A 72,089-nucleotide genomic window follows, 5' to 3' on the forward strand; every position below is an offset into this window, starting at 1 on the left:
AAAGAACATGAATGAATACAATGGCACACCATTTTAAAACTAGATGACACGCACGCTCACTTTGTCGTTGGAGAGGTGCTTTAGAGAGAGAGAGAGAGAGAGAGAGAGAGAGAGAGAGAGAGAGAGAGAGAGAGAGATGTGTGTGTGTGGGTGTATGTGTGCGTGTACGTGTGTGTGTGTGTGTGTGTGTGTCTGTGCCGTGTGTGTGTCTATACGTGCGAACGTGTTTATGCTGTGTGTGCGTGTGTGACGAAAATCATTGAGTTGAGACGCTAACACAGACACGCCGTCGAATACGAGTCGGGCATAAATTGTGTAAATTATGTTAAAGAACACATTCTGTTCAAGCTCAAAATATGTGGAAGATTTTAAAAGACCAACTTTATGATGTAGGTGTTAAACTAACCAGCATAAATAGGTCAGGTCGGCTAACTGCGATACACCATCGAGTTATCTGACTAGACCGATCACAAAATTAAGAAACAATCCGAGACATCAGTCAGACAAGCAAAAGCAGCGTAGCTAATTACCAAGGAAGAGAGAAGTCGGAGAGACAATAACGCCAGCAGCATTTAAGGTCAAACAGCAGTATCAAAGTCCTCAAAACTGACACTAGCCTTTTGGCATCAGCAGACCCAGTCTTGCCCCTCTTCCTCCTCCTCCTAATCCTTCTCATCCTCCACCTTCTTCCTCTGGTTCCAAAGCACAGAGGCAAGGGGCCAGGGAGGTTTAGCGGAGCTTGTCTTATCAGGACAGCCCCTGCTGCTGTTAAGGGTTTGGGTTCCAGTCCTTATCTCGCCCTGCTTCCTGTGTCAGCTTCTCGCCTTGGCAACCGTCCCGAACGGCGGTCTACTGGCCCCGGTCTCCGGTCCCGGCCTGAGCTGCTTGCCACACAGATACACGTATACATAGACTAGTCTATATCTCTGTGACTTGCCATCACAGTCTGATGTCCCATATGGAATCAGCAGCCTCAAAAACAAGCGTGTTTCGATACAAAAAAGCAGCCACACGCGTGCACAAACTCACGTACGAGCTTGCACCCGAAGATGCAGATCTACAAGCACTTTACTTGGGCTCTGAAATAAAACTCAAGGTTGCGAGACCTTTCACATTTGGCAGAGTTCTATATCTTAAAGCGGAAGTGTTAAAAACCAGATTGGAGGCTCTCATCTGCCATAATTCCAAGACAGTTGCACGGCTTTAATAATAATAATAATAATAACTAGGGTTTAACTTAGTACCGTCGGACAGACGTCATATTTAAACCATGAAAATTATTTCCTTAAGTCTTCCCCTGGTTGTACCGTTTATGGAACAGACACAATATGCAACAACAAAATCATATCATGCACACACAACGAACTCTACCAGATGAGCAACAACAACAAAAAACAAGAAATTGAGGACGGCACATTGGAGCAAAAAAGCAAATGTAACACTTCTGACCAATACATGGATTTTTAAGGAACCCTATCGCTTTAGTTGTATTAAGCCTGAAACTAATTTGGCGAGTTTTACTTCGTTCTATTTCGCAAAGCGGGCTACACGAGTTTTCAGTAAAAACACTTCACGAAGTCGACTTTGGCCTCAATAAAGGACCGCCTTAACATTGCCAGGGTCACGTATCTTATATCATATACACAAATGTATGCTGATTACAACGGATTTGAAGAAACCATGTTATCAAGAATTTGAGTTGAAATATAGGTTTCCATTGTACCACAGATTCAACCCAAAACATGCCCCCCCCCCCCCCCTTACCCCACGCTCCACCCCTGTTTCTGACTTCATGAAATGCAATCTGTTGCGGTGAAACATTAGCCAAGTTTATATGATTCCTCTACCCCTCCCCTCCCCCTTGTCCCTCGTCTCCCCCCTCACCCCACCCATCAAACGAGATAAGAGTTTGCTGGGCTGAAGAAAGAGCGTCCCAAATAGATTAAAGGGAAAAAAAGTGTATGGCAAGATAAGAAGCTGGTACCTGTGTAGCTGTGCAACAGTTGAGTAGCAGCGTGTAGCACACAACACTGAGAGCGCTGCGCGACACCCCCCTGCCCCATCGCCGCCCCCCCCCCCCCCCCCCCCCCCCTCGATCCGATCCACTCGTCGGCGCTGAAGGTGAGGTCAGGCAGAGTTATCTCATCATTAATGGAGCTTTTCAACAAAACATGGATATACGCGTGGTACTCCCCGCTAATGCAAAAAAAACACCCAATCAACCTATCACAAACTCCCCCCCCCTCCCCCCCTTCTCCCGAGACTCTTGTGTTCTCAACAATTTCTGTTATGTCCCCAACAAAGAGATAATGTGGCCCCCACCCCATCACCATCCTCCTTTAGGTATCCACCATCACCCTCCTATTCCCTCCCCCTTCTTTTCCACCATCGCTCTTTCGCCCTCCCCCCCCCCCCTCCCCCCCTCTCCCCCCCCCCCGCCACTCTCCCTCCTCTGTCACTACTAATCAACCTCCTGTTGGCGCTCTCCACTTAATAATCTGAAGTTTTTATCATTCTCAGCGCTCTTATTCCTCTTCGTCTGCCCCCCCCCCCCCCCCTCTTCCAACCAGATTTCGACCCCAGATAGTCTTTATCTCTGTGCCCCAGACTCCAACACATCCCTCCCCCCAACAGGTATAGACTAGTGTATTATACGCCCCTCCCCCTTCTCTTCCTTCCAGTGCCTCGCCCTACCTATCCCCCCCCCCCCCCCCACCCCCTTCCAACCGACTTCTGTCTCTCATCTTTCATGATAAGAACTGCTACTATCTACAGGTGAGAATTTCCGCCAACCCCCCCCCCCCCCCTTTCCCACCAACAATCTTGCTTGTTTATCGATCCACCCTTACCCTCCTCTGAACGACTTCTCCTTTACCCCCCCGCCCCCCCACACACACACACACACCGACCCCCTGCTCCCGAGCACTCAACCATGTTTAGTTTTTCAGTGCTCTCTGGTTCTTGTAAACTTGTACCCTCACTTACGCTGACCCCCCCCCCCCCACACACACACACACACACACACACACACACACACCGGCGCCCCTCATCCTCGACTATCCCTGGTCCAATCCATCTCCCCACCCCCTCTCAATAATGCTTGATAAGTTATTGAAACGCCTTCCTGTTTTTATAGTAGCGGCATCTCTTCAACGTGCTCTTCTCTTTCTTCCAAAGATCTTCCCGGGTACGCTAGCCTTGAAGATCTGTGCTTCTTCTCCCTCCCCCGGCACGATACCCATGTGTTTTTGAATCCTCTCTGGAACCACACACACTCCCCCCCCCTCCCCCACAAACCCAAAACCCGCTCGGTGTACCCCCGACCCCTTAGTTCATTCCCCCAACTTCTTTTATCTTCTCAAAACTGACTGCTTGCTCGTTTAATTTATCTGCCGTGATACATGCAGAGTCAGAGGTAAACACGCACTTGCGAACATAACTCAACGTTCGCTGAGCCCAGGTGCTGTCCTGCGGATGGTATGTGCAGCAGTGTTTCAAACAAATTTCTTTCCGTGTGAATTGTTATACGATGCGACGCTCTGTATAAAAATTAATGTTCGCCCGATCTTCGCACACACAAAAAAAGTGGGACAGTCCAATCAACACCTGGGAAATGATAGCACATTATATAAGTCATCAAAGGGACATAATGGACCAATACAAGTGTCTCTATTCGCTCCAAGAGCTATACAGTTCGGGTTGGATGATGTAATTATGTCACCACACACCATGATTACCTTTGAAATACGTTTTTGAGCGCTCTGATAGTCACATTTGAAACGGCTGTGTTTAGGTAATCACCGTAATGTTTCGAGACTGATATTTCTCAACATTGCCTTCCTCCGCCGCTGTTTCAATGCATTTGAGCGTGTGTCAAAGAATCGTTTTCTTCCTTTTCTTTTTGTACAACCCCATACTTTTTCATACCAATCATAGTGGAAGCAGACCGTAACTATACGAATAGTCTATACCCACCATAGAACTCTAAATAGCACAATATATATGTTTTCCAATCTGTACGCTAGGATTCAGGAGGCCTGATCATTCCGGACATAAACAACATGCACTCCCTGTTGCGTTGCATAATTCATCCTGCTCGCAGTCATTAAAATCAGCAGGCTTTAGGGAAGCACTCCAGGTCTGCTGTGAATGTGGAGGGTAATTTGCTCTGACATAACATGGAGAGAATCACTGCCATTTTTATATTTAGTCAAGTTTTGACTAAATATTTTAACATCGAGGGGGAATCGAAACGAGGGTCGTGGTGTATGTGCGTGTGTGCGTGTGTGCGTGTGTGCGTGTGTGCGTGTGTGTGTGTGTGTGTGTAGAGCGATTCAGACTAAACTACTGGACCGATCTTTATGAAATTTGACATGAGAGTTCCTGGGTATGAAATCCCCGAACGTTTTTTTCATTTTTTTTATAAATGTCTTTGATGACGTCATATCCGGCTTTTCGTGAAAGTTGAGGCGGCACTGTCACGCCCTCATTTTTCAACCAAATTGGTTGAAATTTTGGTCAAGTAATCTTCGACGAAGCCCGGACTTCGGTATTGCATTTCAGCTTGGTGGCTTAAAAATTAATTAATGACTTTGGTCATTAAAAATCTGAAAATTGTAAAAAAAAAATAAAAATGTATAAAACGATCCAAATTTACGTTTATCTTATTCTCCATCATTTGCTGATTCCAAAAACATATAAATATGTTATATTTGGATTAAAAACAAGCTCTGAAAATTAAATATATAAAAATTATTATCAAAATTAAATTGTCCAAATCAATTTAAAAACACTTTCATCTTATTCCTTGTCGGTTCCTGATTCCAAAAACATATAGATATGATATGTTTGGATTAAAAACACGCTCAGAAAGTTAAAACAAAGAGAGGTACAGAAAAGCGTGCTATCCTTCTTAGCGCAACTACTACCCCGCTCTTCTTGTCAATTTCACTGCCTTTGCCATGAGCGGTGGACTGACGATGCTACGAGTATACGGTCTTGCTGAAAAATGGCATTGCGTTCAGTTTCATTCTGTGAGTTCGACAGCTACTTGACTAAATATTGTATTTTCGCCTTACGCGACTTGTTTACATTATAATTATACCGCAGTTCGAATGAACAGACACCACGATCCACGCTGCAGGGGTGCGCTTGAACAAACCAAACAAACCACACAAAACGCACAAAAACAGTCACATTATCTCTCTCTGTCTGTCTGTCTCTCACTTCCGGGCCTCACAAGGAGAAAGAGCCATATTCGTAACGCACGTGCATTAAGCCTGTTGTCTGTAATGTGTTCTCGAGTGTTAGGAGTGCCAAGAGCTCGCACATGTCCCTCTTCACGTCTTCCTTTCATCAATAAAAATTGACTGGCATTTATAAAGAGTGACAATTCAGTCAGTGTTAACGCGTTCAAGAATCCCCGTGATAAACAGGGTGCGGGTGAAAACACAGGTAACGTTTCCAATTCTATAAAAAAAATTAAAAAATTAAATGTAAAAGCCCAACACCAACGAACACGAAAGACCACACATTTTCGGTGGCCAAGGAAAACTCTCGTGCTTCTCTTTAGATTACAATGAAACTTTGCGTTCTTTATAAGGACATGTCTTTTTTGGGGGGTGTCTTTTTTTGGTTCATGTGACCTTCGCGTAATGAGTTGTTGATTAAAGGTGGGATCTAAAAGAACACAGGCAGTTTCTTTGGCGAAACATGTCCTTCCTGAACAAAGTCGGAATCGACAAAAGAATTTTGCCTTGCCTTGCCGTGATGTTTCTGACTGTAAATTCACACAATCCTGACATAAAACGCACACCTCCTTTTCTCCCCAGATTGACACACATAACCACAATAAGCAGATACAACAAAATTAATTATGCTTTATCAAACAAATTACAAAATGTAATTGGGATGGGGGTGGTGGGGTGGTGGGGTGGGGGGGGGGGTTGGCCGGGCGGTGGGGGGGAAGGGGGAGGGGGAAGGGGCGGGGTTAAACATGAAGGTACAACTAACAAGCTGGTGAAGTAATAAGAAAAAAAAAAGAAACGGGTAAAAAGAAACCAACCTTTGTTGAGTACGTCACTACACTCGGCTCAGAGCCCACAAAAATAGGTAACGAATTTCTTCTCTTTTAAAAAACAAAGTTTTTTTTTAACTTTAAACCATCATAAAAAGAGCGGTTGTTCTATCATATGTTTTTACTTCTTTTACCAATATCACAATACGATTAGAAAGAGTCATAAAGTATTCCTGAATGTAATACTACTTGGACACAAGCAGTTTGTAAGTTCACACGCCACTGAATAGCTGGCAAGAAAGTAATTGTTATCAACCTCAGTTTGGACGAACAATCTATTAAAAACTCGCCCCCCCCACACACACACACACACACACACACACACACACACACACACACACACACACACACACACACACTCAAGCGTATGCCTGTATCAAACATTGTTGTTTGTTACAATACGGTAGGTCGATTTTGATGAGACAACCCAGACACGTGTACTGCGTTTGTAACAGCTCCAAAATCAATAGATAACCGCCGCAAAAGGAGCCTGTGTGGTCGAGTATCATAAATAAAATGTGTCTTAGAAATCTGATGAAGCACACTCACACACACACACACACACACACACACACACACACACACACACACACTTGCAGATAATGACCTCAAGGGGAACCGACAAATCTCTCCTCAAGGTAATAAATCACCCCTGACCGACCACACAACACACTTACACAGTCTCTACGCCATGAAGAGGTGGAAGTGTACAGGTAAAAACACCTTCAGCGAAGGTGAACATCCTACAGGTGCTACCAGCGCCTGGGCGGGGGGGGGGGGGGGGGGGGGATGAGAAGGAGAAGGCAAGGTGTGGAATTCCACTAAGGCCACTGCGGATATTTTTCTTTTACTTCCCCTGCGTTCGAACCCGTGCCAGAAGAAACGGGTGGGCTACTTCCTCACAGAACGCTAGAATTGTGCACGTATAAACCGAGACTGCTACTTCAACATTGCCTCTACGTCAGCGAGAAGAATTAACGAGGTTGATCGATCTAGCCGTTAAGCAAAAATTGACCCGTCATTACGCTAGTCATCACAATGGCTTTACACCCTCTAGGACTCTAAACCCCAAAATTCGTTAGTTCGATTTAGTCAACAGACAACTCAATTAAACAGGCTTCTTTGCAGTCTGAGCCTTCCGAACCAGTACCCTAATTCGAGCGGGCCGAACCTCGAAACTGTATATAAAACCCTTTTTTCTTTCTTTCTTTTTTTCTTTCTTTTTTATTGTGAGTGTTTGCTTTACCAGGGATTTATTTCTATGCCTGGCCAAAGGACCGTCTGTCTTATACATGTCCATGTCTGACCAAAGAACCAAAAGGCAAACATTCAGAGCGCTTTATCTTGACGCATCAACATAAGGTTTGCGTCACCAATCTCGTTGTGAAGCCGGCGATCAACTCACAATGGAACGCTGATTGTCAGAAACAACAACAAGGACAGGTTGGAAAATTGATTCATAAAAAAACCGCTGTCTTTTCAAACTCAAAGACGCTTGTGTCGTGGAATAAACGACGGGGATGTTAAAGGACGGGCCCGAACAACGCTGGGTTGTGCGCTGAGTTCTCCGCTGACTTTTCAATCCAAAAAGCGAACAGGTCGCATTCCCAGGAAGGTTCTTGCGTTACTATGCAACGTTCCGCACTTCTAAAACCGATCGAAGGGCGATCAGTGGCCACAGTTGCAGGAGAGAAAAAAAAACTTCCCAGTTTCTAAAGCGGACATCATAGCAGAATATAGATCTATGCGACGGAATCGATTATTTCCTGCTTAAACACGTGATACGTAAATAGAGTACCAATTTAGTGCAATCATTTCAATCGTCCGACTTTGGGGATTTTTTTTATTTTAACTAACGCTTTGAAATGAATGCCCTGCCTTTCTTTACTCACTTCTTTACTCTTTAAAAAAAAATTATATATATATATTTTATAAAAGTGAATACTGATTTCGCTACTATAGGATTCGCTAATACAAGCTGTATGCTTAAGTACGGATCTTGAAGATTAGATATTGTATGTATATAAGGGTTGTTCTCTGGAGCTGAGTACCAAACTGTGGCATGGGAGTCAAAAACTGAACTAACTTCAAATTCATCAACAATGCGTTCATATGATCTTTAGGACACGGTGTGAGCATAAAAATATTTTTTTTAAAAACTTACCATTAGCGCAGCAACGAATGGTCAAAATAACATCGTAACATAAGCGAGCAGATGAGAAACGAAACTTCAAACCGTCGGCTAGTGGCGACGTTACCACGCAGCGGTACAACGGGTACATATAATTATATCCTTCCCACGAATGCTGTGTAGTTTAGTACAAAAGAAGTTCGCTACAAAATCATTTTCATTAAAATAACAGGACAAACAACGATAACATCGTAACAGGAAAAAAGGGGAAACCAAAATTAATGCTCTGACAATTTTAAATGGACAGATTGCAAAAACTGTGGACGTTATTTGATTTTTTTCTTGCGTTCTACACGCGTGTTACGAAGCCGTGTGCTAAAGTAGTGACCGTCAAAAATAGTCGTGCGTTAAAGGTGGTCGTCTACATTTTTTGCTTTTTTTCAATAATCTTATGGTTAGATTTTGATACAAAATTATGTCAAATGATGAATGAACCATGGGGAAAAAAGTTATAGAAAAAAAATATATGTAAAAAAAGATTTTATTTTTGGGTAGCGTGACTCACGCTTCCAATATTTTGTTTTCTGTTTGCTGAGAACATGTGCTTTGCCTAAAAATACTGACCAATCAAATTCATGTCACTATGCTTATAGCCACGCCCAAACAAGTGCAGCAACAGTTTGACACTGGAGCGCTGTCCACGCTTTTTTTAAACGCACGAAATGCACGGGATTTGAGAGGAGTTTTGCGCTTGGCATTTTCCAAATAAGGATATCCTACTATGAGTACTACGCTGGAATACTACAATGAATTTTCAAACGGCTACACTGGCTTCGTCTTTCCTGATCGAAAGGGGGTGTATTGTTGATATTTGTAGATAATAGACTCTGCATTTTAATTGTCAAATGGCGATTTCGGTATAAAAATGTAGACAAGGACCTTTAAGTTCGGGCTGCTGTCAAATGACACGTTACAAAGTTGACCTTATACAACTATGGTTAATATTTCAGATTGTGTGGATCTTCTGCAAACAGTACTCATTCTACTGAAAATGCATGCGTTTATGATAAGTTACAAACTGTTCATGGGCTTTTTCGTGTTTCTTTCATTCCGTACGACCTAGTTATTGCTTCATCCAAAAGCATGTCACAAATTACCTGCCATTTTGGCCTCTCGATTGGACGTATTTGCCCAAATTGTGAATACAGAAAATGTTATTGTTTCAGTAAAAATATTGTTTAATAGCGTTAACATCATCAAGCAACATTCAGACACACATAAAGAAGCGTAGTAACGAACAAAACTGTCAAACTTATTATTTCAATCCAAACTCTGTGGTACCCAACTCCAGAGAACAACCTGAACCCATATGTCACGATACTACAATTGAATAAAGGTTTTTTTAAACCAAAGAAGCGGATATTTCATGATGTAATTGTAAAAGTGTACACCCCCCCCCCCCCCTCTCTCTCTCTCTCTTTTAAAAATGTAATCTCCTTCCCCCAAGGTGAGTATCAGCTTGCAAAGCCCCTGAAGACCTAAAAGCATCAATCATAACAGTATCCTTGGCAACCAGAGCAGGTATCTCCTTTACTCTGGGATTGAAACTGGCCAGGTGCCGGATAGATCATGTACCGCGAGCCTCTCCCCCCCCCCCCCCCCTCCCCCCTCCCGCCATTCTCTTTCCTTCCCCGCCTTCCATCTTCGTCCAACATTCGTGTGAATACGGGCCAGTCGCTTGCCAAGTTTTTTTTTTCTTTTTTCTTAACGCTTGGCAACAATTTGTCAGCAAAAATCTCCCCCCCCCCCCCCCCCCCAAAAAAAAAAAAATATATGCCCGGGTTATTTGATGATTACGACCGCTGGTTTTCCAGAATTTTAATCGTTTTCCAGAATTTTAATCGTCGGCCCAATTCACCTTTTCTGCCAACGTTTATTTTGTATTCATACTTATTATGTTTTATTGCTACCATTTTTTTGTTGACACAACACAAGGAATCATTCGTGGAAAGTAAAAAAGCATGAGCGCACTGAGATAGGAAACTTTAATGATTGCTTTCTATTTGAAGGTAATTCGTTTGAAAAAATGTATGTAAAACTTTGACCCCTTTGCAACAAAAAGCGAGTTCCCATTACTTGATTAAACACTCCAACTGTACATAATAAAAAGAGCCAGTATCTTGCTGGTACCAACCTCCAAAACAAACTATCTTAGTTAAGATACAAATATGTGCTAAAACACAACAGCTAGAATCCGTATTTCTAGTTAGTTCGTACGCAATACTCTACTTCACAAGTCAATTCAATAGTCAACATTGAATGCATCTTTGCAGCTCCCACTCCCAAACCAAATACGTATCTGTTGACAATACAAAGGTCTGTAATACAAGGAAGCTATTAATTAATTAGTAAATGCCCAGCTGACGCACGTCTTGTGTTCGTCATTGGCCAAAACTGACCAATCAGAATTGTAGCATGAAAATATGATCAAAGTCCGCAGCATTGGAACAAAAATCCTGCTTGTAATATCACAAATCTCAAAAGAAATAATTCACTTCTGTTTACAATTAATTTTACATCATCATATCAGCGAGGCGCCAACACCGTGTTTATGTGAAGTACAGTATTGCAAGGGGGAAGGTGTGGGGGATGACTAAGTAGCACAGGAAAGAGAGAGAGAGAGAGACGGGGGGGGGGGGGGGGGGAGGGGGCGGTGTCAGTAGAGGTGCAGGGAGGGGAGCGGAGAAACCTTGTAAATATAAAGACGTCTGGGTCTGCTTCGCTCCTGCCAAAAGATAACCAACGATTTTGGGCATGGTCTCCATCCAGGACTTTCTAACACAGTTTTCTTTTTTCTTTCAGTTTCAGAAACTGAGTTTATTAGTCAGCATTTCAAGGACAAGGTCTACGTGCCGCCAAAGGGTGCTTGGCAGAGCCATGTGTCAAATCGATGTTATCCCTGTTATCTCATCGGTGTTCGGTTTCTCTGCTGAAGCCAGCTGAAATCTTTACCTACTTCTTTTCATCTGCACCTTTGCTTCCAGTTCTTCACAGTGCACCGTTGTATGCATATATATATATATGAGTGGAGACACGTGTACACACTTCATGTGCTGCGCCTCATCATCACGAAAACTTATCTATTTTTATTTTTTATTTTTTATTTTTTTTTAAAGGGGCAGGGTGTTTGGGGGTAGCAGCTGGATGCTTCTACTTGTTGACATTTTGCCCTGGAAACTTATGGCCATAGATCCGTTTCATGATATCTCTTTTTGTCCATTTGTTGCCGGACCATTATTCACTGAACCTGTGAAGACACACACGTATGTAAATGCATTGGCCCAATCATTCCTACTCCATGAATATGAAAACTAAGATCAATGTCAATTGTCATCAATGCACCTGGGCACTACTCCGCTTTGGCATCAAGAGTCTACATCGGACATTTAATGGTCTTACTGCTGGGACAGATTTCTAAAGTAAAAGTCCTGTATGTGTGTATTACAGGGGTTTCCCCCTTTGCAAACCTCCCCAAATCTATAAAAATCAAAAAAGAAAAGAAGTCTTAAAATGCAGGTACATTTACAGATGATCTGAGAAGAAAATCTGACAAAAAACAAGGTCTTAACAAGAAGGGGGGGGGGGGGCAAGGGTTGTAAAGTTAAATTCAGCGGGGGGGGGGGGGGGGTCTTAGTACTCTTATTTGGGGGGTTCTATTTTCTTCTATTCCACACCAATACAAAATTGCAAACTATTGCAAACAGCAAGAAAAGTCCCCTTCATTAGTTTTGAGTTCCATGGGGCCAGTAAGGGTGCTCAGGGAGAAAGAAGGTCATTTCAAGGTTTCAACAGTCTGGCATTGAAATACAGTCTTTTTGATGCTTTCCAAACCAAGAAATTAGTCCACTGCATAATTGTCCATTAACTTCTCTTAGTCTTAATGCTGAGAACAGTTTGGCATTTTATTGACCATTAATACTCTCCGATTCCTCCTTTACTTCTATTTCTAATTTATCTTCTGATCTTAAAAATGACACAAGAAAGCAACCACCCTTATGCACTTACTGTTCTCAATTCTGCCCATTGAATTTTGTGCGTGTGCATAATGATGGCATTTTTTAACCGCTGTACACACATATTTGCAGCCGCAGTCCTATCCGTGATGCATTTTAACTTTTAAAATATACATGAGATCTGGGGCGGGGACGTAGCTCAGTCGGTAGCGCGCTGGATTTGTATCCAGTTGGCCGCTGTCAGCGTGAGTTCGTCCCCACATTCGGCGAGAGATTTATTTCTCAGAGTCAACTTTGTGTGCAGACTCTCCTCGGTGTCCGAACACCCCCCGTGTGTACACGCAAGCACAAGACCAAGTGCGCACGAAAAAGATCCTGTAATCCATGTCAGAGTTCGGTGGGTTATAGAAACACGAAAATACCCAGCATGCTTCCTCCGAAAACGGCGTATGGCTGCCTAAATGGCGGGGTAAAAAACGGTCATACACGTAAAATTCCACTCGTGCAAAAAACACGAGTGTACGTGGGAGTTTCAGCCCACGAACGAAGAAGAAGAAGAAGAAGACATGAGATTTATCCATTTTCCTGTGTATGCACTTTCTCAACCCTGCTGGGCGTTTTTTGCCAATGCCGAGTCCATATTGGGAACAAAACAAGCAAAGTGTTAATAGAACTGCCAAGGAGACATGACAGACAGACTAGGAGGCAAACAGGATCAATATTCATCAGAAGTCTCTGGGGACATCGGCCCAATAAAATAACCATGTCTGCAGCTTAACAGTGGTTCCTCCATGACTCGATCTAGATTGTCAATTTAAGTACACAGACGCTGATTTGTTTACCAATGGTTTCCACTTTGCAGAACATACTCAAAGTAAATGAAAAATTATAAACGGCCTTATAAGTTATATAGTTTCAGCTACAAGAAATGACAACAGAAGAATAAACGAAGACCAACGTCAAGTATGCAAGGTACTGTCTATAGACACCACCCAATGGTTTCCTGTTACCCTTGCTCACTGCTCAGTGTGTGACTAAAGATACCAGTGTGGAACGACTGCTCACCCATCCCTGCTTCTCCCTCCCTTATGAACAGTCTTCAAATCCAACAACCCCTTTTTTTCTTCTTTTAGGGTACATGTAGTTGCTGGGGAGAGGAGGAGGAGCTGTTGAAGACTTGTCAACTGGGAGCAAAATAATAAGCATAACTAAATTTACAGCTGTGTACTGTCTAACACCACAGTAAAATATACACCTGCTGTCTCTTCCCCAAATAGAACACAAATTAGTTTACTCAAATCAGTGTCTGGCACCTATGAAAGGAGGGGGATGGTTGCAGGGGGTGGGGTGTGTGTGAGAAGGAGACTGGGCATAAGGAAAGATTGAGAACTTTTAGTACAATAACATAAATCTATACAGTATACTAACGTACATGTATAATAGAGTACAATACTCTAGGTAACAATTATCTGCATTTAAAAAAGATTGCCATTTACAATCACATGTATGCTGGCTATGGACGTTACCAAGCTGTACTGCAGACCATACATATGCTCAAAAGTTGATACTGATCAAATCTTTAACTGAATATCTGTCACAGTGGTCGATATTAATAAGCACGCAGTTATTTTAAAAACACAGATTTATCTGCTTTTTAGATGTCAACCGGAGTCCCATAGTATTATCTATATATATATATATACGACTAGTGTCTGTCTGTCCGCGATGCACGGCCAAAGTTCTCGGTGGATCTTTTTCAAATTTGGACATCGTATTCAGCTACACCCCGGACACAACCTCATCGATGAGATATTTCAACACGTGCTCTCAGCTGAACCGATTTTTGTTTTTTTGGTTTTTTTTGTTGTCGGGATCCACTACCAGTAACTCTTCCTTATCTTCTCCAGTGTTTTCAGCCGCGATTATCTCCCTTCCTCCGTGTGGCGTCAATCCATATTCCCGTTACTATTTTTAGAAGGTCACTGCACGTTACTATTTTTAGAAGGTCTCCAGTGTTTTGCGCGTTTATCTCCTTTCCTTCGTGCGCCGGCAAAGCCGGCGTACACCCGGTCCCAGGCGCAGCCTGGTATTCGGCTCTACTTCTTCCCGGCGAAGCCGGTACCCGGCGAAGCGGGTAATCATCTAGTATGTTATATAAAAGCTAGCAGCTGAAAAATAGCAAAGATCCTAAAACATCACAAACAAATTTGTAAACAGTGACCAAAATATCCTGGTAAAAAATCCAAAAAGTTGCTGGTGTGTAACATAGAGAACATGATTTTTCAAGCTAAGCTGGACCTATTCTGCAACAGTCACTATATCAGTACATGTGCCAATAAACAAGTAGGTAGTCAGATTGGCAAATCAAAATAGAATACAGCGGGGAATTAACAAAAACAACTCTGAGCTAATTTTTTCCACTTGTAGAACTTTATTGCCATTTTAACAGTTACCTTCAAACCTTTGGCGAGACTATTACTACAATGTAGTACGTAGCATCACAGGTGACAGTATCCATCGTAAAATTAATCAAGCACCCTCTGTTCTACAACTGACCCCCCTATAATAATAATGACCTAATTTGCAGGTTATTTCATATTGTAGGTTATTTTATGTTAAGTGAACACAGGTTATTTCATGTTAAGTGAACAGTTTCAAACAAAGTCACAATTATATCCACAAAATCTGAAAAACCATGCCGATTCTGGTCACGCAACACCCTGTACGAAATGAACTTATAAGAAATTGGACCCCATTTCACATAAGATTCTTATTTAAGTGCATAGTGCTTTTAGTTATGCGCTATAGAAATCTCCTTAATAAATAAATATGACAGAATCATATATGTGGCTTATAGGTATTTTAAATGCAAATGAGGTAAATTCTTATAAGAAACTTATATGAATCATATATGAAACCTATAACCTGAACTCATAATTTATAGGTCTCTTATATGAACCTTATATTCTCTTATATGAAACCTATAGGTCTCTTATATGAAATCAAATGTTCATATATGAAACTTATAAGAATCTTATATGAAACCTACATTTTCCTTATATGCCTCATATATGACACATGCCTCATACTAGACACACGACCATGACCTACATTTGTGTTTACAAGGGAAATAACAGCAAAAGTGACCTGCTTAACCCAAATAAACTGTCTTGACTTTGAATTATAATGAATCCAACTGAAAAATACCTTATCTGGATATATCTTTACTGAATGTTTGTTCAGTTTGAGGACAAAAACAAACAGATCTCTAGATCACTGGTCACAAGAAGAGTAAGACATGTTAATTGTCCTCTTCAAATCCATGAACTTTGAAACTTGTAATCATGAACAAGAAACAACAAACAAGTTACAGCCACAAATTATTTTCTTGAATATGCACAGCTGTCACAGTTTATTGTTGCTTGAACCAAAGTAGTGCTGGTAAAACATTATTTGATCACCATGCAGACAGAACCAGAACCAGAGCAAAACCAATACAGTAATGGAGGGAAATTGGATTTTCAATAAAAACACAAACCTGTCAAGCTGTTGACCCAAAAACATCAGCATGATATAAACATTCTCTTCACATGTGCATACATCAAGTCAAATAATTTCTGTAAGAATTCTGCATTTAAGTCGTGCTCTTTCACTGATATTCTGCTTAACATTCAGAGCTGCTGTCACAAAGAAGTTTGAATTCCATCGAACATGGCCGTTCTATCAGGGGGAGATAATGCTCAAGGCAAACCATCAACTTCCTGTTCATATATGAAACATATAGATGAAAGCCAGTATTGCCAATTATTCAGCATGATCCAAACATTTTCTAAGTCCTAAATTCTTTATGCAGAAACTAAGTTCTGATTCATATAGACTCATATAAGATTCATATAAAAAACATATAAGAAAACTATAGGTTTCGGGAAGTGCAGTATATATGATTCATATATGAATTGGGGTCCTTTTCATATAAGAGACTTATGAGTTATAAGAAACCTATTCCTATAACTGACATACCGTACACAGCTTTTTACTTGTCATATAAATATGAAACTTATGTTTCTTATAAGAAACTTATAGGTTTTTTATATATCTCTTATATGGCCATATATGTTGAATTCATACGGGACTGTGCCAGCTACCAATATCATTACATTCAAACTTTTTCTTGGAAAAAAAGGACATGATCATTGATAGGCAGCAGCTGTTCACATAAAATGTGCTGTTTATTAACCCTTTTGCTTCCTTTAGGACATCAGTTGACGTCCTGGGGTAACTTGCTTTAACAGGGCTACAAACTGTTCAAGAAAGACGTACGTCAACAGAAGAAGAAAAACAACAATGTGTGTGTGTGTGTGGGCGATTTGTTTAATTTATACATCAATGGCACGCTGTAAGTTGTCAATTCAGGTTAATGCAGGTAATGCTTTGTTTACAAATACTTCCTGGCCGCGAACAACAGTATACCTGCATAGATTGACTTTCATACAAGTATGTTATATTTTCTCTGTCTTGGTTTGAACGCAAACTTACAACTCCCCTCCAGAAGCCCACAAAGAAAAGTGAGAAAGAAATGTTCTTCAAACTGTATCAACTAACATTACGAAGTGGCATTGACTGAAGCAGACTGATACAATGATAATGATACACACAAAATAAAATTCAAGAGCAGCGCACAACCTTGTAACTTCCACGTTAACATCTGTCCCCCGTTTTTTTAAGTACGCGAGAACTGGCGAGTGCAGCGAGTGGGACGAGGAAGTACCATCACTTGGGCACATCTCACCACGAGGAACTCTAGGGCTTGGCAAGCGAACGCGGGCATGCCTTGAACATGCTCGCAACGTGAGAAAAATGGCGACCGCGCTGTTTCCGATCTGATTGGCTGTCATGCAATGGCTGTTTAGCTACCAGTGCAGACAACATTTTCAGTATTAACCAATGGTGTTTAATTCTTGCGTAGCTAGCCATCATAGTTTTATGTACACTCTCGCTTCCTAGCTCTGCGAGCGGCTATAGCTGCAAGCATATACGTCTCGCCATAAAGAAACACTCGCCAGCTTCAAAAACACGTCATTCCCTAAAGCAGACATTAAATCTTGCCTCCATTACAGCAGAATCATTCTCCTTATTTTTCCACACAAGAAATGATGGGCATATCCTATAGATGAAGTAAAGTTATCACATTAAGAAATACCACTGCACCATATTGGATACTTAGTTAGGTTATACTTATAGACTTTATAGTCTCTTAATCTTAATCTTATACCCCTTGAAACTGGGACTAGTGGGAGTACTAAGATTAAGAATAAAATCCATTCTAAAATCTTGAATCAATGCGCTCCAAAAGAAATGAAAGGAAAGGAATGATTCTTGATTGTTACCCTTTGGAGTTGTCAGTGTTAGCCTGATGAAAACATACTGTCGTGACATAAATTACTGAATGACAATTGACATTGACAACCCCTCCACCCAAAACAAAGTAAAACTGCAATGTTGCCACTGTATCACATAAGATCCATGAAACAGAGTAATAAGTTATCCACAAGTAAAGCTTTACATCTTCTACGTCTTTCAGCAACAAACCTGCCCTTCGTTTTCCAAAACTTTCTTTTGTTTACAAATGATACAATTCACCTTGCTTTCAGTTTCACTGGGACAAAAATCCAGACATCTAACACACGATCAGACCGCATATATGCTCTCCATCCACCATGTCACAGGCGAAAAGCTCAGTGTCACGGTGAGCACATCAGCATGAATCATTCCCCTCCATCCCACTGATTGAGATCACTCGAGAAAGAAATTATCGAACGCCCGGCAGCTAACCTCAGGCTTCTAGTTCTACTCTTCTGCTACAGGTGCCAAAAGATCAAGGAAGAGACAAAGTAAACCGCGCAAATCTCTCAAAAAAGAACAGTTCGAAACAAACCAGTCACACATTCAGTCAATTTACTTACTTCCTGTTAAGTATCACAGAGTGGAATAGGTTTGTCCCGTGTCTGATGGCTAAATTTTGTTCTTTTTATCGTTTGGTATGACAGTCAGCTGGGCGGCCATGTTAAAGACATTCAACTCCCTTACAACGTTGAAAATAAATACGGTTTGTGCTTTCCGTTGTTGTTGTAGGAATTGTTGAGGGAAATCTGTGCAAAATTATGTAAAAGTAACTAATGTTTCTTTCGTAAGTTTGGCAGTTAATTCTACATCTGTTATGCACGCATATTTATTTGGGTAATTTTGAGGCTAATCCTTTCTAAGGGGAATAATACCCTCAATAATGTCTCTTTTTTACCCAAGAGTTCTGCCCCTTCAAAGTAATTACGATGCCGTCCCGTCGACGCGACACGACACTGATCAAGAAACCGTTCGAATGCGCTAATTCTTATCCCGTTACATATTCACTGTGGTTTTCAACAAGTGTAAAAAAAATATTTCTTTGATAAGAATCCCAAGACATGCAATAAACCATACAAGAAAAAGTTAACCAGTTCAAGTTCAAGTTTTATTAGTCCATCACCCATGGGGGCATTGAACAATAAATACAATCAATACAATCATAATCTATGCTAATATAGTAAATACAAAAATTATGAAAAACTGTTACAAATTCTATTAATAAAGTCCAAAATATTCTTTAGAAATTTCTTTTTCTTAGTAGCAAACAACTTTTTAAATTTAAGTGGATTAGGTTTTTTTCCAATAGTAATAGGGTGGTAACAACTCAGCTCTTTCTTCTTTGAAAAAAACACAGACAAATTCATCACCTATGTCTTGTGATACACATTTGGTGCAAGTTCTTTCAGACCTCGGGATGTTAAGATAACGTTCTTTCTGTAATCAGAAAATATTATTATAATCAGAAAATAGTGATTTTGTCTGTGAAGTTCAGGCCTGGTTTTACTTTTTTCTTTTAAATCATGCGTTCATGCGTTCCTGTTTGAATTCTTTACGAATGATATCATAATTGTCAAAGTACACAAAGTTTGCAATATGCTAAAATCCAAAAGACCCCATATATTTCTTCATTTTTATATTATTTTAGTCAAGTTTTGTAAAGCAATCTTCGACGAAGGCCGGACTTCGGTATTGCATTTCAGCTTGGTGGCTTAAAAATTAATTAATGACTTTCGTCATTAAAAATCTGAAAATTGTAATAATTTTTTTTTATCTAAAACGATTCTTTCTTTCTTTATTTGGTGTTTAACGTCATTTTCAACCACGAAGGTTATATCGCGACGGGGAAAGGGGGGAGATGGGATAGAGCCACTTGTCAATTGTTTCTTGTTCACAAAAGCACTAATCAAAAATTTGTTCCAGGGGCTTGCAACGAAGTGCAATATATTACCTTACTGGGAGAATGCAAGTTTCCAGTACAAAGGACTTAACATTTCTTACATACTGCTTGACTAAAATCTTTACAAAAATTGACTATATTCTATACAAGAAACACTTAACAAGGGTAAAAGGAGAAACAGAATCCGTTAGTCGCCTCTTACGACATGCTGGGGAGCATCGGGTAAATTCTTCCCCCTAACCCGCGGGAGGTAATCTAAAACGATCCCAATTGTGACCCTCCACCACGGAATGAGTCGCATGTCACCTTTGCATGATTTTCATATTTTTACATTTTCATAAGAGTTTTTTACGCTCTATCCAGTGGTGAAACCCGTTTTAGAAAAGAGCGAAAACTGTTTGAGTTATAAGCCTGTGACTAAGGTGACCCTCACACTGTTACCAGACACTCCCCGGACTTATATTAAGCCTAGCGCAGAACCGCGCGAGGTGACATGCGACTCATTTCGTGGTGGAGGGTCACAATTTACGTTCATCTTATTCTACATCATTTCCTGATTCCAAAATCATATAAATATGTTATATTCGGATTAAAAACAAGCTCTAAAAATTAAAAATATAAAAATTATGATCAAAATTAAATTTCCGAAATCGATTTAAAAACAATTTCATCTTATTCCTTGTCGGTTCCTGATTCCAAAAACATATAGATACGATATGTTTGGATTAAAAACACGCTCAGAAAGCACAGCAAAACCACTACCGCGCTGAACAGGCTCGTCAGTTTCACTCCGTTATGCACAAACGGCAGACTACGGTCATATTGAAAAAATGCAGTGCGTTCAGTTTCATTCTGTGAGTTCAACAGCTTGACTAAATGTAGTAATTTCGCCACTTGTTTTAACCTACTTTCAGGTACGCAGAAGGTGGTGCGTGTATTTGTACACAATGAAATAAAGCCATTACTTGTCAAACAGCTCACTCATAAATGCCCTAAATCTTGAAATTCCCATTTTCATACTTTGCATTTTAAATGCGAGTGCACAGCAATACAAAAAACAGAACAATGATTGTACACACACACAAAAAGTAACAAAGTTTCTACAAGGCAAACAAGACATAAAACAAAAAACACCAAAGATGGTTTCTTCATTTATTTCTTTTTCTCAACATTTCATTTCTCTTTCTCTCAACATTTAAAAACACTTCGTAAAATAAGCTGGCATACCCTCACAGACGCATACATCCATCCTTAACGCAAGCATGTGAACAAGTGACACAAATAAAACCAAACTGAAATCATAAAAACAACTAAAAAAAAAAAAGCTCGCTTAAACCTGAAGATTTTCTTCCACATATTCCATAATATAATTTGGAATCCACAATACTTCAGACTGAACAAGGTCTATCATCACTACACTGCACTTTGGGCTCAAATCCGATCTGCTTGCCTCTGATTAGAGTTCCTAGCCCAGTAAAACTAACATCCATTAAAATTAAAATTAAAATATTTCTCAGACAGAACATTTGCAGCTTGGTGAAAAGTTAGCTAGCACCTAACTCATTTGCAGGGAAAAAATGCATGGGGACACTTTGCCTTGTGTTCCAGAGTAACTAACAAGGTTCAATGGGCAACAGCGTTGAGAGGTTCAGCTCGAATGTTGTCAAAATCCACTCTGCCGTCGGTATCATCGTCCACTTCTCCAATCACAGCACTGAAAAACACAAGCAAATAAAGTCACACTTTAATATTTAGCAACAGGTTAGGTAGGGTATGCCACGGTCATTTTACAGTAATCATATGGTTCTCTCATGGCAATTGATGAATTCTGGATATAACTCGGCCGGGTTTATATTTGTTGTGAAAGAGTGAACACTCTTGGCTTTCCCATATGTGGCCCTCCACCACGAAATGAGTCGCATGTCACCTCGCGCGGTTCTGCGCTGGGCTTAATATAAGTCCGGTGAGTGTGTGGTAACAGTGTGAGGGTCACCTTAGTCACAGGCTTATAACTCAAACAGTTTTTGCTCTTTTCTAAAACGGTTTTTACCACTGGATAGAGCATAAAAAACTCTTTAGGAAAATGTAAAAATATGAAAATCATGCAAAGGTGACATGCGACTCGTTCCGTGGTGGAGGGTCACATATGGCCTTCATGGCCAGTCACTAGCGAGGGTTAATGTGTCTCCACCCATGCTTTTTGTCTACGTGTGAAGACAAACCCCTCCTCGCTAGTGACTGGCCTATAATCTCACACGGGAAATCGTGCCTAAAAAACAACCAAGAGTATTCACTCTTTTATAACCCATGCAAAATGTCACGAGTTATGCCTATTTATGAACAACGTCTATTCAAGCTTTGCCTAGCTGTCACAGTACAGCATTACGTTTTTTGCCCTACAATCATAGATTGGTGTTTTGGAGACCGCTTGAACTCGCTTTGAACTAGGGATTTTGAGCGTTCATATATACATGTATATAATTACTTGATGAATACCCGCTTCGCCGGGTACGGCTTCGCCGGGAAGAAGTCGAGCCAAATACCTGGCTAAAGCCGGCGCACCGCACGAAGGAAGGGAGATAAACGCGCAAAACACTGCAGAAGAGTAATACCCGGCTTCGCCGGGACAGTGACCTTCTAAAAATAGTATAACGGGAATATGGATTGAGCGTTGTAGACAGTGACCTTCTAAAAATAGAAACGGGAATATGGATTGACGCCACACGAAGGAAGGGAGATAAACGCTGAAAACACTGGAGAAGATAAGGAAGAGTTACTGGGAATGGATCCAGAGAAAAACCAAAATCGGTTCAGCGCTGCGCACTGAGAGCACGTGTTGAAATATCTCATCGACCAGGTTATGTCCAGGGTGTACCTGAATATGCCCACCAAATTTGAAACAGATCCATCGAGAACCTTGGGCGTGCATTGCGAACACACAGACACACACACAGACACAAGTCGTATATATATATAGATGTGTGCACACAGGGTTGTTCAAACATTGGCAAGAGTCTACACACTCCATGGTTCTGGAGGGGAAAAAAATCATTTCAGATGACAGATAGAACCCCAGAATTGGCAGGAAAGTGGTCTTTAAACCCAACAATGCTACCTTCTGAAAGAATACTCCATTGTCATTCTACGTATACATGTGCTATGGTGTCTGTAGTGCCACACTTTATCTCCCTTGTTTTGTAACCACTAATATTCCATTTGGTTCAAAGTTATATTCAACTGCTGCTTGGCTATGAGCATATTCTCACTCATTGCCTGCTTCCAGAAACCATCCTCAGTCAGCCAAAATGTACATTGAATTTGTCTTTTATGTTAGTTAACAATGCATTTTACACACACACACACACACGTACACACACACACCTCACAGAACAAAGCATTCTATATAAATTTATAACATACATCAATGTATTCACCACATGCCATGGCACCTGCCACACACTCAGATGAGTCAGAATGTTTGAACATTATTATGTTCAAACATTTGTATTAAAAACCACACTCAAAAACTTACACATTGTCTCCACGAACAATGTACAGCCCCAAAATGACTTGTTCCATCCCTTGTGAGGTGCTGAACACTCGCTCATGACTGTCATCCAAGATCAGGTTGATCGTCTGGTCAAAACCTTTCAGGGTTCCCTGAACAAAACATAAAATATTCACACAATTTCAACAAATTTTCTGTCCTGTCTGGTGACATAAAATCAAACATGCGTCGGGAGCTCAGTATGTCAACTATGTTGCTACATCAGTACATTTATGCGAATGTCCTTTTCCTTATCTTCTCTCTTTTTTAGTGTTTACCTCCTAAAAACAGGAACCATGTGGTTGACAAGTTAAAACAACGATCACAGCGAATAACTGACTCCGATGTGTATGTTATGCAGTGTCTAATCGATAAGATGCCTTTTTCTTTACAAAATAATCTGCACATCAGAGCCACGCGAATCAGTTTCCCACGCTGCCGTGACCTTGACCTAAAGCAAAGCTCACAACTCACGTGACCCAAGGCAAAACATGTTGTCCACTTCCAGTGTGTATATTTTTGACAGAAATGGGGTCTTTTTGAGTGGACACTGCACATCAGTCAGCTAATCGTTGCCATCGTTGCTTTAACTGGTCGACCATGTGTTTACGAATTCAGTTGGGTGCAACTCTTCCACAATGCTTTCTAAATTCTGACAGTTCTCTTGGTAAAACGTCAATTGGAGTCAATGTGCCACAAAGTGAGTTTGTCAGTGAGAACGAATAATCAAATATATGCATATAATATGTTTGTTTTTTTAATATTCTACATTGTTTCATAATAAGTCTTGTTTCCTTGTATTTACATTTTTGTTTTTGTTTTTTTGTTTTTGTCTTTTGATGGAATAAATTATAAACAAGAGATGAACAGTCGTTGATGGTTGTTTGCGTTGAATGGCTGGGAATGTGAACACGTTACAGTGGCACCAGATTGGACCATGTACTGATGTCGCTTATCTGGACAAGCCAATCAAACACAAAAGCCTCACCACTATGATCCTCCCATCAGCAGTCACAATGGAGACAGTTTCTGGAAAAAGTTAAGGACAGTAGGCTATAACGTCATTAAAAAAAGAATTCTGTACTCACCGATACAAGGACAGCACAATAATATATTTACAATACAAATTTTCGCTTATGAAAGCTTCATCAGGAATACCAACAAACACACACAAAGGGCAACAAGAAGCAAAAGCAACACGGAATGAACAAGGTGTAAAAAGAAGATGGAGGGGAAACACAAAAGGGAAGGAACTCTAGGACATGATGGAAAAAACAACAGAACAAATTAAAAATATCAGCAGAGGGAGAAAAAGAAGAAGAGAAAGATGAAAAAGACGAAGAACAAAACAGAAATACAAGTACTCCATATTGTCATCACGCACATTCATAATTTATAAGCTAATTGACCTTTATAACAATGTTGCAGCTCTCGCGAGATATAATCTACGGGTGTACATGCTCTTTTTTATGCTTCCAAAGCGAGAAGTGTTCACGTGTTTGCACGGCCCATTGAAAGAAAGAATGAAACGGTCGACGTAAACTTAGACTTTATCACGAAGTCGGTACAGCTCTCTTGTGGTGTTTGCTTCTTGCGCGTGCATATTCTTCCCAATAATTCCATAATCTCTCACTTTGGAAATTGGAGCAGATGGCACACAAATGTCACGGTGTATCAAGATTCTGAAGCCACTTCCGAAAACACTCTACGGCTTACGCGCGTTTGTTCGGTTGGTCAGCACCGATCAACTCTGTTGAAGCGTTTATACTTAAAACGGGTATTTTCTATGCTTTAATCATTTCATCACTTCATTGGCCCGTCAAAACACGGAAAAAAGCGGCTTCCTTTGGAAATAGAGCCTTTTATTCGCGGTCAGAGAAATGAAGCGACCCGAAAGTCAGACTCCTGCGAAGTTAACAACAACAAGACGCGGGCTGTATTCTTACACAATAGAGTACTTCCGTTCAAACCGAAAGCTGAAACCGAATCGCGTCAGCAGTTAAAACGAGTTTCGCGAACATCGCTGCAAGTAAACTGATTTCAAAATAGATTGATCATTTTCGTTATCGCGAAAAAACGTTAACTCGAAAAAAAATATTGGTCCCTTTCATTTCGTGTAAAGCGATCTCGACTGTATGTATGCATTTTTGTATCTATCAATTGACGAACTTAATTAATTCTGCTCAAGTTTGGAGCTCAATCCGTCAATTAATAAAAGTAAGTCAATAAATGAAGAATACCATTGCGACTGGATTGTTGGCTATAAATTTAACACGCTAAAGTTCAATATAACCCAGAAAACTAACGGACGCGAGTTTAAAGGCACAGTGCGCCTCCCGTAAACCATCACAGATACTATCAGGCTTTTACACACAGTACAAACACCCTTCCATTTGAACGCTCACCAAACGGGAACATCCTAGGTGCCCTACGTAAAGAGCGAGCAATTTTCAAAGAATTAATTTTGCAGATTGTCTCAGAGACAATCGGACCGTGGTGCGTTTTGGCGCTTGACCTAACTTTTAAAATCTAAATAATAAATTGACAGCTTGTTACACAAACATTCTTAAATCATAAAAGAATTCTTTTTTTCATCAAGACAAGATCAGTACAATTCGAAGTTTTGAAAGTTTGAAAAAAGAAAAGCCCGGAAGCAGGGTTACGCAAGGTCGTGGTTCTCGTAGCAGACGACGGTTTATGCCTATCGCCAGTTCCTCTGAACAGTCAAAAGCCATCGCGGGAGTTCTTGTGAACCACAGCTGTTTGTTTCGTGCATAGTCAGAGGTACATAATAACGTGCTATTGCAGATAAGCTCACAGTGAGTCGCATTCAAATTACTAACTGACGACTGCATTGTGAAAAAGGGAAACTTGATCACACGGGTTCACGATGGCTCAGGGGTAAGATAAACCACGCACAAAAAAATTCTTTGAAAATTGCTCACTCTTTACGGAAGGCACCTAGGATTAAGGATGTTCTCAAGCGGTGAGTGTTTAAATGAAAGCTGTGGCTACAGGCATGGGAATTGAAAATTGTAAAAAACACACTGTAGACTCCTTCGCAGCGGTGTGTTGCGTGCCGCACGAATATTTGCACCCTGTACGCTGGAGCGGTAAGTTGAGTGGGGTTTGTGTCTCGATAAAACAGCTTCTTGTATAAACATTTCGTAACTTTGCACATGTCTTGTTAGATCTGTTAGTTGCAAAGGATTCGCACAATATTGTTCTCATTTCAAATGACGATTCTTCAATTGAGGAAGATCCTACAGAAGTAAATGCACAACAACAGGTTCAGAAACTGTTGCCAGACGTAATTACCCAACTAAAAAGAAGTGGACAGTTGGATACATAATTATATTCTTTTCCACGAACTGGTCGCTTCAGGCGACTTTCCTCTAGATAATATCGCATTTAAACTGTTTTTGGATGTAGTTAGGCTTTTTTCGTGTCGCACAGTTAGGGCAATGAGATTTGAAATGAGAACAATATTGTGCGAATCCTTTGCAACTATTCTTTGTCCGCCTTTCAGAACATCTGCCGGAATGACTTTATAATCGTGCCCTGCATACGATTGTTTCCCAGTGTTACTGTTGACGGTCAAAATTCTAATTTTGAGCTGCTTATCGGGGTGTTCATTGACGTTATGGGCGATAATTTCATGGAAGATGGCAAAAGTTGTTCCACACTGGTAGCATTTATAATCCATACGTGCTGAAACACACAAATATTATAAAATGTGTTTATAAAAACAATACCTGAGTAAACACATAAACATGAGTGTGCAGGGTCGGTGGTCAAACACAAACGATGGGCAAACACGGCAGCTGCGGGGGGCAAACACAGAAGTTGTAGGATAATTCTCATTCTCCGAATGCTTTTCGCTGTCTGCAAGGTCCTAGAAGCTTGAAACTCGGACTCAGTACTGCAGAAAGGTTCAGGTTTTTGTGGAACTGATGGCAGTTCTTCACATTAAAGTTTACACCAGTAATTTGTTGCGAATGCTACGAAATTTGCTTCTGTGCAGTTACAGGCGTGATAATTTACAGAATCACGGCTATAATATACAAAATATGCACCCAAAAAGTACATCGGCGTGTAGAAGAAACACTAACAGATCTAACAAGACATATCTTAATGTGCAAAGTTACGAAATGTTTATACAAGAAGCTGTTTTATCGAGACACAAACCCCACTCAACTTACCGCTCCAGCGTGCGGGGTGCAAATACCCGTGCGGCACGCAACACACCGCTGCGAAGGAGTCTACAGTGTGAAAAAGGCTGAAAATTTATAACTGAAGACGTGAAGCGTCAAGTTGACGGCGCGAAGCGCCTAGCCTTACTAGAGGGGTCCGGGGGCATGCCCCCCCAGAAAAAATGTTCTCCAAAGAACCCGGATGGTGTAATCTGGTGTCATCTGAGCTCCAAGTTTGCCATTAAATTCTGTTTTTAGAATCAGAGTTTTTAGTACCAATTTTTGCTTTTTTGAAGAAAAAAAATATATACATGTGGTTTAAATTTGTTAACAAAAATTGATCTGTTGAGACAAACAGGAAAATGTAACTTGTAACACAATCTGCGCAATCTGGTTTACTTTCAAACATTTAAAAGTTCAAGTAACTGAGGCGGGCGGTAGCAGTGCGTGAACAAAGTACGGAAAGTTTTCGCGGGCTTTTGCGCAAAGGCAAAAGTAACCGGTGCTTTTTTTGTGTGCCTCCCACCTTTATTTTTTCGGCAAACACTTTTGCTTTTTCGGCGGAACAAAAATTTTTTTGCGGAAATCCGCCATTCGGCGTACAATTCCCATGCCTGGGCTATATCCACGGGTCCTTGTCTCTAGACTCGATGCTATATCCACATTACTGACGTCATCGTACTCAAGGGACGCTACTCTCGCCTTATATTTTCCTGCTTTCGGTTGGGCACTTCAGTTCACCGACTTCAGCTGTCAAATTTTAAAAGTCAAAATTCCCTTTAATTTTTAAATAACAAGTTAGACTCCATGAGTGGAATACAGGGTCCAAAGTTCGATCAGCAGCACTTAGAAGGGGAGGAGAGGGGAGTTTATGTGATAAAATGTAAACAAAGCCGGCTGCAGTTCTACGAATGTTGTGACCGGTGAAAATTGCAGGAGTGCATTTTCGTTGCAATCTCAGCTCTATCAACGAAATGCTTTGGAGAAAAGAAGAGTAGAGCAAAATAAAAGAAAGGAAAGTTAAGAGGGGGGAAAAATAAGTGAACAAATTTATTTCAACAAAAATTAAAAAAAAGACTGAGGCCAGGCTCGAACCGGAGGTCACATGAGACTGTTTGGCAAATCATTATCGTCCGAGCTACGGAGACAACGTGACCGTTAAGGGAAAAATAGGAATCTATATTTTGTGCGATACTACTGATGACTGCTATCGATCTCGACGAACTGTTCGAAAGTTGCACTTGAGTGCACTCCTGCAATGCTTTCAGTTTAGTTTGCAGGTTGTCAAAAGAGTTGTTTCGTGGTAAAAACAAGATGGCGCTTGATAAGAGTGCCAACGCGAGGCTTTTCGTGCGACGATGACGTCAGTAACGTGGATATAGCCTGGGGACTAGAGACACGGACCCGTGGATATAGCCACAACCTTAAATGAAAGGGTGTTTGTACTGTGTGTAAAAGCCTGAAAGTATCTGTGATGGTTTACGGGAGGCTTACTGTGCCTTTAAGAACATGTAAATAAATAGCAAAGCTTTTGACGAGTGTCATGTAATATCATGTTTATGAGACCGATTCAGGAGAGATACAGATGTCGGCGGTGAAATGCTGGACACAAGAATTCGAATGCGCTTGAGTTTACAAAGAAACATACGTGCAACATATGTACTCGTAGACAGCTAAAATAAGAACAGAAGATAGTTCAAACTATTCATGCTATCAAGTGAACTTTTTGAAAGAAAGGATACTGTTGACGTAGCTTTCCAGCGCAGAAGCCATCTCTGCGTTTGAGATTCGCACACTACCGGAAGTAGAGAACTTGTTTTTCAGGGGACATAACTGAAGTGTTTTCGGTGGTCTGACTAATTACTGCGCGACCACGCGCGACCTCAAACTAAAGCATTTACCGTAAACTACTTTATATACGCCCACCCACCCCTGTGCACTAATTTTGCCCAAAAGTTGGGGGTTGGCTTTTACTAGGTACTATACCCTTTGCAGGAGCGGTTCCTTCGCTAGAATAACTTTATATTTTGGCCATTTGGCATAGAAGTGTTCAAAGGATGCGTTGATTGCACACAACTGACTTTTCTCTCTCTCATTCTCTCTCTCAGTCTCTCTTTCACACACACAAGCACACATACGCACACTCAGACAACACACACACACACACCGGCACTGACACACACACACACACACATTTTTTTTACATTTAGTCAAGTTTTGACTAAATGTTTTAACATAAGGGGGGAATCGAGACGAGGGTCGTGGTGTGTGTGTCAGTGTAGAGCGATTCAGAGTAAACTACTGGACCGATCTTCATATTATGACATTTTTCATGAGAGTTCCTGGGTATGATATCCCCAGACGTTTTTTTCATTTTTTCGATAAATGTCTTTGATGACGTCATATCCGGCATTTTGTAAAAGTTGAGGCGGCACTGTCACACGAACCCTCATTTTTCAATAACATTGGACAGACGATGCTACCAGTGTACGGTCTTGCGGGAAAAAATGCAATGTGTTCAGTTTCATTCTGTGAGTTCGACTGAGCTTGACTAAATGTTGTATTTTCGCCTTACACGACTTGTTTACATTTAGTCAAGTTTTGACTAAATGTTTTAACATAGAGGGGGAATCGAGACGAGGGTTGTGGTGTATGTGTGTATGTGTGTCTGTGTGTGTAGAGCGATTCAGAGTAAACTACTGGACCGATCTTTATGACATTTACATGAGAGTTCCTGGGTATGATATCCCCAGACGTGTTTTTTTCATTTTTTGGATAAATGTCTTTGATGACGTCATATCCGGCTTTTTGTAAAAGTTGAGGCGGCACTGTCACACCCTCATTTTTCAATAAAGTTGATTGAAATTTTGGCCAAGCAATCTTCGACGAAGGCTGGACTTTGGTATTGCATTTCAGCTTGAAGGCCTTAAAATTCAATAATGACTTTGGTCATTAAAAATCTGAAAATTGTAATCAAACTTATTTTTTTATAAAATGATCCAAAATTACATTCATCTTATTCTTAATCATTTTCTAATTCCAAAAACATATAAGTATGTTATATTCGTATTAACAACAAGCTCTGAAAATTAAAAATATAAAAATTATGATTAAAATAAAATTTCCGAAATCGATTCCTGATTCCAAAAACATATACATATGATATGTTCGGATTAAAAACACGCTCAGAAAGTTAAAACGAAGAGAGGTACAGAAAAGCGTGCTGTGCAGCACAGCGAACGAGCGGCGGACTACGGTCATTGTGAAAAAATGCAGTGCGTTCAGTTTCATTCTGTGAGTTCCACAGCTCCCTTTTTTCATTTCCATGACTTAAAACTTGGTAAAACTCGAGAAAATACTGTGAAGATACCAGATCAGCAAAAACATGACATGTAAACGCTTTAGTTTGAGGTCGCGTGAGTCTAAAAACCGGGCCAGTCGGACCACAGGCGGACATGCCGTCGGATGTGACAGAAATCTTGTGCTTTCACATTTGCTCGCTAGCTCTTCGAAAATGCATCACAACTCCTTTATGTTTTCGTTTCTATGGCTTAAAACATGGTAGAACGTGCGAAAATACTACGAAGATACTAGAACAACAAAAATATCACATGTTTTAGTTTGAGGTCGTGCGTCGTTGCTCAGTAATTAGTCAGACCCGACATATCTGCAGTGTTTCCGGTGACCTCCTGGCTGGAGTGATCTGCTCGTAGGTTGAATGTGCACATTTGTGACTTTACTTTTAGAGCTACAATCGGCAGACAAGATTACATGAATGCATCAAGTTTACAACGGTTATGATTTTTACTTGGGCTGGTATCATTTCAACACGCACTGTAAACTTAACATTCTCTTTCTCTGTCTATTTATCTCTTTCTATCTCTCTCTCTCTCTCTCTCTCTCTCTCTCTCTCTCTCTCTGTGAAACACTTGTTGGTCTGTTGCAGACGCTGGTCTTTCTGGTTACTTGCCGTTGCAAACTGTCGCAAAAAGACTCAGGACTCACACTTCAGTGTATGTGTGTCACGACTCACTATGTGTGTGTGTCAGTGTGTGTGTGTGTGTGTGTGTGTGTGTGCATGTGCACACGCGTGCGTTGAGTGTGTGCGCACGGGTGCATGTGTGTGTGTTTGTGTCAAACCGGACTTTGGCCCATGACCCCATGGTTTCTCGTTGCAGGCAAGTCAGGACCAAGGTGCCAAGATGGCTGTAGCTGATTTGTGCAGAACATTTGCTTGTCTGCTACTTAAATCATCAGGAAAAATACCATGCCCAGTTGCAGCACAGTGTGTTTCAAGGTAAATGTAACGGAAGTCTTGCCCATGTTATGATACATTTTTGGAAATGGAAATGAAATACATGCACAGGGCCAGTGCACCATCTTTCTGCTAGGACTTGGTTCTGAAGAGAGAGGGGGTAAACCGTAAAGACTGCCCAGTAATGATATGACTAGGACATTTAGGAATGCTTGGGCATGTTCAACTTCAACCGTTTAGTTTTTTTCTTATTCATTTATTTATGTTTTATAGATTTTTTAGCATCGGTAAACTGCCACTAGTGACTAGCTATTAATTATTTTACTGTCTTTGGTGTCTTAATTGTATGCTCCTCTGCCTGTGCTATATATCCTTTCCTTCCACCCGACCTTCCCACACTACCGTAGTACATTTTTGGAAAGTAAGATTTTTGGGGCTTCAAACTGTTGTGGGGAATGTTGTTTTACCTTTTTGGTGATTTGGTTTTTATTTTCATTCATTGTCATTGTTTTCATCCACCTATTCATTTCAAATGCTTCTAATGGTTGTTTCCAGATGCTTACACACCAGCAGTAGACTCGATGGAAGGGTCAAATTCATCAAACAAGGCATTGATATCAACAAGTACACAATGCGACCTCTGCCTCTGATCAGATCTGGTGGAAGGGGACATGATGGTAAGAGGTGGAAGAATTCTGTATTCTTTTTTATAATTATGTCAATACACAATTTGATGCTTTGGTTTTGAATATTTTACAGGGCATTTTAACCTCCCTTTTTAGAACTCTAAAAATCTGAGAAAAACAGGTATTAAAATGAGGGTAAATTATACGCAGAGGTTATGATCAGAAAATCTGATCTTCTTGTCGTTCGCTGTTAGATCGTCAGTCCGGACTGCAGGGCGAAACGTGCTGTCCTCTCCAAGTCCTCTCTGTAAAGTAAATTTTAAGGGGCTTATTGTCCGTCAGGTCTTAATTGCCTATATTGGACATGAATTGGTTTATACGATTCGAGTTATTACGCCCTCACGGCTTTTGATGTATGCGCGTTTAGGTGATATCAGCCATCTGCACTTATGGTAGAATGACCAAGATCTTTAACGTGCCATTGTGGTGACACGGGGGTGGGAGATGGATACCGTCTCTGGGTCTGCACATAAAGTTGACCCGTGTCCGTCCCGGCCCGGATTCTAACCAGCTACCTTTCGATCACAAGTCCAGTGCTCTACCACCTGAGCTACCCGGGCCCCCCAGTCCTCTCTGGGGCCGTATAGCTTCTTTTGTAGCGCTGTCTCCTCTGGCCAGATGGTGTCCCTCAGAGCACTGTGGTATGGACAAGCCTGCAGGATGTGCTCTGCTGTCTGATTCTTGCCACACGGACATAAGGGGGAGGGAGGGAACCAGCTTCAGCTTTGTGGCCATATGATGGTTTAGTCTGTTTTGTCCAGTGCGGAGTCTGAGTAGGACAACTTGTTCTTCACGTTGGAGCAGGTGCAGGGATGTCGTTAGGCGTCGGACATCGGACATAGACCGATAAAAGGCTCAAATGTCCGATTCACTTAGCGGCATGGCGGTCAGCTGTCCTATCGTTTTCAACTGAGCGCGGTCATTGTCCGATAAGAACTCCATTCCTTCGGACAGCGCGTTATTTGATCATTTTCCTTTCATGATAAAAATCTTCAAAAAGTGACCGAGCGCACTCGCGTACAAGTGCACTGAGGTTGTGCAGTGCAGATCTTGCGTTTTCCGAACTTTATGAGCCGTTTGCGTACATCCATCTACAGCACACTAAAGTTAGGAGTATGGGAGACATCTCCAACTGACCAAGGCTTGCGTATGCTTTAATTTGCTTTCGGTTAGAGTTGAAGCGCACGGCACTGAATTATGCTTGGTGGCCGAGTGGTAACGCACTTGCGCTCGGAAGCGAGAGGTTGCGAGTTCGACCCTGGGTCAGGGCGTTAGCAATTTTCTCCCCCCTTTCCTAACCTAGGTGGTGGGTTCAAGTGCTTGTCTTTCGGATGAGACGAAAAACCGAGGTCCCTTCGTGTACACTACATTGGGGTGTGCACGTTAAAGATCCCACAATTGACAAAAGGGTCTTTTCTGGCAAAATTGTATAGGCATAGATAAAAATGTCCACCAAAATACCCGTGTGACTTGGAATAATAGGCCGTGAAAAGTAGGATATGCGCCGAAATGGCTGCAATCTGCTGGCCGATGTGAATGCGTGATGTATTGTGTAAAAAAATTCCATCTCACACGGCATAAATAAATCCCTGCGCCTTGAATATGTGCGCGATATAAATTGCATAAACAATTTTTTTTTTTTTAAATCCCTGCGCTTAGAACTGTACCCACGGAATACGCGCGATATAAGCCTCATATTGATTGATTGATTGATTATGCCACCGAAAAAAGCTAAAGCCTGCCAAACAACAGCAAAAGCTGAACATGTTTGGCTTTTCAACACCATCGTGTGCTACATTAGGGCCAATAACATGGAAAAACACGGCTAGCAATAGCATCATTCTGGAAAATGACAGCGCCAATGACAGTGTCGCCGCTGAAACCTCCACAATCACGGAAAGTAAAGTTTCGTGACTTGAAGATGGTATCGGTACAGCAGGAAATTCACACAAACGGTCTTTTTTAATAAGCTTAACTATTCATGGCTGACCCTGTTTAGTACTAGTTGGTTAGAATTTGACAGCAAAGAGACCATCTAAACATAGGTAAACTGTTTTGTCGAATATGTCAAGAAAAAGCTCTGTGAGGAAATAATGCAGGTTGTGTGCCAATCAAAGAAAGAGTGCTGACGTTTTTGGTTTGCTTTTTACATTTAGTCAAGTTTTGAATGAATGTTTTAACATAAGAGGGGGAATCGAGATGAGGGTCGTGGTGTATGTGTGTCTGTCTGTGTGTGTGTAGAGCAATTCAGGGTAAACTATTGGACCGATCTTTATGAAATTTTACATGAGAGTTCCTGGGTATGATATCCCTAGATATTGTTTTCATTTTTTCGATAAATCATTAAATGTCTTTGATGACGTCATATCCGGCTTTTTGTCAAAGTTGAGGCGGCACTGTCACATCCTCATTTTTCAATCAAATTGATTGAAATTTTTGTAAAGCAATCTTCGACGAAGGCCGGACTTCGGTATTGCATTTTAGCTTGGTGGCTTAAAAATTAATTAAATATCATATTCTTACTCCGAATCACATTAGCATTGAGTCACCTGAGATGCTTATCACTGAAAAACGCTTACCCGGCTAAAGAATTTAAAGGGAAGCAACCCCATCACCAAAACGAAAGTGAAAGTAGCTTTGGTAATGGGCCAGTACACCGGGAGTTACCTCCCATACGGGTGTATGCCACGTCACTTCCTCTAGGAACACGTGCCTCTTATCATACGTCTTTTTCACCTCGGAGAGGACGGTTCACTTTTTGACGCTCTGTGGCTGACCTTGTGTGTTTGAGTGACACCCGCCGGCCACGTTACCCAGCTTGTCTGCTCGCCTTGCCTACAGTTTGGTGAGCTCGTTCCCGTTTGTTGTTGGTTGTTTGCGCTGTTTCGTTACTGTACGTTGTCCGTTTTTTACGGACTTGTGTGTCAGTGACTTGCGTGTTTCGCCATTTTGTTGTGTGAGTTAGTTAGCTAACTCGTGTGACTTTGCTAGTAGCTCTGCGTGCCCTCTTTCTGTTTGGGCAAGTGTAGCTTTAGTATTTTGTTGACGCGTAAGCGTGTGTGTTTACTGTGTTTTCAGTCGTTTTGACTTACGTTTCAGTAAATCTTTTTGCTTTGCCACGTGTTGTTGACGTTTGTGTCAGTGTCTTGCGTGTCGCCATTTTGTTGTGTGAGTTAGTTTTCTAGCTCGTGTGACTTTGTTTGTAGCTCTCCGTGCCTCTGCTTGTGGGGCAAGTTTAGCTATAGTATTTTGTTAACGCATTAGTGCGTGTGTTTACTGAATTTTCCAGTCGTTTAGACTTATGTTTCAGTAAATTTTTTCGCGTTGCCACGTGTTGTTGTCAACATGTCTGATTCAGACAAGCGCCGTGGCAAGTCGGACCCCAAGGGGAAAATTAAGGCTAAGTCTTCCTCTTCCAAAGCAACGTTACTTGTTACAGACCAAGAGCGTAACACTTTGTTGGCTGTACCAATTTCGGCGCCTAGCGCTGTTACTACTTCTGCTTCTTTTGCGGCGCCTAGCGCTACTGTTACTTCTGCACCTGTCTCTACATCGGAGACTTCGTCTTCTTTGTTAGCACCTGGACAAGGTGCGTTGGTTTCCTCTCTGTTAAAGTCACTGGTTCCAGAAATCCGCAGCTTGGTGCAGGCAGAATTTCAGCGTTCCGTCGCCAGCAGTTCGGCGTTTCCGGCATCTGGCAGTGACGTCCGGGCTTTGGCTTCCGTGTCTTTGTCCTCCACTTCCGGCTTGGAGCAGCGTCCTCCCTCTTCAGCGTCGGTTGGTAAGCAGAGCTGGTCCGATAGCCCTCGTGAGGCGCCTGGACGTTCTCCTTCGGGGGACAGCTCTTTCGCATCGGGTCACGACCGATACCTTGCTGATCTTTCATTTCCGGCGATAACCTACGAGGCCCCGGACTTGTTCGAACAGCGGCGGCAGTCGGTTTCGACTGCCGCATTTCCGGCACTTGCCGGAAGTGATGATCCGTCCGCTCCGGCACGCTACGGCGGTCGCGGCAGGATGGAGTATTCACTGACTTCCGGTCCTTCCGGATCGCGAAGTCAACCAGTGCAGTCTTCACTTCCGCATTTTGCGGTTCCGTTGACTACACTTCCGGTTTCGGCCGGAAACGCTTCTTCCTCTTCTGGTGGTTCCTTCCGGATACCAGATAGTGGATTACAGCGTGCGCCTTCCGGCTTTCAAGCGCCTAGGCTTGAGCAGGCATCACTCCACTCAGTCGGGGGAGTGACGTCAGCTCATCCAGCTCCGGTTTTTGCGGATGGTCGTCCTGCTTACCCTTTACCTTCACAGGATTTTGGGCGGCAGGATGACGTTAGTGCTCAGGCTTTTCCGGTTTCCGGTTTGCCAGGGCATGCTTCTGCTTCCGGAACTGGTGACTTCGGTCATGGTTCCACGTGTGACTATTCTGATGCTCCATCAGTGGTCAGCGAGGAGTCGCGGGGCGTGTTTCCGTCGAAGCTCAAGTCTGTTCTTGACGTCGCGGCGGAAGTAACGTCTCGTTATTTTCCTGAAGGGGTGGTGGCTGCGGACTCTTCCGCATCATTCGTTCCTTCTGCCATGGCGGACTTCCGGCCGGCACAGGAGGATGTTTCTTCCTTCCGGTTCGCCGAGTCTCCGTCAGTGGCTTACCAACTTTCGCATTCACTGGTTCGTCCAGCACATGCGGGGAGTGGTATTCGGCCAGTGCCTGTTCCGTTACTGCTTCCTTTTGGTCCAGTTCCGGAATCAGCTCAGCAGTGGGTGGCTTCAGCTGCCCAAGCCTCTTCCTTCGTGCCTACGGCCAATAGGAAGCTTGGCATGCCCAATCAGAGCCAGAATTGGCTGGCGTCTTTTGCACTCCCTAGGGCTACCCTTCCGGTTTCCCGGGAATTGCTGCCTCTTCTGACTAAACCGATCAAGCGTGATTCGGTTTTGCCGGTTTCCGAGGCTTCCCTCCTCTCTGCTGAGGAGGTTGGACGTCGGCAGATCGAACTGTCCTCCATTGCGGAGACTCTCGTTCGGGCTCTGTCTCGGGCATTGACCGATTCGCTAGTTCCTTTCACTCTCAGTGAAGAACAGAATGCGGGCGATGTCTCTGCGCTTTTGGCCGCATTGGCCAAGGTCAATGAGGAACAATTGCGTCTTTCCTCCCTGCAGTACACCCAAGCGGTACTCTGCAGGAGGGATCTCTTCCTCTCGCAGTCCCAATTCACGGAACTGGCTACTAGGGAGACCTTGAGAGTCTCCCCGGTCTCAGAGGAGTCTCTCTTCTGTCCGCTGGCACTGGATGCCAGACAGAAGGAGATTCAGTCAAACAAGGACAGTCAGTCCCTTGACTACACTCTGAAGGGGGTGAAACAGTCTCAGCCTTCTAAACAGAAGCAGGCTCAGACATCGTCTAACCCCAAGCCAGCTCAGAAGCGGCAGGCTCCGCCGGCCGCTCGTGGTGGGAAGAAGAGGACGGCATCGGGGAGGGGGCGTGGCGGCTCTGGAAGTAAGCCACACCCCCAATGAAGCGCTCCCGATCTCACCTCCCTCCCGCCCTCCACCTTGGTGATGGCGGGAGGCCCCTCCCGGGCACTTTCTCGTTGGATGTCGGTAGTAGACAGCCAATGGATTGTGGGAGTGGTGAGATCGGGCTTCCGTCTACTCTGGCGGGAGGAAAAGGCGCCTCTTACCCGAGTGCCTCCGCGGTTCAAGCCCCCCTTCTCGCAGGAAGCACGTTCCGTCTTGCAGTCGGAAATTGCCTCCCTGGAGCAGAAGGGCGCGGTGGAGAGAGTTCGGGTCCACAGCTCCCTGGGATTTTACGGGCGTCTGTTCGCTGTTCCCAAAGCATCAGGAGGATGGCGTCCCGTGTTGGATTTATCTCTCCTCAATACTTTCTTGAGGGAGATAAAATTCAAGATGGAGACGCCAGCCTCTGTCCGAGACTCTCTCCGCCCAGGAGACTGGGTGACCTCGATCGATCTCACGGACGCATACTTTCACATTCTTATGCATCCGGCCGACCGGAAATGGCTTCGTTTCCGGTGGGGAGATCAGATCTACCAGTTTCGCGCACTCCCTTTCGGGCTGTCTCTCGCACCATGGATTTTCACCATGGTGGTGAGACAGGTCTGTGCACTGGTGAGGTCCCAGGGTATCCGTCTGCGGGCTTATCTGGACGACTGGCTCATCATGAACCAGTCCCAGAGCGGCTGTTCGCAGGATACCCTGACGGTTCTTCGAGAATCCAACTCGTTGGGGTTCTCGATCAACCGGGTAAAGTCGGAGCTGACCCCGTCACAGACATTCACTTATCTGGGGATGTCTTTCGACACGGTCGCTTGGACTGTCCAGCCTTCTCAGAGAAGGGTGGACAAGCTCCAAGCCCAGATTCGCTCCACTTTACCTCTCCTGATGGCTTCCATCCGCTCGCTCGCCTCCATCTTGGGGCAGATGGAGTCTATGGCTCTTCTGGTTTCACTGGGCCGGGTCCACAAACGTCCGCTTCAGTTCGCGCTGAAGCCGTTTGTGGACTCTCCTCTGGTGGACTGGGACGCCCTCATCCCTTTGCAGGGATGGTTCCAGTCTGCGACCCTTCCGTGGTTGGACACGGAGTGGGTCTGCAGAGGTGTTCCGATCGTCGTGCCCCTCCCCGACCTGGACCTCTTTACAGATGCGTCCAGGGAGGGTTGGGGGGCACATACAGATCTTCAGACTACTTCCGGTCTGTGGACGACGGAGCAGTCCTTGTGGCACATCAACTTGCTGGAGCTAGAGGCAGTTGCTCTAGCTCTGGCCAAGTTTCTTCCCTCCCTGTATGCCAAACATGTTCGTCTGTTTACAGACAACATGACAGTGGCGGCGTACATCAACAAGCAGGGAGGCTCGCGGTCCCCGTCTCTCTCGGAGAGGGCTTGCGAGATCCTGGTGTGGTGCTTTCAGCATCATATCACGATCTCGGCCAGGTACCTTCCAGGGAGGCTGAACACTTTGGCGGATGCGCTCAGTCGTTCCGGTACAGTGCTTCAGTCGGAGTGGACGATCACTCACGGGGCACTGCTTCGCCTTTGGGCCCAGGTCCAAAAGCCTCTGGTGGACCTTTTTGCCACAAGGTACTCAAAGAGGCTTCCGGTGTTCGTCTCGCCATTCCCGGACCCTCAGGCATGGCGAGTGAACGCTCTGGACTTTCCCTGGACGGGTCTGGAGGCGTACGCCTTTCCTCCCTTTCCGTTACTCAGCCGAGTAATCCGGAAAGCGGAGATGGAGGAGCCGGCCCTTCTTCTTCTGGTCGCTCCTCTGTGGCCGTCGCAGGTCTGGTTTCCAGATCTTCTTCGGCTCGCCCAAGGGCCCCCCATTCCTCTCGCACTCGTGCGAGGGGAACTAGTGCAGCCCCGAACAGGCATTCCACACGAGGAGCCCAGTCTTCTGAAGCTTCACGTGTGGAAGTTGTTCGGGACTCGCTGAAGCGCTCTGGGGCGTCGTCTTTGACTCTGGACTTGGTGGCTCGCTCGCATAGAGCGTCCACCTCTTCAGTTTATGCTTCCCACTGGAAGGCATGGACTGCCTGGTGTTCAGCTAGAGGGGTGAGTTCGGTGGCTCCGCGCTCTATTCAGGTCGCTAACCACCTCTCTTTCATGTCTTCGCAGGGCGCCTCAGTCTCCTCGCTGAGGGTCCGGCGCTCCGCTATCTCGGCGACTCTTAAGCAGATTGGTCGTTCTGTTCGAGTCGGGGGTGTTATAGCTGCAGTCATTAAAGGGGCTGCTCTTAAGGAAGCTAAAGCTCGTTTGCCCGCTCCCAAGTGGGACTTGTTTTTAATCCTGGAATTCCTTCGTTCTGCGGATTTTGAGCCTTTAAGCGAGGCCAGTCTGTTCAATGTCACTCGCAAAGCGCTGTTTCTCCTTTTGTTGGCTACGGCCCGACGGGGTAGCGAGGTCCACGCCCTGTCGGGTCAGCCTGGAGATATCTCCTTTGAGCCGGACGGTTCCGCATCTTTGCGTTTCCGGCCTGATTTCCTGGCCAAGAATCAGTCTCCGGGGCAGGCCTCTCCGCTGGTTAGAGTTAAGGCTCTGACCAGCGCGTTGGCCCCGGATGACCCCGATTCGGTCAATTGCCCTGTGAGGGCACTTCGTCTGTACTTAGCCCGGACTCAGCCGATTCGGTCTAGTTCTCAGAAGTTGTTGTTTATCTCTCTCCTTACTAGGCGCGAGAAAGATTTGTCGAAGGTAACGTTGGCCCGGTGGGTGTCCTCGCTCATCAAGCAGGCTTATGAGTGGAGTCGCACAAAGAGGGGGGGGGTTATGCCCTCCTTGCCACTTGACTCGGCCCGAGCCCATGAAACGAGGGCGTGGGCATCCTCTCTGGCAGTTCTGCGCTCCAGACGTCTAGAGGAGGTGCTGACAACTGCGTATTGGCGTTCCGAAGATGTTTTTATAAACTTTTATCTTCGGGACGTCACAGCTCTTCGACAGGATGGCTCCAGAGGCCTTCCAGCGCTCATAGCAGCAGGCCAGTTCCTGTCCAGAACTTGATGGTGAGTTTTGATTCATTTCTAGCCCACCGCCTTGTTGATGTTATCTGCTAATGTGATTCGGAGTAAGAATATGATATTTAATGGAAAATTTCCTAAATAAATTTTCATTTAATTAATATACTTACCCGAATCACATACTGTATTGCCTCCCACCTGCCCCGCTTATGGTTTTAAGATTTTTTAAAGCCGTATGATAAGAGGCACGTGTTCCTAGAGGAAGTGACGTGGCATACACCCGTATGGGAGGTAACTCCCGGTGTACTGGCCCATTACCAAAGCTACTTTCACTTTCGTTTTGGTGATGGGGTTGCTTCCCTTTAAATTCTTTAGCCGGGTAAGCGTTTTTCAGTGATAAGCATCTCAGGTGACTCAATGCTAATGTGATTCGGGTAAGTATATTAATTAAATGAAAATTTATTTAGGAAATTTTCCATTAATGACTTTGGTCATTAAAAATCTGAATTGTAATACATTTTTTTTTATATAAAACGATCCAAATTTACGTTCATTTTATTCTACATCATTTCCTGATTCAAAAAACATATAAATATGTTATATTTGGATTGAAAACAAGCTCTGAAAATTAAAAATATAAAAATTATGATCAAAATAAAATTTCCGATATCGATTTAAAAACAATTTCATCTTATTCCTTGTCGGTTCCTGATTCCAAAAACATATAGATATATGTTTGGATTAAAAACACGCTCAGAAAGTTAAAACGAAGAGAGGGACAGAAAAGCCTGCTATGCAGCACAGCGAAACCACTACCACGCTAAACAGGCTCGTCAGTTTCACTCCGTTTTGCACAAGCGGCGGACTACGGTCATTGTGAAAAAATGCAGTGCGTTCAGTTTCATTCTGTGAGTTCCACAACTTCACTAAATGTAGTAATTTCGCCTTACGCGACTTGTTAGTTTGTTTGTTTCTTTTTTGTGTGTGTCCTGTTTAAAACAAAAGTAATCTATATATATATACGACCTGTGTCTGTCTGTGTGTCTGTGTGTGAGTTTGTCTGTGTGTCTGTGTGTGAGTTCGCGATGCACGGCCAAAGTTCTCGATGGATCTGCTTCAAATTTGGTGGGCATATTCAGGTAGACCCGGGACAGGACACAACCTGGTCGATATTTCAACACGTGCTCTCAGCGCGCAGCGCTGAACCGATTTTGGTTCCACCTCAGCTACCCGGGCCCCCATACCGACACACCAAAGCCGCTACACCACATCACAACGCCAAAGTTCTCGGTGGATCTTTTTCAAATTTGGACACCGTATTCAGCTACACCCCGGACACAATATCATCGATGAGATATTTCAACACGTGCTCTCAGCGCGCAGCGCTGAACCGATTTTGGTTTTTGTGTTCATTTCACCATTATAAGTAACTCTTCCTTATCTTCTCCAGTGTTTTGCGTTTATCTCCCTTCCTTCGTGTGGCTTCAATCCATATTCCCGTTTGTAAGTTACTATTTTAGAATGTCACTGCGCTGTCCACAACGCTTCCCTTGCACCCGTAAGTTGTTCTTACTGTCAAAGTGAAAAGGTCGAATCAATTTATAGCCACGCGAAAAATACACTCTCACCTATCTCTATATATTTATAGATATACATATATATATACGGCTTCTCTGTGTGTTTGTGTGTGTGTGTGGGCAAAAACCTGTGGATTGTAGAGTTCTGTTTGTGATGGGGTCTAGCGGTTTTTGTCTGTCTGTATGTTCTGGCATTTGAGAAGCCACAGCAGATAATATAGGGCTAAGAAATAAGCTCTAAAATTCTCAATCCCGTTTGACAGGACTTCGCCTTCAAAGGTGATTGTGGTGAACCGCCACGCTGTCTGTCTCTGTCTCGCGATTCACCCGGTATTCCTCTAGTAAAACAATGTACGCACACAATGTTGGTGCATATACTGATGATTTTGTGTTTTGCACAAAATTATAATGCCCTATTAAAATGTCTGAAAGCAGTCAAATGTCCTATTGATGCCGAAGAGCTCAGGACATTTGTCCTATATGTATGAATTTGTGGCAACATCCCTGAGGTGATAGTCATCTTTCTCCGCTCTGGTTAGAAAATCTGATAAAAACAGGGCCTTTAAAAGAGAAGGAGCCTGCTTCTGTTTGCCAGATCCTACTAACACACTTAACTTTGAATAAATCTGGGTAGATGGACAGGTACTGAGGTAGCTATAGGGGCTTGTGTTTGGGGTGTTCGACTTTGACAGAAATGGAAAAATAATCTGAATTAAGTTGCACAATCATCTTCCTTTTTGACGGGCGCAGCGGCCTAGTGGATAAGACATGGGCTTCTTTATCTGAAGGTCCTGAGTTCAAATCGCGGCCGCCTGGTGGGTTAAGGGTGGCGATTTTTCCGATCTCCCAGGTCAGCTTGTGTGCGGACCTGCTATAGTGCCTTATCCCCCTTCGTGTGTACACGCAATCACAAGACCAAGTTGGCACGGAAAAAATCCTGTAATCCATGTCAGAGTTCAGTGGGTTATAGAAACATGAAAATACCCAGCATGCTTCCCCGAAATGCCTGAATGGCGGGGCAAAAACATGAGTGAACGTGGGAGTTTCAGCACATGAACGAAGAAGAAGAAGATCTTTCTTTTTCAGGTTTTCTTTTCCCCTTTGATTTGTTTTGATTTTGTTTTGTTAGTGTTATTACTTGTATTCAAAATATGCTACTCATACCATTTAGTAAAATCTGGCTGTGTTGTTTTTTCCATCAGGTAAAATCTGGACCCATGGAGTAGGAGGTGGTCACAAAAAGAATTACCGGATGATCGACTTTAAAAGGATGGGACCCGCAGAAGGGGAACCGTTGGTGGAGCAAGTCCAGAAAGTCCGCTATGATCCTTGTCGGACAGCCAATATTGCCATCGTTGCCGGTGGTAACAGCAAGCGCTACATTCTTGCCTCACAAAACATGAAAGCTGGTGATCTGATCAAAACTTCAGGCAAAGTGACGCGCATTGCAGGTATGTGTTGAAACCTTGTCGCCATGTAAGTGCACTGTTTTGTGTGCTTCTTCAGCAGTGAGGAGGCCTTACTTAAAAATACAGTGAAACCTTACTTTTAAGACTTTCAATCATTTGAGAAAATTAGGTCTTGAAAAGGCTGAAGTCTTCAAATGGGGGGTTACAAAGGTTATGAACAGAAGATCTGAGAAAACTGGGCCTTGAAATAGAGAAAGTCTTCAATTTGGAGGAGGATGGGGGGGGGGGGGGGTGGGGGGGGGTGGTGGTGGTCGGTCTTAAAATGAGAGTTCCATTAGGCCAAACAAAAAAATAGGTCTGTTTACGGTAACAAAGGCCAAAAAAATAGGGTCGGTAGGTCGGGATTTTTTTTTTTTTTTTTTCAAAAAAACCATATTTTTACGTTATTTTGCAAAAAAAACAACAGATTTTTTTTTTGTTCCCCAAATGCCAAAAAAAAAGTCTAGGGTCGCGCGAAAAAAAATAGGGTCGGTCGGGTTACCGTAAACAGACTATTTTTTTTTTTTTTTGCCTTATAGTACACTAGCTGCCCTATTTAAGTGTCATTGCTGTGCTAATGTGAAGGTGCGTAGTTTTGATGAACTACGCTACACGCTTTATGAAACAGACTGAAACAGAAAGATTGTGCCATATATTTCTAACTCCAGTTTGAAGCAATACATTCTCAAATCCAGTGAAGCACACTCAGAAACATTGATGTTTCTGCAGGACAGTAAAGAAAGGGTCCGCATGTAGTTATAATGTTGTTGCAAGTTCTGATTGTTAATGTATGAGTTTGTGAAAATATCCTTTCTGTTTTTGTTTAGTTTTTGTTTGTTCAGGTATAAGTCCCCATTCATTTGAAAATTAGATTATGTGTATATTGCTATCAATTTAATAGACGCTGTTCAGAAATAACTGTGTCAGGAATTCTAAATGTTGTGGAAAAGTTGCGCCCCGCGTTAGGTGTGACAAAGAATTTTTCATGGTTGACCAGTTAAAACCATGATCGCAGCGAATAACGGACTCTGATGTGTAGGTTATGCAGTGTCCGCTCGATATTAAATGATTTTCTTTACAAACAATCTGCACATCTGAGCCACAATTCATTGGCGATGGCTTGCAGTGATTGCTAAGCATGGCTGTTTCCCAAACTCGAGTGACCTCAAGCAAAACTCACGTGACCTGGGGAAAAACTTAGTCAGCTATCACTCAAGGAAAGCGATTTTTGTCGCAACGAATCGTAAACTGACGTGCATTTTTTTTTTTTAATGGGATCATATGAAGCCGACTCTGCATGTCGTACATAGAGAATACTACATGGCTTGCTGTGTCGTACCAGATTTACATTCATGAGTTGCTTTTTTAAATATTGAACTGCGAGCGAAAGTGATCTTTTCAATATTTGAAAAAGCAACGAGTGTAAATCTGGTACGACACAGCAAGCCATGCAGTATTCTGTTTATCCTACAAACTGTACTAATGTGTATTTTACTCAAATCGTCCCACAGTCAAGGCGTCCAAATTGAAGACGCTTCTTTGGAAACTCGATCTCTTCCAAAGCCTCTTGCAATCTTTGACGTCAAAGCAAAGAAACGTCACTCTAGAAAGTATAGCGTATATAAAGTTCTAAAAATTCTTCCGGGTGTAACAGCAGGCGCGATAGTGTTTCTATAATGACGTTTGTCTTGGTGACTTTGGCATCATAAGCAGTGGAATAGCAGGTCCCTGCCGGACTAGTTCAACACGACCTCGTTTACATGATATACACACGTGTGGTTTGAACGATATTGTTATCTCATGAGTGATCTCTCTCACGTATGTAGGATAAACATCAGAGTCAGATATCGCTGCAATCGTGGTTTTAACTCGCTCAAGATATGTTATTGTTTTTCACCATGAAGCAGGGCGCAAATCGTCCGAAACGCTTGAAAATCCTGAGTTATATTCCAGAAAACATCTATTAGGCAGAAAGGACATCATTTTTTGCTGTTGTTTTTCAGTGCGTGCATCAGAGGGAGATTCCCACCCAGTGGGATCTCTACCGCTAGGATCTGTGGTGCACAATGTGGAACGCTACACGGGAGAGGGGGGCACCATCGCTCGAGCAGCAGGCACATCTGCCCAGCTGGTCCGCAAAATCGACAACCGTTGCATCCTCCGAATGCCCTCCAAACGGGAGATCAACGTCTCCCAAGAATGCATGGTCACTCTTGGGCGTGTTTCCAATGTGGACCATAACAAAATCCCAGTAGGGAAGGCGGGACGGAATCGTTGGTTTGGCATACGACCACAGAGCGGGTGGTGGCACAGAAAAACAGGATACAACGGGCGCAAGATTAAACCCATCAAACCCACCAAGGTCTACCTCAAGCCTCCCTCTGCCAAGCCAGCGATACACAAGTTTACGTTTTAGTTGCACATAGTTGATTATCACCCAATAATATCTGGAAATGACTGTTGCAATGATTGTTATGTTGTGTGTGTGTGTATATACTTCATCTGATGTTGAAATAATGAATAGATTCAGATTCCTCACCCTGTCTGCCAATTTGTTTTTATGGTGTGTGTGTTTGAGAGAGAGAGAGAGAGAGAGAGAGAGAGAGAGAGAGAGAGAGAGAGAGAAAGTTTAGGAGTGACCTAATTCACAATTTCTTGTAAAATGTTGTGACTACATCACACTTGTGAGCTCGAGTAGGACACACACACACACACACATTTGCACCTGCAGTCCCCAACACTAAATCAACCAACCAATGACACCAATTATGTAAATGTAATACATTAATCTGTTATTGTCCTGATACAAAATCTCTAATAAACCAAAGAAAAGCACTCAAAAAGATGTAACAAAGAATCAGAGAATGGTACATTTCTTTTTTTCAGATTCATGAAATGTTAGGAACAATAATCAAAGTAACTATATCGCCCTCTCTAAAAATATATTTTAAAGAAATAAGAAAAGGAAAAACGAAGATAAAAAACATTCTGGAAATTAAAAAGAAAAAATGCTGGCAGTCTCAAAACACAAGATTAGTTAACGATATGTACCTCCTCCTTTACCGTATTGAACACACCCTGTCACACAATTAGGACAGAAAAAAACTGTGCAGAGAACACAAACATGCACATTCAAACCTGTCTGTAGCGACCACACAACGGACCAAACAAAAGCAGCCGTAACAGACGGGTGGGCGCCATGGTAAGGTGAATTATACAGAAAAAGCCTCTTGTAGGCATCCTGTCAGATGGTCGCAAGGGGCATGTGATCGTTACGGAGAGGGAGACGCCAGCTGGGCCAAGTTTGATATTGTACTTTTGCCCAAAACAACTTGCATGTAAATCCATGGCAATGGTTAAACCCTGAATAGTGGTTATCACGCTGCCCTCCACCCCAAAAGTGATCACATTTTGATGAAATACATTTTAAAATAAACTACATGTACCGAAACGCACAAGTAACAACAATCCAAGTTTTGATATCAGCATGAATCAAAATGTGCCCAAAAGGCTACTTGATGTATTCAAAAGAAGGCGAACACGAAAACAAAAATGTCATTGTGATTCAGCTGAATTTCACCTTTAATGTAAAAGTCATTTAATTAAATGTCGTTGTTGGATTTTTTTTAAAGTTAGAAATGTGATGAGTGAAATCAATGAGAAGGAAAAAAACATGGACTGGTACTTTTATTCTGAAAGTATAATGAAACATCAACACATAAAAGTGATATGATTTTCCTGAGTAAGTGGTTTTGGATCAAGATCACAGAAACAAAACTGGACGATATATATGGTTGTCACTAAAATCCAAAAACAAAGAGACTGCCAACGTTCCAAAATTCAGAATAAAAAAACAAGAAAGGTAGGTTGTTGGAACGTTTGTTTTTGACAAAACAATATGTTACATTCACAAATATATCGACCAAACGGTCTTTAAAGTGCACAGACAAACAATTAGTAACAAGAACTTAGCTTGATCGAATGTTTCGGCCGCTTGTTGGAAAAGTTGATTCGCCTAGGGACACCCACACACACACAAAAACACACACAGGCAACACTCACACACACACACACACACACACACACACACACGTACACACACACACATACACACACACACACACACGGACACACAAAACTTCCAACCTCCTTGACATGCCAGGCCTCGAAATCTCTTGACATCTTGGTTTTACCAAACGTCTTGATGTTGAAGGCTCCCACTCTCAACGGGGTCGACGACATTGACGCTGCTTCTTTTACACGTTTCAGTAGATAAATGTACCTAATTAATTTCATAACATGACTTATGTAACGATGCTACATGCTATTACTTGCAACGTAGTTGCTTCATTGACTCCTCAGTTTCACAGATTTTTTCTTCCCTCGAAGTTTCACACGTTTTTTGTTGCTTGAAGCAGTTTTCATTATACCTTTGACAATAATATGTCATGTTCGTTTTTATGTATATTTTTGTTTGTTTGTTTAGTCTGTTAATCGTTTGCTTGTTTGTCGTTTGTTTTTATTACTTCTTTAATTGATATTCCAACATTTTTAAAACGTATTATCATTAGATTAAACCCTCCCATGGGCGAGGGCTGGATGTAAAAAAAGCACCTGTTTGCTTATGCCATTACCCTCGTTAATAAAGAATTTGTCATTGTCATTGTGATTGTCTCTCTCTAGTCTCTCTCTCTCTCTCTCTCTCTCTCTCTCTCTCTCTCTCTCTCTCGCTCACTCTCTCTCTCCCTCTCTCTCCCTCCCTCTCTCCCTCTCTCTCCCTCTCTCTCTCTCTCTCTCTCTCTCTCTCTCTCTCACACACACACACACACACACGGGCGCGCGCGCGCACTCACATCCACACACTAACACACACACGCACACACACATCCACACAACTACGCACACACAAAGTCATACACACACACACACACACGCAAACACACAAACATGTTTATAATATGATAAAGCCTCAAGGGCTATGTTTGGTTTATTGAAAAGATGTAAACAAATTAATCTTACCTTTAGATACACAGTTATAACTGTTTGACAGAATGATTCTGCCAATTGGATGCAAATTATGGTGTCCAAGTATGTTAACGTTAGCCTCAAAATTGCAATTACAATTTTATAAAATTATTTTGAAGTTAGGTAAGTCAACTCCTAGCAATAGGGTTTATGGTGAAATTGGACAGTACCCCTTGGAAATTCAGGCAAAAATTAGAATGTTAAATTTTTGGTTTAAAGACCAACTCCGCTTCCCGTAAACATCAGTTTCTGGCCACAAACACTGTCAGGCTTTTACACACAGCACAAACACCCTTTCGTTTAAACACTTACCACTAGAGAACACCCTAGGTACCCTCCTTAAAGAGCGAGCATTTTTCAAAGAATTTATTTTTGCGTGGCCAGCCGGATTTACTTTAAAACAAATCGGAAGCCTCGTTTCGGCGCTTAAACTAACTTTTAAAATCTAAATAATGAATTGAAAGCATGTGAGACAAACATTCTTAAATCATAAAATAATTCTTTTTTTAATCAAGAGAAGATCAGTACAATTCGAAGTTTTGAAAGTTTCAAAAAAGGAAGCCCGGAAGCAGATCATGCAAGGTCGTGTTTGCCCAAGCAGACGAATTTGCTGCATGTTGCTTTGTTTCTTTGAAGTCTACCGCCGCCGATAAGTTCGTGTGACTTGCAGTCGTTTGTTGCACTTTAGATTCAGAGGTATACAATTATATACAGCGAGTCGCATTGAAACCACAAACTGACGTCTAAATTGTGAGAAAAAAAAGGAAAGTGGGTCACACGGGTCAACTATCTCTCCGCTGGGGTTGAATAAACCATGAGTACTGGTGTGTGGTTTACGCATACTAAATAGCCATTCAAACGAACTGTGTCATTTACTGCTGTTAAATGCTAGTGCAAGTGTGTTCCATTAGGTTAGAATAGCTTATTTCGTTCTTTAAACCTCATGTGAGGCGTAGTGAGGCTTTGAGGTTTGCCTACTTATGAAAATTAATGATCTCGGTTGAAATTCATCTGATCGTCACATAACTTTCATCCACAGACATTCACGCATCCAAATATAAACACACAGACACACAAACACATAAACACACACTCAAGGAGAATGTGAAACGTTTGCTCGAAACGGGTGGCTCCAAGATTATGCTGATTGTGTATACCGCATGCATAATGTTTGCTGGGCACCGTATGTTCCCAATGCTTGGTGAACTTCCATCCCCAACTGTAGCCTCAGTTAGGTCACTAAGAATCCTTATTTATCATGTATTATCGGCATGAACATTTCTCAAGTTCGTGGGATACCTCCAGCTTCGCTGTGATAATAAAACACCATTGCAAATTCCGTTTGTCATCATTTTCACGCGTTTTTATTCATAACCAGCTGGGGAATAAATAACGCTGTGCTAATAACCTAGGAACTATGTCTTTGGTCACTGAAAGGTCGCTGACAGAGCGAGTGATTTTGTGATTGAGTAGTTACTTGCCCGCTTGCTTGGTCGGCTGTCGTTGTTGTTCCGTTGACCTTCTTAGCTTACTGATTGTGAACGTTGTTTAATAATCAACTAATATAAAGTCTAGAATGTTGTTGTGCGCCAAAATGAATGTATCAAAATCCTCGGATATGCAATCTGCAGGTATCACAGAGAGAGAGAAAACTGAGAAGAAAAAAAAATTTCGGATGTAATTTTTCATGAGTGGAGGTCAAAATTGGTAAATGACAACCTGACTATATTGAATATAGCATTGCGTGATAGAATGTAGATATAAATTGTCTGTCACCTCCAGTTTCATATATGAACATGACACACAGACTGTGATAGATATGTGTTCAAACGAACTACTTTTTTGTCACCCCAGCAACAAGACGTGCTTCAAAGAATGTGTGCTTAAGTTTCCACATTCGTGAAAGACGCATCCGGTTTGGACTTAAAGGATCATGTAAAGAGGAAGTCAAGTGGCGTGTTGGAGAGAAAAAAAATCCATGTATGACTGTGTGCTTCTATCTATCTATATCTACATACGGCGTGTGTGTGTCTGTCTGTGTGTTCACGATTCACGGCCAAAGTTCTCGATGGATCCGTCTGCTTCAAATTTGGTGGGCATATTCAGGTAGACCCCGGACACAATCGTGAAAAATTTTGAACACGTGCGTGCTCTCAGCGCGCAGCGCTGAACCGATTTTGGTTTTTCTGTACATCCATTCCCAGTAACTCTTCCTTATCTTCTCCAGTGTTTTGCGCGTTTATCTCCCTTCCTTCGTACGGTGCGGTTCCCGGCAAAGCCGGGTATTCGGTTCTATTTCTTCCCGGCGAAGCCGTACCCGGCGAAGCGGGTATTCATCTAGTTCAAAATACTTTGCATACAGTCTCAACGTGAATCAAAGTTTCTGCCAGACATTCAACGTATAGCGCAGTGGCGTGGTGGTTAAGACGTCGGCCTCCTAATCGGGAGGTCGTGAGTTCGAATCCCGGTCGCTGCCGCCTGGTGGGTTAAGAGCGGAGATTTTTCTGATCTCCCAGGTCAACTTATGTGCAGACCTGCTAGTGACTTAACCCCCTTCGTGTGTACACGCAAGCACAAGACGAAGTGCGCACGGAAAAGATCCTGTAATCCATGTCAGCGTTCGGTGGGTTATAGAAACACGAAAATACCCAGCTTGCCTCCCCCGAAATCGGCGTATGCTGCCTGAATGGCGGGGTAAAAACGGTCATACACGTAAAAATCCACTCGTGCTAAAAACATGAGTGAACGTGGGAGTCTAAGCCCATGAACGAGGAAGAAGAAGAACGTATAGCACTGTTCACTTTTGTGAAGAGAATTATTTCAACGAGTACCTGCTCGCTGCCTGGTTTTGTACGAAGTCCTGATGGGGATTTTCTTTTTTGTCTTCTGCTTTCAACTGTGAATTGGCCGCGTCTCAAACTGTAATGGCTATGTCTTCTGTTAATTGGGCAGTAGTTAAGTCTGATTAATTGGGCAAAGTTTACTCTACTTCGCGAAAACTGGCTGTATGACGTTTTGGCACTACGTGCGGTCGACTTTGATCTCTATTAAAAACATACGACAGCGATTGGCCCCCAAAATCAACTTCGCTAATATTTTGTGAATATTTTGTCTGTGATATTTTCAGAATGTGTTACAACAATTGTGAAAAAATTAGAGAAATCTCCCGGACAGACTTTATGATACAGAATTGTAAATTTGATGACATGCCCAGAATCATGTAATAGAGGGTTGCGGTATCAATACGATCAATTACAATAACAGGACGTATTTTGTTCTAAAGGGTGTAAATCCCTGGTATACGTTTGTTGTAATGGTGGGTTTTTATTTGAATTATTGCAACATGTCTTTCCGCGCAATGGCTGGAACTAGGGTAATTATATAACTGTTTCGTAAGCAAGTGGAGGTGTGTGTGTGTGGGGGGGGGGAGAGATAGAGAGAAATATAGTTACAGGGAGAGAGAAGAGGTAAGGGGGAGATAGAGAGTCAGAGAGATAGAGAGAGATAGAGAGTCAGAGAGAGATAGAGAGTCAGAGAGAGTCAGAGAGAGAGTCAGAGTCAGAGAGAGTCAGAGAGATAGAGAGTCAGAGAGAGTCAGAGTGAGAGTCAGAGAGATAGAGAGTCAGAGAGAGTCAGAGAGATAGAGAGGTGGGGATGGAGAGAGAGAGAGAGAGAGAGAGAGAGAGAGAGAGGGAGAGAGAGAAGGGGGAGTGGAGATAGAGTCAGAGAGAGAGAAGGGTTCCCCGAAAGCGGAGTATGGCGGCCTATATGGCGAGGGTGAAAACAGTCATACACGTACAAACCGTGAGAGTTTCATCCCATGAACGAAGAAGAAGAAGAGAGAGAGGAGGAGTGGAGAGAGAGAAAGAGAGAGAGAGAGAGAGAGAGAGAGAGAGAGAGAGAGAGAGAGAGGGGGGGGGGGGGGTAGTCACAAAAAGAGAGAGGAGAGAAGTGGAGAGGAAGGAGGGGGGAATGGTGTGAGAGAGAGACAGCCGGAGAGTCACTGTGACAAAGCGAGATAGGAAGGGAGAGGGAGAGAGGGAGGGAGGGAGATATTTCGACAGGATGTTGGAGTCTCATACCTGGCATTGTCCACACGGTCCAATGCCACATCAAGTTGGTGTATCTGGTCAGTCAGTATACGGCTAGCTGCTGTGATAAGCTGTCGGTTACTGCAACCAATGGATAAGACATACGGTGAGTTCTACCTTCAATTCTGGCTCCACTGCGGCCATGCACGACCACAGAGTCACACACGAAGAGACTGTTATGTTTCTTATTTGTCTTCGGGTGTCAAATGAGTATGGAACTTCAAGAACATTTGTGCTAAAGTGGAACAATCTGTTCGTTCTCTTGACGCATTAGTCTGTCAGCTTCTTACCAACAAAAAAAGATAGTGAAATCAAAGAAGTGTGTATGTTTGAGTGTTTGCTTGTTTGTTTTTCTGCTTGTTTTGTGTTTGTTTATCTTGTTCTCTATCTTCTTCTTTTTTCTTTCTTTCCTAATTCGTTCTTCTCGAGCGCAATTATCCTTTTATTTCTTTTTCATCTAATGAAGTGTTGTTTGAAAACATGAATCACATATCATTTTTTTTTCAAATAGAACATTTCTATATTATAATGTTTTCCCTTTCTCTTTTGATAGCTAAAGAAAGTGTAAGTTCCGATTACTACCAACAACGTAGGTCGAAAGTCGTGTGATACCGTCTTGCTTTTCATTCCATGCAGGCACCTGTTGTAGTCATATATCAGACAGCTAGTGTCCTAACTATCCATCTACACACAAAGGTAAGCACGCATGTGAGAGGATGCTTTGTTTTTCTCTACCTTGTTAGAAAACAAAAACACGTGATCATTTGGAGGAGAAGGACATCGCTAGTCAGTGTGTATTCGACTATTCGCAACATAATGTTTTTTGTTTTTTTTAAGGGACGCAAAATATCATGTTTCCTTCTTTTCACAATATATAGTCGTGCCTCATCGATGAATTTAATTACAAACATCATCAGTGAATATATTGCTTTTTAAATTTAGTCAAGTTTTGACTAAATGTTTTAACATAGAGGGAGAATCGAGACGAGGGTCGTGGTGTATGTGTGTCTTTCTGTGTGTGTGTGTGTGTGTGTGTGTGTGTGTGTGTGTGTGTGTGTGTGTGTGTGTGTGTGTGTGTGTGTGTGTAGAGCGATTCAGAGTAAACTACTGGACCGATCTTTATGAAATTTTACATGAGAGTTCCTGGGTATGGTATCCCCAGACTTTTTTTCTCCATTTTTTCGATAAATGTCTTTGATGACGTCATATCCGGCTTTTTGTAAAAGTTGAGGCGGCACTGTCACACCCTCATTTTTCAATCAAATTGATTAAACATTTTGTAAAGCAATCTTCGACGAAGGCCGGACTTCGGTATTGCATTTCAGCTGGGTGTCTTAAAAATTAAATGATGACTTTGGTCATTAAAAATCTGAAAATTGTAATAAATTTATTTTTATATAAAACTATCCAAATTTACGTTTATCTTATTCTACATCATTTCCTGATTCCAAAAACATATAAATATGTTATATTTGGATTAAAAACAATCTCTGACAATTAAAAATATAAAAATTATGATCAAAATTAAATTTCCGAAATCGATTTAAAAACAATTTCATCTTAGTCCTTGTCGGTTCCTGATTCCAAAAACGTATAGATATTATATGTTTGGATTAAAAACACGCTCAGAAAGTTAAAACGAAGAGAGCCACAGAAAAGCGTGCTGTGCAGCACAGCGAAACCACTACCGCGCTAAACAGGCTCGTCAGTTTCACTCCGTTATGCACAAGCGGCGGACTACGGTCATTGTAAAAAAAATGCAGTGCGTTCAGTTTCATTCTGTGAGTCCCACAGCTTGACTAAATGTAGTAATTTCGCCTTACGCGACTTGTTTAATCTTCATTCATTATTGTATATTACTTCTTAGTTGCTTCACGACTTTTGATTCGAGAAATCTATCAATGGGGATCTGCTTCACTCCGATTATAAAGGATTCCTGTGTTCCGTTGCAGAGAGACATCCACTTTAGACCATCATGAGCATCTACAACACAGTCTCCGTCCTCTTCTTCGTTCTCTCCTTCTCATACACCGCCATTTCGTCGACGTCACTTCCGCCATGCGCGAACACCGCTCCAGACGAAACCTTCAGACCTCCAAATAGTTTCGACCTTGGCCGTGACCCCGTGGACACGAGGGGCTCACGCAACGTGCTGTTTCTCGTGCTGCACGTGGTGGGGCAAGCGTTAAGCCTGGCCTGTAACGGCAGCATCGTGGCGGTGATCGTGCGCACGAGTCTCCTGCACACCCCCAGCTCTGTGCCCGTCGTGGCCCTGGTTTTCTCCGACCTCTTACTCTCGCTCGTCTGGCATGTCAGCGCTCTGGTGCAGATCTCTGCTGACCTGGGCGAGGCGGCTGATGACGTCCTCCTCAACGGCGGGGGACTGAAGGACCCAGGCGCTGCGATTTCTGGCAACGAAACGGCCGGCGGTTTGAGGTCAGTAACTTCTTCTTCTTCCTCTTCTTCTTCTTTGTTCATGGGCTTAAAATCCCAGTTTAATTTTTTTTTAAATGTATGACCGTTTTTACCCCTTTTCTTTTATAGGCAGCTATATGCCGCTTTCGGAGGATGGTTTAGATCAGTAGGCCCTAACGATCTTTTTAGAAAGCGTGCTTTGGGTACAGTGAAACCTTCCGTTTGAAATGCCCCGGCCGCTAAGCCTTGTTCGGAGGTCTTTGAACAGGGTTTTCACTGAGACTGTCCCCTTCATCTTGACCTAGTTTCGAATCTGCCCACAGCCCCGCGGAGAGGAGCCTGTCGGTGTTAGCGTACGACCGCCGAGTCTGCCACGTCGTGGGTTTTCTCTGGCAGACCCTCATCTCCACCTCCACCCTCTTCCAGGCCGCCATCGCCTGCGATCGCTACCTCTTCATTGTGCACCCCCTGCGCTACGAGACCTTCATCACGGTGGGCAAAGCTCTGGTGGTGCTACTGATCCTGGGCATTCTGGCCACCCTGCTGCCGGCTACGGTGCTCATCAGTGGCGGCTCGTACTCCTACATGCCTCCTGCCAGCACCTGCGTCAGTCATATTACATGGTGAGTTTTTGTCTTTTGTAGGTCATGCCTTGGTGTGGGAGTGTGTGAGGGAGGAGGGTGGGTTTGGGATGGGCGTGGGTTGTGTTCATCAGTGGCGGGTCGTACTCCTACGTGCCTCCTGCCAGCACCTGCGTCAGTCATATTACATGGTGAGTTTTTGTTTTGTCTTTTAAAGGTCATGCCTTGGTGAGGCAATTAAGGCAAATAATGTATTCAAGAAGCCCCATGGGGGTAAGTGAATAAAAACAGGTCGAGTGAAGCGATATAAAAACATTTAGTCAAGCTGTCGGCATCAGAGTAACAGATTAACACAAAAAACAGTCATCGTCAAGACATATTAAGATAGTCTCGACTAACCACACCGAAAAACCAAGACGGGTCACGCTCGTCTCCGCGTAGCGTGCGAACCATAGACATATTGTTGGTCTATGCACGAACGCAGTACTTACTTAAACCTATTTTCTGTAAGTCTGAGCACATTTTTATAGTAAACATACACTGAGCACAAAAAGTTAAGGATATTTTTTCAGTGGTATAGCCCAGATATTAAACAGCAGTTTTTTGGTCAGAAATATACGTGTATTTGAAGATCAGTCTTGTTTCTGCTCAAAAATGTGTTTCTGGAGTCTGAGCAATATTTGGGTATGACGTCACAGGTCCGTGACCACGCCTACCCTAAAAAATGGCGTTTTTGGACGGCATGATTCACTTTAAACCGTCGAAACGGTGACTTAAACTTAATCATATTTTCCATTTTTTACACCAACAAGTTTATTTGGTGTCTTACCTAACAATTTATACAAATTTCGTTCAAATCCACCGCGCAGTCAGGCTGATCCAGCGTGTAAAGGAGAGCGACCACAATCCTAAAAAACGGCAAAACATCCAGGGTTTTTATGGTGTTTTTGTTGGGTAGCCGCAGTTGATATGCAATAAATCTAAAACTACAAATAGCAGCCTCTCCAAATTTCACAGAACGATGACAAAGACCCTCATCTGTATATGTTCCAGTACTTAAAGCAAACAGATTCCGAGAATGGACGTTGTAACGGTTTTTCGTTAAAAAATGTGCAAACGTTCGTAACGTCCAAGAAACAAAAGTGACATGCTCTCTCTCTCTCTCTCTCTCTCTCTCTCTCTCTCTCTCTCTCTCTCTCTCTCTCTCTCTCTCTCTCTCTCTCTCTCTCTCTCTCTCTCTTTTTCAGTTAAAAAACCGTTTAAACGAGAAAGAAAGTACATTTTGCGCCAGCACTTGGAAGCAAAAGCAAATCACCACGTAGGCTATTGTGTTCACAATCAAAGTGAAAAAATGCGAGATGGTTGCGTATCACACATTGTTTGCAGCTCTCGTTTTCACTGCGAAGAAGCTTTTCATAAGCGAATCATACTGTCAAGTAAGAGATTAATACAGCATCATATTATACGCATCGGGTTAGATCAAGGGAAGATATTTCATATATCACTTGATTGGCATTCAACTTGCTGTCACCAACACAAAAAACGGTTACTCATTGCAAGCAAATTGCTCGTAACGAAATCGACAAAAAAAGAAAGATACTTACGTTCCATCTGGTATCGACCGTCGTGGTTTAGGCTGAAGTTGGTTTTTCTTTCTCCCTCGTCAACTTCAAATTCAGACCAGCTAGTTTCTAATTTCCGTGTGTGTGCATGTACATGGCATCCAATCATAAGACGTGTAAAAGAAAAAAAAAACCGCCATACCAAAAAAATACACGAGTGTATGTGGGGAGTTTCAGCCAATAAAGAAGAAGAAGATTATTGACCATCTCATAAATCCCATGATTTCCATTACGGCTTTAACCTAGAATAAAGGCACCCTTTAACTTCGACACACATACATAATCTACAGACTGGTAGCTTTCTATCTAGTGTGGATTTTTTTTCCTCAATTAGTTTCAATCAATCAATCAATCAATCAATATGAGGCTTATATCGCGCGTATTCCGTGGGTACAGTTCTAAGCGCAGGGAGGGGTTTTGTTTTTTTTGGTTTTTTTTTTGGTATGCAATTTATATCGCGCACATATTCAAGGCGCAGGGATTTATTTATGCCGTGTGAGATGGAATTTATTTTACACAATATATCACGCATTCACATCGGCCAGCAGATCGCAGCCATTTTGGCGCATATCCTACTGTTCACGGTTTCGTAAGGGGCAGATTATCCCAGCCCGCAACACGTTGCGTGAAAGAAAACAGGCCAAGTACTCGTCATAATCCCTATCGCAGCATCAATCATATGCAGTGCGTCGTCTGTGCCGCTGACTCTGCGCAGGTCTATTCTGCTCTTAACTGACAGGGGCGTATGTAGAAAGGACGCGCCATACTTCCTTTGTCAAGGTAATATATGCAATATATTTGTTTCCGTGTGTCACCGATAAACCTTTTTCACAGGCGGCCATTTTATTATTATTTGTTTTTAAACTACAGGTGGTTTTTTTTTAAATTTTCACGGTGGCTCTGTATCAGGTTTTGTTCAGTCTATGAAACTGTCCATAATTATGTGCAAAATGTGGTGAATGATTTTGCAACGTACGAGGCCCACTTTTACGGCCGTAGCATCGTTTGGGAGCCAGCTAACCAAATTTTTTGGTTCAAATGGAACTTTCACAACGTGTTACCTTTGTGTGAAAACCCAAAGACTGTATAACTTGTTCAAATTCCAAGCTCAACAGAAAACAACCCCGGTCTGCTTTTCTTGTAATTGCTTTTGATTGTATTTGTTTATATGTTGACTGCTTCCTTTATTATATCAGTACGTATAAGCTGCAACGTGTAACTATTCTTGTAATTTTACATTTCTTTGGGTCTCGTAGCATAAGCTTTTGTTTGAGTTCGTGTCCCTATCTTTAATTCTCCTTACTCCTGTGTTATTAAATAAAATTGTATTTAAACCAAAACAACCCTGGTCGCTGGAGTTTTAAAAATCCACATGCAGTACATAAATTAAAGGCTCCTCTCACACACACAAAAGCCAACCCAGGGCAGTATAAATCTGTGCTCTCCAAAAAATGTCATGAATGGTTTTCACCACATGTGGCAAATTGCGTCTGTTATTCCCAGCCTCTTTTGGACACTGAGAATTTCAAAATTCTGTTCAGCGACAATGAAACATACATTAGTATATTATATTGCCAATCTTCCTAATCGCACTCCAGTGCAAAGATTACAAGGTGTCGAGACGGGTTCACAACGGGTCGGGGTTGCGACTCGATCGAAAGCAGAATGCCCCCAGCTCCTGAAGAATGGCAAAACTTGAGTGTCTTATTCAGAACCTCTACGCCTTTTGAAGAAGTTGCACTCTTCCATGTACCGAGCGGGATCGGGAAAGCCTTTAAAAATTACGAAATAGTTTTAAAAAATCTCTGACGTCAAAAGCCAAACCAAGTTCGAAAAGACGTCATAACGTGAAAAATGGCGTCAGGTTAACATGTTGTCGCTTCTTCTGCATGTCTCTGGAGGAAGGGACAACGAATTTTAAGAACTAAATGGATCTCGGTGACTTCAACAACTTCGCAGTACAAAGTTCATCGTAAGGTCACCACCAGGCATTGCATGTATCGGTATCGTATGTCATTAACTGTTAGAATGACGTCTTTCACTAGAATGTGCCAGCACTATTGACCGTAGTTATTGTGCATGTATCGGTATCGTATGTCATTAACTGTTAGAATGACGTCAGTCTTTCACTAGAATGTGCCAGCACAATTCACCGTACTTATTGTGCATGTGTCGGTATCGTATGTCATTAACTGTTAGAATGACGTCTTTCACTAGAACGTGCCAGCACTATTCACCGTACTTATTGTGCATGTGTCGGTATCGTATGCCATTAACTGTTAGAATGACGTTTTTCACTAGAACGTGCCAGCACTATTAACCGTACTTATAGTGCATGTATCGGTATCGTATGTCATTAACCGTAATAATGACGTCTTCCACTAGAATGTGCAGTGCCAGCACTATTCACCGTACTTATCTCGTTGTCGTTGCTCTGCGCAGGTACATGCTGTTCATCGCCCTGGTCTTTCTGCCGTCCGTAGTGGTCATCGTGTTGTCCTACGTGGGCATCTGGTCACTGTGTGTCCGCCAGCTCAGCACGCCGGGCCGGGCCAGGCTGGTCAGGCAGGTGTCCCCCGAGACGCAGGCCTACAACCTGGAGGAGGAGAACGGGATGGTGGCGGTTCGCAGGGACATCGCGGACGAGTTCACCAGCACATGCTGCATCCCCGGCTTGAGACGCACCAGCAACGACTCGCAGACCTCGGGACGGACTAGCAGCAGTGGCTGTCTGAATCATCTGGTGCAGAACTCCAGCCTCATGTTCGTCGAGGGTCTCTTCGCCACCGTCAACGCCCCGTCCCCTGTCGTTAAAAAGAACGGCGGTGGAGGTGGTGAAGGGAGAGGGGAAGAAGGAACACCAGCAGACACTCCCAACAGTTTGATCGCCTCCACGCCTGCCTGTTTCGTCTACCCGGACACCCCGACCGTGCTGCCGCCCTCGCCGAGCCCCTCCAACAACACTCACAAAGGCTTTCCCAGCCCCTCCTGCCCCAGCGCCCACCTCCTCTCCGACAGGGGGGCCAATGGCAGGTTCCACCCGGCCACCACCAGAACCCGCTCAGAGCCCGAGGGGTGCAACCAAAACTTCCAGACCCCCTACCCCAACCGCAAGCCCGTCGCCTCCCCTTCAATAATGTCCAGGCACACCCTGTTCAGGAGAACCACCAGCTTCCAGGTGAGCAGAGTCGTGCTGTCCCAGAGCCCGCGACTGACCAGAAAGATCAGCTTCAGCCATGGGGCTCCGGAGGATGGGAGCAGACCGTTCTCCTCCGAGATATGTTCTATCCTAGGCTCCCCCGCCCTGCCCCTCAAAGGCAACGAGATGCTGGAGTTGCATAGCATCGCAAATCCGCAGGTGAGGTAGTGCAACGTGGCGTGTGAGTTTTGTGGATGCGTTTGTGTTTGGGTAAGTGTGTGCACATGCATGTTTACATGTATGTGTGTGTGTGTGTGTGTATGTGTGTGTGTGTGTGTGTGTGTGTGTGTGTGTGTAACTGTGTGTGTGTGTAACAATGTGTGCGTGTGTGTGTGTGTGTGTTTGTGTGTGTGTGTGTGTGTTTGTGTGTAACAGTGTGTGTTACTGTGTGTGTAACTGTGTATGTGTGTGTATGTGTGTGTGTATGTGTGTGTGTCTGTGTGTGTGTCTGTCTGTCTGTGTGTGTGTGTGTGTGTGTCTGTGTGTGTATGTGTGTATGTGTGTGTGAGTGTCTGTGTGTCTGTCTGTGTGTGTGTGTGTGTGTGTGTGTCGTGTGTGTGTGTGTGTGTGTGTGTGTGTGTGTCGTGAATGAGTGTGGTGAATGAATATGGAAAAATGTGCATGCGTGCGGGTGCACGTGTTCGAGGACCTTCACACGTACCTATTAAACTGAATAAACGACGTTCGGAAATAACTCTGTCAGGTTTGTACGGGATGTGAAAGAGTGAATACCCTTGCTTTTTGGGAGTGGTTTCCGTCCGCGGTTGATGATCTCTCCCAACTCCTCTAGATAGCCATCAGTATTCAGCAAAACAGCCAACCTACCATTGTTGCAGATGACAACACGCCTGCCTGGCATCTCCTCGTCCCCAATCTGTCTCCACACGGAAAGGCCCCGCTTCGACCGCACCGCCTCTAACTGCTCCATTTCCTCCGCCTTCTCCATCCACCGCTCCCCCCTGGAACAACCCGTGCCAAGCTCAGCGGCCTTCGAGGACACCAACCTGAGCGCCGTGGTCTACCCTATCGTGGGTTGGGTCTTGAACTCCTCGGAGGTCCCAAACGAAGCCGTCAGCCCGCCACCGCTGCCCAGGTCTAAGCCGCTGATGGACCTTCTGGGGAGTCGCCGGCACAGCCTCAAGACGTGCCTAACCAACGGAGAGGAGGAGGACCCGGCAACAGGCAGGGGAGGTGGAGAAGACAGCCGAGATGACGAGGAAAGAGGGGGAGGAGGGGGGCAAGAGGAAGCAGGGGAAGGGATGAGAGCGGAGGTGGACATCCTCGACGAGTACGACCTGATCATGTCGGTGAAGGTGCCTCTCCGGAGGTGGGCCAAGGCCGCCCTGCTGGTGGCACTGCCTGTCGTCTGCCTCGTCGTGACCGTGCTGCCGCTGGTGGTCGTCCAGACCATCTGGGTCCCCGCCGGCAGCCAAGGCAGCAGCATCAGCAGCAGCGGAGCCACGGCGTGGGTGTGCCAGGTGGTGTATGTCATCCTGCCGTCCCTCAACTCCTTTCTCATGGGGCTGACCAACAGGCACTTGAGGCAGTCGCTCACTGCCACTCTCTGTCGCAGGCCCAGGCGTGACTAAACATCACAGTAAAGAAAAGGAGAGAAAACAAAAGGTTGATGTCTGTGCAGCTGAGAATTGCTTGCTTTTAGGCCATTCTTAGTTGAGCCCGAAGTTGACTTGGCGAAGACTTCCGGCGTGAGTGAACAACACGGCACAGAAAAGGAGAGTTTTTGTTTTTTAAAAGCTCGATGTCTATGCTGGCGAGAATTACTTGCATTGAAGCCTTCCTTTGCGGAGCTACGCGAAGTCTTCACACAGTTTTTTTTAAACAGTATAACATAATTATATGTTTTTGGAATCAGAAAATGATGAAGAAGAAGATGAACTTAAATTTGGATCGTTTCATAAAATTTTTTTTTTTTTTTACAATTTTCAGATTTTAATGACCAAAGTCATTAATAATTTTTAAGCCACCAAGCTGAAATGCAATACCGAAGTCCGACCTTCGTCGAAGATTGCTTGGCCACAATTTCAATCAATTTGATTGAAAAATGAGGGTGTGACAGTGCCGCTTCAACTTCATTTTGAACTCAAAGCCATGACGTTCCCTACACAAGGCTTTGATAACGAACGGATAAGGGGCGTAACTCCTTAGTCATATTACAGTTGAACATTCATTCAAAGATGCAAAGATTTTCGTTGTTGATACAAAGGGACTTGACTCTCACTTTCTGCACGCTGAGAACGCCACTTCCTGCAGTGACGCTGAGAACGTTGAAAAATACCATCAAAATATTAATTCTGCCCTACAGCGTTTTAGTTGGTCCATGATGGGTCCAACCATTTGTTTTTCTAATTTATGTCAAGCCTCTGATGCCAAGAAATTGAGTGAAGCCGACCCGCTTTGAATTTTCAACTGTAATATGACTAAGGAGTTACGCCCCTTATCCGTTCGTTATCAAAGCCTTGTGTAGGGAACGTCATGGCTTTGAGTTCAAAATGCTTCAACTTTTACAAAAAGCCGGATATGACGTCATCAAAGGTATTTATCGAAAAAAAAGAAAAAAACGTCCGGGGATATCATTCCCAGGAACTCTCATGTAAAATTTCATAAAGATCGGTCCAGTAGTTTGGTCTGAATCGCTCTACACACACACACGCACAGACACACACACACACATACACCAAGACCCTCGTCTCGATTAAAACATTTAGTCAAAACTTGACTAAATGTAAAAAGGGGTCCATATTCGTTGCCCTTCCCCTGTCTTGACAATTGTGACCGGTTATGAGTATACAAGCCATGATGGAATCGTCGACCTAGAAACAAACGTGAATAAGACTGTGTGACTCATTTCATCGTCAGCTTTCAGGAGAACGCAATGAGGTAGTCTCATTCTTATCTCATTATTGAATTTAACCGTAGCCATTTGCAGGACCGGACCAAGTTCGTTTGAGGGGGGGGGGGGGTCCAACTGAAGGCATGGGTCCAGGGGCCGCCGAGGCCCCGGTGGGGTGAAGGGGCAACGCCCTATTAGGGGGTCTAGGGGGCAAAGCCTCCCAGAAGCTGAGAAAATTTTGCATTTGTGAGGTGATTTTTTGATCTTTCCTTGCAACTGGGAATCAAAATTACACATTTTCAACAGTAACAAAATACTTCAGATATTCATTTACCTTAGTGGTTCAGTGGAATAATCCCAAAGACACATATGCCTAGTAAATAAGTCTGACATATTTTTTACATTTAGTCAAGTTTTGACTAAATGTTTTAACATAGAGGGGGAATCGAGACGAGGGTCGTGGTGTGTGTGTGTGTGTGTGTGTGTGTGTGTGTGTGTGTGTGTGTGTATGTGTGTGTGCGTGTGTGTGTGTGTAGAGCGATTCAGAGTAAACTACTGGACCGATCTTTATGAAATTTTACATGAGAGTTCCTTGGTATGAAATCCCCAGACGTTTTTTGGCTCACGTAAGTGTAGCCTATGCGATCGTAACTTTGTCTGTCTGTGCGTGCGTGCGTGCGTGCGTCTGTGCGTGTGTATGTCTGTGGTAGAAACTCTAACATTTGAAGACGTCACATTACATTGACGTCACATTATGACGTAAGAGGGTTAGACGTCACGCGAAGGAAGTACTGACAGTCTCGGTCATTATTATTTTGAGCGCGCCGAGACTAGTTGGCAGTCGTGTCCTTGTAAGTAGGCCACATGCAGACAGACAGATCTAGATCTAGTGTCTCGCTTTCTTGCACAGTTTCACCTATGCTCTTTCTGTGTGTGTGTGTGTGTGTGTGTGTGTGTGTGTGTGTGTGTGTGTGTGTGTGTGTGTGTGTGTGTGTGTGTGTGTGTGTGTGTGTGTGTGTGTGTGTGTGTGTGTGTGTGTGTGTGTGTGTGTGTGTGTGTGTGTGTGTGTGTGTGTGTGTGTGTGTGTGTGTGTGTGTGTGTGTGTGTGTGTGTGTGTGTGTGTGTGTGTGTGTGTGTGTGTGTGTGTGTGTGTGTGTGTGTGTGTGTGTGTGTGTGTGTGTGTGTGTGTGTGTGTGTGTGTGTGTGTGTGTGTGTGTGTGTGTGTGTGTGTGTGTGTGTGTGTGTGTGTGTGTGTGTGTGTGTGTGTGTGTGTGTGTGTGTGTGTGTGTGTGTGTGTGTGTGTGTGTGTGTGTGTGTGTGTGTGTGTGTGTGTGTGTGTGTGTGTGTGTGTGTGTGTGTGTGTGTGTGTGTGTGTGTGTGTGTGTGTGTGTGTGTGTGTGTGTGTGTGTGTGTGTGTGTGTGTGTGTGTGTGTGTGTGTGTGTGTGTGTGTGTGTGTGTGTGTGTGTGTGTGTGTGTGTGTGTGTGTGTGTGTGTGTGTGTGTGTGTGTGTGTGTGTGTGTGTGTGTGTGTGTGTGTGTGTGTGTGTGTGTGTGTGTGTGTGTGTGTGTGTGTGTGTGTGTGTGTGTGTGTGTGTGTGTGTGTGTGTGTGTGTGTGTGTGTGTGTGTGTGTGTGTGTGTGTGTGTGTGTGTGTGTGTGTGTGTGTGTGTGTGTGTGTGTGTGTGTGTGTGTGTGTGTGTGTGTGTGTGTGTGGTGTGTGTGTGTGTGTGTGTGTGTGTGTGTGTGTGTGTGTGTGACGGAGTGATTGAGTTTGTGTTACTGTTTGTCGATTGCTTACGTGAGCCTTGATGGCTTCGCCTCTTGTTTTTCATTTTTTTAATAAATGTCTTTGATGACGTCATATCCAGCTTTTTGTAAAAGTTGAGGCGGCACTGTCACACCCTCATTTTTCAATCAAATTGCCCCTTTTAAGACCCCAACATTTAAGACTACCTGACCTTGTCTTTCTCAGACTTTCTGTTCATAACAGCTCTGTATTAATGCACCCCCATTTTAAGACTCTCTCCTTTTTAAGACCTGATTTTCTCAGATTTGTGGAGGTCTTAAAGAAGGGTTGTGTTTTCTGTCTAGTTATTTGTTCTTGCTCTTTTCGTCGTAGTAGCCGTACAAATGGACACTACGGGGTGTTGTTTGTAGATTGTGACCAAGTGTTCTTTAACAGTTTGATACTGTTTTCTGTCTAGTTATTTGTTCTTGCTCTTTTCGTCGTAGTAGCCGTACAAATGGACACTACGGGGTGTTGTTTGTAGATTGTGACCAAGTGTTCTTTAACAGTTTGATACTGTTTTCTGTCTAGTTATTTGTTCTTGCTCTTTTCGTCGTAGTAGCCGTACAAATGGACACTACGGGGTGTTGTTTGTAGATTGTGACCAAGTGTTCTTTAACAGTTTGATACTGTTTTCCCTTATCATGGCTTGTGACCAATTACTGTGAGCAACAGACGATGTTCCTAAATAACTCTGTCGGGGTTGTATGGGTTGTAAAAGAGTGAACACCCTTGCCTTTAAGGAGGCAAACTTTCCCACGTGACAATATAGACCAATCAAGGAGCACGTCTTGGGACAGTTCCTCGCTATTTTTTTTCATTCATTTCATTTATGCCTTTGACCCCGTCCGGGGCATAGGCCACCAACAAGACCTCGCCGGGCACTCCGATCCTGGGCCAATCTCTCCAGTTGTAGCCGATGTGTTTCACCTCTGCCTCCAAATCACGACGCCAGGTGTTTCTCGGCCGGCATCGTCTCCTCTTGCCCTGCGGGTTCCATGTGAGGGCCTGTCGCGCGATGCTGGTTGTCGCCTTGCGGAGTGTGTGGCCAATCCACCGGAAGCGTCTTTGCAGAATGTCTTGTTCTACGGATAACTGTTTTGTTCGCTGCCAAAGGTCTTTGTTGCTGATGGTGTCAGGCCAGCGAATTCGGAGGATTCTTCTGAGGCAGGTGTTAATGAAGGTCTGGATTTTTCCTGTGATGGCAACTGTAGTTCTCCAGGTTTCGGCTCCATACAGCAAGACTGACTTCCCCGTGGTGTTGAAAATCCTGGGCTTGGTGTTGATGCTCAGGTCTGCTGATGCCCATACGTTCTTCAGTTGAAGGAAAGCTGCTCTTGCTTTGCCAATCCGGACTCTAACATCAGCGTCCATGCCACCCTGCTTGTCGACAATGCTTCCGAGATAGGTGAAATTGTCTAGTTCCTCGCTATGGCTGGCCTATAGTGTCAAGTGGGAAAGTTTGCTTCAGTAAAACAAGAGTATTCACTTTTTCACAACCCATACAAACTCGACAGAGTTATCTCCGAACACCGTTTAATCCCTTGTGCACTTGCACATTACAAACACCTGACCTCTTTTGCTTTTGCATTTGTAGCGTTCTTTCAAACGTTCAGTAGCCTTTGTGCTTCGCTAAGATGTTGTCCACGATGAGATCTGTTGTATTTCTTTTATTTTTTTAAATGTACACTACTTTTCAGCTAATTATCATTTTTCCCAGTGACATATATATAGGCCTATGTGTGATATCACCAGCCCGCCTCCCCTCCCCAGTGTTTCAATCATTTAATTATTTACCTATGTGAATGAAGATTGGACAGACAAAAAAATGATCGTCGTCTTCTTCAGCCGTGTATTGTGGTAAACGGCTTCCGGTGGAAATCGGAGATAAAACTGTGTGATTCTACTGTGGATACAGAGAATTTTAATTTCGGAATATAAAGTCAAGGCTTGTAATGTCAGCTCACATGAACCTTGCGTTCAGTGGTCATGTGGTATAGTCGGGTGGTCGGTTGTTTGGAATGATTTTTTGTTGTTCTACTTTCTATTCTACAAAGCCATGATTATAAATGTTCACAGGAATATTCCCAACTATATAGGGTTTTGGCCCAAAAAAGTTGTTTTTTTCGTGTTTAAAAAAATCACCATTTATTTACGATGGGTGAGTAGGGGGGGTATCAGCTATAGTTTGCAGAACTACACCAGATACGCTGTATTTATTAATTTGGATTTTAGATGCCAGGCACCAGTATGTAGTTACAGAGAGAACGTATTGCACGGGAAGGTTGGGTATCATGAAGAATACACACACGTTGCAGCGTTGGCCGATATATGTGTGAGGACGAATTAGGTCAGTTTTGATGCTTTTCAATAAAGGTTATTTGCATGTGGGACATGGCTGTGTGCACAATAAGACATTTTCCTCTCTCGTCCGTCCAAAACACACACACACACACACACACACACACACACACACACACACGCACGATCACACACACACACACACGCACGCACGCTCACACACACACAGGCTCGCACTCACGCACACACACACACACACACACACACACACACACACACTCAAAGGCTCATATATGAGTTTTCCCCTGAAAATGTTATTTCAAATTTACTAGTGCAATCATGTTTTTACAACACATCACAACTAATAAGCTTTGTTGAACTATGCGATGCGCCAAGCTGTTATCGTGTTTTTGTTTTGTTATCCAGACTTAAAGGCACAGTAAGCCTCCCGTAATCCATCACAGAGCTCCCCGAGCGTCTAAATACAGTACAAGCATACTTCCATTTGAACGCTCACCGAACGGGAACATCCTGGCTGCTTTCTGTCGAGCGTGAGACATTTTCAAAGAATTTATTTTCGTAGACTTGTTCCGTTAACAACAACGGCGCCTCGTTTTTGCGCTAGACCTAACTTTTAAAATCTAAATAATAAATTGACAGCTTGTTACACAAACATTCTTTAATCATAAAAGAATTCGTTTTTCATCAAGACAAGATCAGAACAATTCGAAGTTGTGAAAGTTTAAAAAAAGAAAAGCCCGGAAGCAGGGTCACGCAAGGGTCGTAGCAGACGACGGCCGGTTTATCAGTGCAAATCGCCGTTCCTCTCAACAGTCAAAAGCCATCGCTAGAGTTCTTGTGAACCACAGCCGTTGTTTCGTGCATAAAAAACAAGTCGCGTAAGGCGAAAATACAATATTTAGTCAAGTAGCTGTCGAACTCACAGAATGAAACTGAACGCAGCAAGACCGTATACTCGTAGCATCGTCACTCCACCGCCCGTGGCAAAGGCAGTGCCCGTGGAATTGACAAGAAGAGCGGGGTATTCGTTGCGCTAAGAAGGATAGCACGCTTTTCTGTACCTCTCTTCGTTTTAACTTTCTGAGCGTGTTTTTAATCCAAACATATCATATCTATATATTTTTGGAATCAGGAACCGACAAGGAATACGATGAAAGTGTTTTTAAATTGATTTCGAAAAAAAAAATTTGATAATAATTTTTATATATTTAATTTTCAGAGCTTGTTTTTAATCCAAATATAACATATTGATATGTTTTTGGAATCAGCAAATGATGGAGAATAAGATAAACGTAAATTTGGATCGTTTTATAAATTTTTAATTTTTTTTACAATTTTCAGATTTTTAATGACCAAAGTCATTAATTAATTTTTAAGCCACCAAGCTGAAATGCAATACCGAACCCCGGGCTTCGTCGAAGAGTACTTGACCAAAATTTCAACCAATTTGGTTGAAAAATGAGGGCGTGACAGTGCCGCCTCAACTTTCACGAAAAGCCGGATATGACGTCATCAAAGACATTTATCAAAAAAATGAAAAAAACGTTCGGGGATTTCATACCCAGGAACTCTCATGTCAAATTTCATAAAGATCGGTCCAGTAGTTTAGTCTGAATCGCTCTACACACACACACACACACACAGACACACACACGCACACACGCACATACACCACGACCCTCGTTTCGATTCCCCCTCGATGTTAAAATATTTAGTCAAAACTTGACTAAATATAAAAACGTGCTATTGTAGATAAGCTCACGTCGAGTCGCATTCAAATGACTAACTATGACGACTGCATTGTGAAAAGGGAAAACTGGATCACACGGGTTCACGATGGCTCAGGGGTAAGATAAACCACGCAAAAATAAATTCTTTGAAAATTGTTCGCTCTTTACGGAGGGCACCTAGGATGTTCTCAATTGGTGAGTGTTTAAATGAAATGGTGTTTGTACTGTGTGTAAAAGCCTGACTGTATCTGTGATGGTTTACGGGAGGCTTACTCTGCCTTTAAATACCTTACACAGATACAAACATAATTCCTTTAATCTGCTTGAACATTAAATTACCAGAAACTATCCTTGTAGACAAAAAAAATATGTAAACAGTTGACACCCGTACGCTTTCGAACGGCTACGTCTTTTCTCATACCAATTTTTCTTCGTTTTCAACAACACCGGAAGTTGCGTCACACGACTCAGCAGGAAGCCACGTCATAACCGGATCACGTGGGAAACAGTCAGGACTAGGAAGACTCCTCTTTCAACAACAACTCATTACAAAGACTCGAGTTTCTGGAACAAATCATTACAAAGACTCAGTTTCTGGAACAGATCATTACAAAGACTCAGTTTCTGGAACAAATCATTACAAAGACTCAGTTTCTGGAACAGACCATTACAAAGACTCAGTTTCTGGAACAAATCATTACAAAGACTCAGTTTCTGGAACAAATCATTACAAAGACGCAGTTTCTACTTTCCGTTGATAGCCTGACCATAGGGGCTGTAGCAGGTCTCGAGGTAGGCGTTCCAGACCAGTCGGGCAGGACAGGAGTTGACGAAAGCATCTCCCCAGAGATCGCACTGGATGTACTTAGTGCTGTCCGGGTGGGGGAAGAAAAGACGACCAGAAGACAGGGCCTGCTGGGTGCAAGGGTTGTTGTTCTGTCCCGCTGGGATCTGTGGGGTGGGTCTGGGGTTCAAGGTGTTGCCTGCATTGCCCTTGAGGTCCACGGGGTAGACGCAGGACAGGATGTTCTGGTCCCACACCAGCAGCTAGAACGAGGAGGAGAAGCTGGTCATTTTACATACAGCGTAGTGTTGAAGTATTAACGAGGGCAGGTGTGTGTGTGTGTGTGTATGTGTGTGTGTGAGTGAGTGTGTATACGTTTGTGTGTGTGTGTGTGTGTGTGTATGTGTGTCTGTGTGTGTGTGAGTGAGTGTGTATACGTTTGTGTGTGTGTGTGTGTGTGTGTATGTGTGTCTGTGTGTGTGTCTGTGTGTGTGTCTGTGTACGTGTTTGTGTGTCCGTGTGAGATAGATAAGCACTCAAAAACTAAACGGCGGATTTTTTTTATGAAAAGTGATGCATGCATTTTAAGGACATTTCCTTGTGTCTTTTGTCTCCTTGTTTTTAATTTTATAGCGCTATTTGATGATGTCATTTTTGCGCTTCCAAAAATATAGTAGCGGCATTGTTAAAGCTATTTCCTTGAATATTTGTTTTTATTTTCCAGGGGGAAATTACGGTGCAATTTTGGGGTAAAGACTGGATGTAAGCCTACTTTGTACAAACGAGTGGGGGTGGGGTGCGTTTGGGGAGGAAATTATGTACTAAAAGGCGACAGGGCACTTTTGACGACACATTCTCGTAAAAAAATGCTACAAAACTTAAGGAACACAGAGAGAGAGAGAGAGAGAGAGAGAGAGAGAGAGAGAGAGAGAGAGAGAGAGAGAGAGAGAGAGAGAGAGCAAAAGCAAGATAGAGAGAGAGAGAGAGAGAGCGCGAAAGAACGAAAGAGAAAGAGAAAGAAAGAAAGAAGAAAGAGAGAGAGAGAGCAATAGTGAAACAGGGAAAGTCTATAAACTTTGTCAGATTGCACGATTCGTGCGCATTTTGCGGGAGGTCCAATTGTTCAAGTATCCTTCTGGTTTTCACAACAAATCAATTCATATGCAAAACAGAAAAATTGGATTTAAGCATGAAAAGCAAATGCGTATACGACTCACCTAGCGTATGACATACATGAATCCAAGAATTAACAAAATAAATGCTGTTCTAACTTTATAAAATAATGTTCAAAAAAAATGTTGATTTCCTACAGACGGACAGCGCTCGATCATTACTAAGACCTACTGATCACTCAGGTGAGTCAAAAACCTAGGATGTTTTTTGTTTAAAAAAAAATCTGAAACAGACAAACATAGTCACAACCGTAACTCACATGGGGGCAGCTGAGGACGCTAGGGTTGCCCTGCAAATCACACTCGTAGAACTTAGTGTTGTCCCCGGCAAAGGTGAAGTACAGCTGCCCGCGTGCCACGTTCTGTGCTGTGCAAGGGTTGTTCGCGTTCACTTGGGGGCTGAAAGAGGTCACCGTCATCATCGGTCTCTGGAAAATCAACGCCAACATATAAGCAAATAAACAATGGCGACTGCACGTGAGAGCGAACAACAAAAAGACCAAAAAGCACTGTACTCACGTTAAAATGACGAACAGGGAACAAATAACGACGACGTTTCGACCTATGGGTCTTCTTCAGGTAATATTATGCTAGTACCCTTATTATTGATTAACCTTAATTCTTGGTACTGTGCCGTATTTTAGCTGTGTACCAGTAAGGATGTCCATACCGTATTTCGGTTTTCTTGACTGAAAAGGACCAGTGTTTTGTACCGGTATACCAAAATTGTAGCATGCTATAGTCTCTTTTATCGCACTAGTATTTTGGACGGGCGCAGTGGCGTGGTGGTAAGACATCGGCCTCCTAATCGGGAGGTCG

The 72,089-nt window shown here is 43.1% G+C and overlaps 3 protein-coding genes across 3 annotated transcripts in view; 1 reads left to right on the forward strand and 2 right to left on the reverse strand.

Annotated features, from left to right (window-relative positions):
* Nucleotides 1–20,658: 20,658 nt before the first annotated feature.
* LOC138964994 (U6 snRNA-associated Sm-like protein LSm8) lies at nucleotides 20,659–29,142 on the reverse strand. Its single transcript, XM_070337116.1, has 4 exons — nucleotides 29,003–29,142; nucleotides 24,056–24,096; nucleotides 23,053–23,180; nucleotides 20,659–21,234 (listed from the first exon to the last, which is right to left on the reverse strand). Exons 1-4 carry the CDS (start codon nucleotides 29,031–29,033, stop codon nucleotides 21,144–21,146), a joined length of 291 nt encoding a protein of 96 aa, XP_070193217.1. The 5' UTR covers nucleotides 29,034–29,142; the 3' UTR covers nucleotides 20,659–21,143.
* A 2,107-nt stretch (nucleotides 29,143–31,249) lies between these two features.
* LOC138964996 (large ribosomal subunit protein uL2m-like) lies at nucleotides 31,250–46,231 on the forward strand. The gene is made up of 5 exons (XM_070337117.1): nucleotides 31,250–31,273; nucleotides 31,439–31,557; nucleotides 32,071–32,192; nucleotides 43,448–43,696; nucleotides 45,697–46,231. The coding sequence occupies exons 2-5, from the start codon at nucleotides 31,463–31,465 to the stop codon at nucleotides 46,107–46,109; spliced, it is 879 nt and encodes a 292-aa protein (XP_070193218.1). The 5' UTR covers nucleotides 31,250–31,273; nucleotides 31,439–31,462; the 3' UTR covers nucleotides 46,110–46,231.
* A 23,369-nt stretch (nucleotides 46,232–69,600) lies between these two features.
* The window catches only part of LOC138964997 (uncharacterized), a 5,925-nt gene continuing 3,436 nt past the window's right edge, over nucleotides 69,601–72,089 (reverse strand). The window contains exons 5-6 of the mRNA XM_070337118.1: nucleotides 71,531–71,698; nucleotides 69,601–70,361 (exon numbers count right to left, since the gene is read on the reverse strand). Coding sequence (XP_070193219.1) covers nucleotides 70,059–70,361; nucleotides 71,531–71,698 — 471 coding nt within the window. The 3' untranslated portion in view covers nucleotides 69,601–70,058. The remainder of the gene's footprint in view (nucleotides 70,362–71,530; nucleotides 71,699–72,089) is intronic.

Source organism: Littorina saxatilis, linkage group LG4 (assembly GCF_037325665.1).
Source record: "Littorina saxatilis isolate snail1 linkage group LG4, US_GU_Lsax_2.0, whole genome shotgun sequence".
In the NCBI taxonomy this organism is placed as follows: Eukaryota; Metazoa; Mollusca; class Gastropoda; order Littorinimorpha; family Littorinidae; genus Littorina; species Littorina saxatilis.

Bases quoted from the DNA above. Each gene is read 5' to 3' on its own strand.
- LOC138964994 (XM_070337116.1), bottom strand. From the start codon at position 29,033: ATGGCTTCTGCGCTGGAAAGCTACGTCAACA. The intron at 24,097-29,002 runs GTATCCTTTCTT...AACTTTTTCCAG, and splicing joins GCTGGAAAGCTACGTCAACA to AAACTGTCTCCATTGTGACT. The intron at 23,181-24,055 runs GTGAGGCTTTTG...TGTTTTGTTCAG, and splicing joins CTGATGGGAGGATCATAGTG to GGAACCCTGAAAGGTTTTGA.
- LOC138964996 (XM_070337117.1), top strand. From the start codon at position 31,463: ATGGCTGTAGCTGATTTGTGCAGAACATTTGCTTGTCTGCTACTTAAA. The intron at 32,193-43,447 runs GTAAGAGGTGGA...TTTTTCCATCAG, and splicing joins TGGTGGAAGGGGACATGATG to GTAAAATCTGGACCCATGGA. The intron at 43,697-45,696 runs GTATGTGTTGAA...GTTGTTTTTCAG, and splicing joins CAAAGTGACGCGCATTGCAG to TGCGTGCATCAGAGGGAGAT.